The sequence below is a fragment of the Tursiops truncatus genome, chromosome 2 (assembly GCF_011762595.2).
Source record: "Tursiops truncatus isolate mTurTru1 chromosome 2, mTurTru1.mat.Y, whole genome shotgun sequence".
NCBI lineage: Eukaryota > Metazoa > Chordata > Mammalia > Artiodactyla > Delphinidae > Tursiops > Tursiops truncatus.
In genome coordinates, this window is record NC_047035.1 from 23,020,030 (window position 1) to 23,092,118 (window position 72,089).

Sequence of the window (72,089 nt, forward strand, 5' to 3'; positions counted from 1 at the left end):
TAATAAATGAGCTGCCTGCTTAATTCTTACAGTTTTCCCACTGAAATAACCTCTTCCTTACCACTGTGTTTGGAGAATTCTTTTGGCCCCCAGGACTGCCTGGTACCTCACCCACTAGGAGAGTCATCAGAGTTCAGCTCAAGCTCAAAACTCTCCCCTGTCTAGAATAGATGTGAGAACTATGTACCTGTTCTTTACTGCATTTTATCACCAAGGTTAATTTCATTAAGTGTTGTTAGAAAGTAACTTAGTTCTTTCTGTGTATGACTCCAAAATGGGACACTGCTAAGGACCTTTATTTCTTTTTGCAGGAGCTCATAGGACTATTGTGGCAATTTAATGGGATTATGTAGGTAAATTTCCCAGTACCATGCTTGACCCAGAGCGGGTGTTAAATAAATGTTAGTTCTTTCTGTATATCTTTTTATATTTTCCACCAGGAAATACATATAAAAGCCAACTTTCATTTAAAAATGTTTTTTGTTGAAAATTATCATTCCTGAGTTTTTGGCTTATTGGCTCCTTCTGTACTGAGGAAGCAACTTCAGTTTCCTGAAGGGGTAAATCTATAACTGAATTTCCATGGCTAATTAGTCCCTTTGACCTCTTTTGTTAATATTGGGAATGTTGAATACAAAATTTACCCAGATTCCTACTTGAAGTTTTTTTGAACTGCATCCTTCTTTCTTCATCAATCTGACAGTTGAAATTCAAAAGGCTATTTGTCACTTGCTAGTGTTATCACCAGCCCATGATGTTAGCCAGCTGCCACATTCCACCTCAGAAATGACTGCAAATCAGCTATTAGTGAAGGACCCCAATATGAGGGCTTTTCAGCTACATGTTGAATTTCTCAGGAACAGAATCCTAATTTGTTGAGCTTGCGTTATTATCCAGGCTTGGCCTACATGCACAAACCATCTTGGGAATGAAACAGAGATTGAATTCAGTTTATTCCTTTTAAGTGACTGACTAAAACCTTTTTATTAGTTTTCCTTTCCCAATATGACTAGTTTTATTTCCTCTTCAAATTATTGTGTCTAAATAGACAGGGCCTTGGAAAGAGATCACCAAGTCAACATTCCGTTATAAATCTTTTTTGACTGCAAGGAATAGAAAAGGCAGAGGGGAGGGGAGGGAGGAAGGAGGTAGGGAATCAAACGTGAAAGCATCCCAGACCAGAGCAAACACTGGTAACCAATGTCAGACACATTTCCACCTGCAGCTGCCTAGAACCAACCATGCTCATTATTTGATTTCGGGATATTTAGTAAGGTTCGCTTGACTTTTCCAGAATGGCTTGTCTCGTGTCCATTCCCACGGTCAGCCTGTCCTTGGACTTTTTAAAAGGCCTTCCAGAGACCTGTACTTAAGAGCATTTTTTTCAGGTTTCCTTAGAGGAATGTCCACACTGGACTCTTCTTTTAGTGCTATTAATTTACTGAGGATGGATGGAAATTTCCCTTCTTCCTCTTTTCTTTGTTTTTCTTTTGAGCCAGTCCTCATCTTAAACTCCATGTTATTATGCAAAAAGAAAGAAAAATTTACTTGAAGAAGAACCAAATAGGGTTCAGTTCAAGCCTGTAGTTAAAAGAAACTGCTCATTATTTCATGTTCCAATTTTCTCTCTGTTTTTACAAATATGCAACTATGTAGAGACCTATCCTAATTGCAGAGTGACTCCATATTCCAACTAGCTGACCGAATGACATGTAATAATCATTTAATTAAATAGGCCTTCACTTCACTTAACAGAACCAGTACATTTTTTTAGAATATGGAGGAACCCAGGAAGAAGTTGCATTAGCCAATAGGCACAAATAGGGAAAGCATTATAGCCAATGGACACATTCACTGAACAGCATCACAAGATTTTTGAACTAATGGTACAACCCAGAGCTCAGATTCAAAATACCAGCTGCTGAAAGAGAATTCAAGACCAAATGTTTTATACGTGTGTCATGGAAAACAACAATCTGCTGCACTTCTTTTTCTGCAGGTAGACTGACTCTCTTCAAATTAAATAGGGTGATTCCCGAGGAGCGTTCCATAGATTCTACAACCATGTCCTGTTTGTATCAAAAATCCCATTAGTTAGTCAAAAAAAATAGTGTGGTATTTATACCTAATTGATTTTTTCCAACAACCAGTTAATTGAAGAAGCTTAACTCCCTCAAAGGTTTGGTTTCCAAGTATTCTAAAAAACACTACATCCAAAATCTTATCAAAGTTTGAGTTAGCCCTATGTGGGATTAAGGAGATGTGGCAGAAACAGTTCCCTATTCCCAGGAGGGTCTAGTGCTACATTAGTCAGAAGAGCCTTGCAAAGTATCTGGAATATTAGGCAATTTCCAAAGGGCTGATTACAGGGACCTCCTCATTGACCAAGAGCATTGGATCAGGCTTGACAATGAGCAGTGCAATTACCTGTTTTCTCAATCTAAATGCTACATTGATATAATGAAGATGAGAGAGGCAGGGGACCTACACAAACTACTCTTCCCTGTACATTTTTTTCTCATGTATAGATTAGAGCAATAGAGAAATCTTCCTCCCTCCAAAGATTAATTGGTTTTCTTGATGTAAACGTAACTTTATACTGAAATTACTCTTAATTAAGACTAGTTAACTCTACCAGTGAGAGAAGGGAATATGACAAGGGACTTAGGAGACATCACTTTTATCTCAGATGTTTTATTTCTTATGCTGAGTGATGAATTAACAGATTATATTATATTATTTTTATATTTTTTGTACATCTGAAACACCTCAGCATTAAAAAAGAATCTCCCAGGTGAGCAGCTAAGAATTTTGCACTTTGGAATCACACAGACCTAAGTTTAAGCCTTGTTTCTCCTATACATTAACTGTATTGGGTTTCTTTTTGTTTTTTTTGTGTGTGGTACGCGGGCCTCTCACTGTTGTGGCCTCTCCCGTTGCGGAGCACAGGCTCTGTACTACAGGCTCAGCGGCCATGGCTCACGGGCCCAGCCGCTCCGCGGCATGTGGGATCCTCCGGGACCAGGGCACGAACCCGCATCCCCTGCATGGGCAGGTGGACTCTCAACCACTGAGCCACCAGGGAAGCCCTGTTTTTTTTTTTTTTTAAGTTGCTCCACCACAGATCAATTTATTCATCCTTAAAATGAGCATACAATGGTACTCCCTTTACAGAGTTGTTTTCTGGATTAAATGAATTAACCCATTTACAACGTTTAGCATACTCTTTGACATGATACATTCAAGACATGGTAGGTATAAGCTTACACACGAAGTGCAGGTTATCTCCTACACTTATGTATAGTATAATTACTCCTTTTAAAACTTACTAGCTATATTATCCTGGCTAAGTCATTTAAACCTCTGAGAATATGATTCTTCATCATATAAAGTGAAAAGAATTAGATTACATATTCTGTCTTTATTACAGGATCTCTAGGAATATTAAATGCAATAGTGTGTAAAAACATGTTGAAATACTTGAAGTGGTCATAAAAAATTAAAGCATTTCTTTAAAAAATTAAAATATTTTTTATTTGTTACCTTTCATTCATTCATTTAACATTTTTCTATTGTTGAGAATCTACTGTTATACTGGACACTGATAAATTCTGTGAATACAGAAATGATTTTTAAAAAACATATGGTTTCTACCCTCATGCCCTCTTAGGGTTCACAGTCTGGCGAAGGAGATGAACAATAACTGAATATCTTAGTCAGCTCAAGCTGACTATAGACCAAGTGGCTAAAATAGCAGACATTTATTTCTCACATTTATTTCTCTGGAGGCTGTACAAATTCAGTAAATATCGAGCCAGCAAATTCAGTGTCTGGTGAGGAGCCTCTTCCTGGCTTGCAAATAGCTACCTTCTTGTGTGTCGTCATATGGTGGAGAAAGAGAGAAAGACAGCTCTGGTATCTTCCTCTTTTTATAAGAGCCCTAATACTATCATAGAGACCCCACTCTCATGACCCCATCCAAACCTAATTATCTCCCAAGGGCCCCACCTCTAAATACTATCACATTGGGGGTTTGGATTTGGGGGGGTGGGACGTAAAACTCAGTGCATAAAATCAAAGAAAGTGGAGAGAGGAAAATATTTGCTAAGGCTTTGTAGTGGCAAGGAGTAAGGTAAATAATGAGGACTTTAAGAAGCCTCCATGCTACTGTACAGAGGTGGGAAGTGGCTTTCATGGTGAAACGTTGGAAAAGTAGGAGCAGACAAACAATAAAAATCTTTGTAGACCGTGTTAACGTTGTTGGTCAAAGAAGTCACCGAAGGATGGTAAATATAATGTTATGTAACCAAATTTGCTTACAAGGTCATTCTAATGGCTGTGTAATGATCAGATTAGAAAGGGGAAAGAAAGAAAGTGGGTAAACCAGTTAGAAAGGGTTTTTATTAGTCCAGGAAGAGAGCCTAGGAGTTTGGAATAGAGTAGAGGTGGGGTGATATTGGAGAAAGATGTACATATTGAGGACTGAAGAATGGGTGATTGGATTGGCTTTGAGTTGGGTGGAGATGAGATAGGAAGAAAAGTTGCTTGCTTCATTGACTGATATTAGAGATCCCAGCCTGTAGACAAAGATTGGGTGTAAAACCTTTGAATGGTCCTTTAAAGTGCAACACTTTATCAAAAGATAAATTAATTAATTCAGTCAAAATATATGTATTGAACTATAATGGCAAAGTACTGGTCATATGATGGTAAACAACAGAGACAGATGTAATTCTGCTCTCATAGTGCTTGTAGACTAATAAGGGAGAACATAACTAAGATAAATAGATAAAATAATCACAAATTATGAAAAACCTGAATCATTTTCCTGTGGCTGCCATAACAAATGACCACAAACTTGGAAACTTAAACAACAGAAATATATTCTCTTACACTCCTGAAGGCCAATAAGTATCACTGGGTTGAAATCAAGGTGTCAGCAGGGCTGCATTCCCTTTGGAGGTTCTAGGGGGGAAACTACTCTTTGCCCTTTTGAGCTTCTAATGGATGCTGGCATTCCTTGGCTTGTGGCCTCACACTCCAGTTTCTGCCTCGATGGTCACTTTGCCTCCTTCTCTTTTATGGTAATGTCTTCCTCAGCCTCTCTCTTATAAGGACACTTATGATGGTATTTAGATCTCATCTGGAGAACTCAGGATAATCTCCCGATCTCAAGATTTTTAACTTGATCACACGTGCAAAGTCCATTTTTGCCACATAAAGAGACATGTGTTCCAGGAATTAGAGCATGGATATCTTTCAGGGGCTATTTTTAAGCCTACTGCATGCCCTATGAAGGAAATAAACATGGAACTATGATGGAAAATAATGATGAGGGTTTACCTGATGGCTGGAAGATAATGATGAAGAAGACTGGAATGAGCTAAACTGAAGAAATGGACTGAGATTGGATCATTTAGGGCCCGCAGGTGTCCATATTTTATTTTAAATGTATTAGGAACTCATCCAAGGAATTGGAGAGGCAATGTAATTTGATTTACATGTTTATAAAGATTATTGTAGCTGCTGTAAAGAAAATTAGAAGGGGATGAATGACAACAGAAGCAGGGTCCCATGACAAGAGGCTACTGTGGTCATAAGGACAGGAGAGAATGATGGCTGGAACATGGTGGTGACAATGGACATGTAGCATCATGGACAGAGCTGAGACTCATGTTAGAGATAAAATAATCAGGATTTAGATGGATTGGGTGTGGAGGGTGATGGGGACAAAGAGGAATAAGGGATGACACTTAGATTTCTAGCTTTAACATTAAATAGCTGATGACATTATTTACTGACATGGGGAAGGGAAATGCAGGAGGAAACAGAAGTTCTGACTGGGGAATGGGGATCCTCGGATGACCATGAGGGCTATGGATTGTCAAGCAGGCAGATGGGTGAAGAGGTCTGGAGCCCAGGGAAGAGGTATGGGCCAGAAATATAGATGAAGGAACATTTAGCATAGAGATAATAATCAAAGTAATGAGAATGGATGAAGTCACTTAGAAGGAGTTGTATGAAGAAAGATGAAGAGAGTCCAAGGCAAAACCCTGAGGAATACCAATATTTAAGTTTAGGTAATGGAGGAAAAGCCAGCAAGAGAAAGTTAGAAGGAGTGGCCAGTAACAGAGGGGGGAAATACCCAGAAGACGATATTGTGACAGAAGTCAAGAAAGGAGACTGTTTTCATACAAGAGGGAAGATGGAAAATCTTCTTTGTATTTGGCAATGCAGGGGTCACTGACTTTGATGACAGCAGGTTCAGTGGAATTTGATGATGGGACTGAAGCCAGGTTGAACCGATGAGCTAATGGGAAAAGCAAAAGGGTGAATATAAGTGAGGAAATAAAGACAGCACCCAGACAATTTTCTGGAAGTTTTCCTGTGGAGGGGAGCAGAAAACAGAGATATAACCAGACAGAGATTTTTAATTCTTAAGGGAGATACTATTAGGGTACATTTGTGTATTTTCTGAATAGTCATAATATAATAGAAAGGAAGAAATTTGGTGACACAGTGAAAAAAAATACCTAAGTTAGTCCCATGGTGACCTTGTGTACTTGAGTAAAGGAATACCATAATTTTCAGCAGCCCCATCAGCTTTCCCCTCTCTGACTTTCCTGTGTTCTAACCATCCCCAGGAAAGGAGACAGAGCTCTTTTAGCATTAACCAATCAGTCCATGACTATTTGAGAAGCTCTACTATACCTACCTAGTAGCTTTCTTAGCAGAGTCACTTTCGTTTATTACTTTGCTCTTTCCACTTGAGAAGTCCTGGAGTTTCTTCTATGATTTAAGAGGAATTTTCTTAAAAATCAATTTTGGTTTCATTCCCATGCATTAGTGCTAGCAATGATTCTGCTAGATCTTTTTCCTGGATTCCAGCAGGAGGCGAGATAGGAGGGTAGCACTAGTCATCAGATGTTCTTAAGTGCTTTTGGAATGGGAGTAGTCCAAGCCACCACCTCTCCCTTTGTCCTCTCCCCCTCCTCCACATGCAGCTCCCAACAATACAACACTCCATGCTTTAGCCTATATAGAATTGGATTATTTCCCCCAGATAGGTGTATAGGCAAGGGTTCGGCTGGAGGAGAGACTTCAGAGCATTGAAAACTGCAGCCTCTAGACCCCAGCTTTACCTCTTCACTCTCCTGCTTCACAATGAAGATGTCAAGGTTTGAATACCAGCCCAAACACTTCCTGCTCTAACACCCCATCCCCAGCTTCCTTGTCTTCTCTGTAAAAATGAAATTAAAAACATGCCTGCAGTATAGGAGGTTATTACTAAAAGATGTCAGGAAGGAGGTGAACATCGCAGCTCTGCTCTGGTGAAGACATGGAATTCATGCTTTCAGTCAGCCATAGTCCTATTAAGAAGGGGGAATTTACTGAAGGGAGAAGGTTAGCAGAGGATGGAGCGCTCTTTCCTCTGCCCATTCCTGGCTAGGATTTGAATTTGAACAGCCCTGTGATTTGTAGGCACCAGCCCTTATGCTCCTCGTGTTTACCTTGAAAGTCCCCAGTCAGGGAAGCTGGCGATTACTTCCCCATGAGAAGTAGGGCATATATTACAAGGGATCAGGAAAGGTGAAGGTCAAGGTAATATTTTACCAAAATGACTGTAAAAAACCCACAAGTCCATGCCATGTTCCCAAAAAAATCTCACCTGAAAACAACATGACTTGGTTCTGAGAGTTAAAACATGTAGTAGGTCTAAAGTCCATGTTGCGGCCACAGGGCAAAAATCAGCCTTGATAATGATGTTCGTGAAACTGTGACATGGCAGTGCCCCAGTGGAACCTGATCAAGAGTTGCAGTTAAGAGCCAGCTGTCCCATGGGGACAAATTCTAACCTGTGTGTACACTGAGGCAGTTTGGAAACACTTTTAATCTTGGGTGAGCTTAGCAACTCAGCTATCCCTAGCAATAAAAAACAATAACCCCAAGGAGAATACTAATGCCAAACTTAACTACCCTCCCTGCAACTTGGCCACAAGAGAATCATCATTTATATTTTGGATACTTGTGTTTCAAATAATACTTTTAGCCTAGGATAAAATTGATCTATGATCATGGGGAGAGTTTTTTTTTATATAACTTGCAATGTCCAGAATCCCTTATCTGGGCATTGGTAGAATGTAGAATCATTTATCTCAACAGTATGCATTTAGACTTGCCTAGAATATTCTGTATTCTCCCAAGATACGCATGCTCTTGTTTAGTTGTTATCTTAACTGCTGGGGTGGCAAGAGAGAGTGATGTTTAGAACCATAATAATGATGGGAGACTGGGGTGTAGAGAGAGGAGAGGCTTGCCCCTGATGAAGAGTGTTCTGTAATGCAGGGCTGGAATTCTCAAGTAAGGGCTACATACTCTGGTTATAAGCAGAGATATAATATAACTTTCCAACTACTAGTTATTGAAGCTGAAAGCACATAGTCTTTCCACAACACTTTAAAGGGGAATCTGAATCAATCAAGGTGGTACCAGTTTTGAAATGTAACTATGAAGCCACTTCCCATGTAATCAGAAACCATAAGCCAGGTTGCATATTCCTCAAGTTCTCCAATATGTCCTTCCTTATGGGGCTTTTCACTAATCAGTTAGCATCTACTTGGGAAGAATAGAACATAAGCAGAACAAAGGAAGTGACATGGCAGAGAGGGAACATCACAACCCCGAACGTTGCCCCTAAATGCTCTACTTCAAGGGTTTATTTTGTTTGTTGTTGGCTTCTCTTTCACTCCCAGAGAGAGCCCTTCAGAGCCTCATCAGATACCACTTTCAACTGTGGTTTCATGTAGAGAATGACCTGTCAAAAGCCAGTGGAGTAAATGCAAGTGAAATGGAGCAGACACTGGAAACTGTCAGGAGAGCAGAGGCTGTACTTTATTTTACAACCAGATTCTGACAAGGAAAAACCAGAAAGCCAGGAATCCAAGCTGCCATGGTGACTTGGCAGCTGGACCCCAGGCCATGAGGCAGGACACCAGAGTTCAGGCAGATAGCATTTCACTGGAGCTCCAGGCCAATTGAATCATCCTGAAGTATGAGATGGGAAAGACAAAACCAGGTCAGCTGCTCCATCTACCAGGACCAGAGAAAGATCACAGTATTCCTTGAGATTTCTTCTCCAGTGTTACTCAAGGCCAGGCAGCATCTAGCAGGCCCTAAGGGTTTTAGTGATTCTTGGAAGGGATAGTCACAGCCCATCAGAATAAAAGCATTACTGGACACTCCAATTTCCTGGGCCAATTGTACCTCTTCACCTCTGTGTCCTTACATCATGACCGATGGCTTGCCCTTCCTCCTTGGTGTTTGTACTTTTCAAATATTTACTCTTTCTTCTTGGGCACTCTCATGTCCTGGGTCAAGTTATTAATGAGAGAACAAATGTTTGCTGAAATGTATAAGTCTCTGTGTTAGATACTGAGCAGGGAACACAGAAGTTAGGGGCCACAGGCTCTCCCTACAAGGGCCTTTTCAATGTGCTCTGGTCAGTATAGATTACTGTTGTCACTGTTACAAGATAAGGTAGCTGAGAATAAATACTGAATAAGAGGATGCAGTAGTAATAGTTATAGAAGCTCAGATTACTGAACTGATTAGACAGAGTAAATCAATGTTGGTTCATTGAGGCGCAATAGGGCTTTTTTTTTAGCCCCTGAATTGGCCATATTTCAAGTGAATGCACAAATACAGAATTACTTTAATTCTTCCTCCTTCTTATGATGTTGTAAGAACTGGAAGAGGAAAACCATCTATTAAATGGTTGTTTGGTGAACACCAGTCCTAAAAACTAACTTAGTTTCTTTGTGGTGTGAGATGTATGAGAGAGTGAGCTGGAGGACTGAATCAACTCAACTGACCAAACCTAAGAGGCCTTTGGCATATAAATTATGCTTTGCCTTATAACTTATTGAAGCCATCTTATTTGTTAGGCTTTATGTTCTTTGCTTCCTAGAGTAGTATCTTGCTCATCTTAATGTATCACGTTGCATCTAGTACATTGCTTACCTTGTAGGTAAGCAATCTACAAAGATCTCTGAGCCTCTGGGAATATGGTTCCCCTTCCTGAAAGCTTCTCCCAGCACCACTGTTCCCTTATGCCTGACACTTTTGCTAGAATAATTCATGTCTTTCAGTTTCAGTTTGGACATCACCTTCTCTGGAAGGCTTACCTGATCCTCCCTCCAGATGTTTTGGCTAGATGTTCCTCTACTGGGTTCCCACAGCATCCTCTCATCTTCCTTGTCAAGACATTTTAATCACTGAATTATGTCTTCCCTTACTGCATCGTAAACTTGTGGGCAGGAACAGGGTCTTGAGTTCACATGCCCAAAACAATGCCTAGCTCAGCGTGGAAACTCAATGAATATTCACTATTTTAATGAACACATGCATGAAAGAGTGAATGAATAAAGGTAGGTGTCATGGGGACATGGAAGCAACTGTGTTGGCTGTGTTTTGAGTTCTTTTCCTAACCCCCAAATTGGCCCCCTTCTTTTGGCAATGGAGTTCCTCTCATCTACATCCACCTGGGAAGTCTCATTTGAGTGATTTGCAAGGAAGAGGTGCAATCATCAGGATGCTTATTGGACCATCCTCTCCCACCATTCTGGCTGTTACTTCACAGAAGTGGAAGACTGGGCAGGTTACAACTCACCACAGTCTTCCTACTGTGACTCTCTTTCATTTCAAGCCAATTGACAAATTCGTATTGACTTTTCTCAGCGCACGTTCACTGTTGCACTTGGCTTAACAAAAATCTTTACAACCACCCTCTGGTTGAATTTCTACTGTTTCCCCAACTTACATGTGGGAAAACTTTGTTACATAATGTGCAGGAGGTCAGGCCAGGCTAGTGACACAGATCATTTTTGAACTAGAAGCCTCTGGGTTTACAAGGTTGTGGCAGGCTGTTCCCCAGCTGCCTTGGAGGTCTCAGTTCATTATCTCCTGTCAGTAAGGAATGAATTGGGGAAAATACCTCCTAAGTTTGGGTTCCTATTGCTTTCTTGGAAACTAAATACCAGCTTTTTATAGATCCTAATTTATTAGCAAAACCAGCTTGCTGAGTGACTTTGAAAAATTTTGGAACAGTTGATACATTAACAGTGGTGACAAAGAGGAGAAAGTGGGACTATTCACAATGTCAGACTTGATTTTCCTTTACCTTCTCTCTCCAAGAACTCCCATGTCCATCTCCTAAAAGGCATGGCCATCTCTCAGGGCCTTTAGGATATTAGAATGCCCCTTTTTTTCCTGGAGTATCTTGGACTCAATGTTCCCTTCTGCTAGGCTTTACACTTCATCAGAAGAGGCACCTTGCCTCTCAGAACTTCTCCTCCATTGTCTCTACAAGATTTCTGAAATTCCTCCAACAAGGACAAAGCCTGTCTTTAGCAATTAGTAATAAGGTTTGAGCCACAAATACCCAGGAACAAGAAGCCAATTGATTAAATTGGATATTCATCAAATTTGACCCCAAGGCTCGAGTTTCATAGTGAACAGGGAATGTTGAAGTAGGTACAGATTCTTCTCCATGGCAGGGAAGAAAAAAATAAAACCAGAGGCTGGAGGTACCCAGAGAAGTTGTCATCTTCAAGGTTTGCCCTCAGACAGTTTTCTCATAGCAGTGTTCATCTCTGTATCTCTTTTGTCTTCAAGACATTGCTGTGAAGATGGAGGTCATGGGAATCATAATATTCCTTTTGCAGGAACATATAGACACAGTGGGAACAGTAGCACAAGTGGTCAGTCAGCACTCTACACCCAATGGTAGCCAAAGTCTTCCTATTTAGGGATTATACAAACATAGAGGAAGCAGAAGGCAGAAACCATTCATGGTCTTTGTTTTTGACACATATGAACTAATCTTAAGCTGCAAGCAATATTCTTTAGCTGGCTGAATAGGGTTTCTCCAGGGAAATGGGCTTCTACTTATCTTTGTTTCCCAGAACCTAGTACTGGGCCTGGTGTTTATTATGTGCGTAGGAAATATTTGCTGATTTTATGTTCATATGTATTCCCTTTGAACTCCTTTGTATTTCATTTAAATAGGGCCTCTCAAGCTTTCATATTGGTTTTGTAAAATGTAAGGGTATTTCTTGAAATCTTTGCAAGTTATTTTGCCTTTTTATTTGGAACAGGTCTCTTATTTGTGAGGTGTTCTCTTTTCCTTGGGAAAATCAGCTAAATAATATATGTGAAAGGACCTAAATACCTCCAGAGATAAATACCATATTTAAGTTCTTATCACTATTGTCATTATTATGATTTTATAAAGAAACATAACAGTATTTTGCTTCACTAGATATAGTATGACTGCATGTCTTGGCTCACCCAAGACAGACACATTTATGCTTGTTGTCCTGAAGTAATTATTAATAGATCCCTTTTTTACTCTCAGAAGCATCACTGTTTGGACAAGTGTTGAGAGTTTAGCTAAGCTATTCCATGGTATTGCTGCCTCGGTTTCCATTTTATTTGGCCAAGCAGCCTGCAGGGACCTTCAGCTGACAGTAGCCACCATGCAAGTGCATGCCCTGGATAGCAACCATGGGGTCACAAGCAAATATGAGTTCCTGATAGGACTTCCCCAGGAGCTCTTGTGGGCAATAATCTCTGCTGCCTCCTAGCACCTGTATGCCTATGTGCTCCTTAGATAAGACCCCCGTAGGGCTGACCAAAACCTGCTCTTTTGGTTTGAATTGACCAATCTGGTCCTAGCCTGGGAACCCCAAAACACTCCAACCATGTGCCCCAGGTCCTGCCTCCCTCTCTGTACTCTGCCTTGACCTCCCTGCGTGGCTCTTCAAGGCATGCCGTGTAATTCTTCCAGGACCTGTGAGTGATAAACTTGTCTATTTCCATTTTTCTTGTGGTCAGTTATTGAACCGTGGTTCACCATCTGGCACCTTGTGTTCCGTTGGACAAATGTTAATTTTAAAAAGTCATAACAACAATAAATTACACAATCATTAAAGGTCCGTGGAATCAGGAGGCTTAGGTGATAGTCCTAGACTGCCCATTTGTGACCTCACACTAGCTATTTACCAACCCTCTGATCTCAGAATGATGAGTCCCGCTATCTTAGCTAAAGCAGTCTCATCTTCCTTTATCCAAGCACTTTTTATCCCATTTCATCTTCCTTCCCTTAGTCACTTGCTATCATATCACCATTTTATTTTCTTCATAGCACTAATCAGTATATGAAATCTTATTGTTTGTGTGTTTACTGTCTTTCCTCTCACTCCTTGCTCCTCCTGAATGCATAAATGTAAGTTCTTAAGCAAGGACTTTGTTTTCTTCACACTTGTAATCCTAGCACCTAGAAGAGTACCTAGTATACTAGACATGCAATAGAAATTTGATGGATGATTAACTAAAGTCAAAGACTTTTTTAATGCTAAAGAGGGTAGATATTAATGAGAAATTTTGATATTCACTTTAAAAAAATTTTTTATTGAAGTAGCGTTGATTTACAATTTTATGTTAATTTCAGGTGTGGTATTCACTTTTATTAGAGCCATCTCGTATTCCTTCACTGTGGTCCAACTGAATTAGAACAAAGCAGGTGGTTGACATTCAGCCTGACTGAGCTGCAAAAGAGTTTGTCAGATGCAAAGAATAAAAAAGCAAAACTAGAATAAGAAGGACTCTATTTTCTATAAGAAATGTCAGTCTTCTCTTCTCCCATGGGGAGATGGGCACACTTTCTTCTTGATATTTCCCCCAATGGGAAGTTCTCTATATCAAGCACGCTACTTTTCCTTGAGGGGTGTCTTTGAAACATGTAGTAATATCATCAAAGGAGGTTCAGCTTACCCTCCCATTTGAGCTGTTAATTAATGTTTCAGTTTCTTCTCAAAGATATCTGCCATTGTCACCAAGTAACTGGTAGGGGAGATCAAATTTGAGTTTCCTTTTGTTGGTGAGAGAAGTTAAGGGCAAAGGGCAGATGATAAACTTCTAAATCAAATCCATTTAGAAGTACTTCCTCTTAGAAAGGTAGATTTTGTAGCACTGGCCAATGGGATGGTTAACTTTATGAGTCAGTTTGATTGGGGTAAGGGATGCCCAGATGGCTGGTACAACATTATTTCTGGGTATGTCTGTGAGTGTTTTGGGGTGTGTTTGAGTGTGTCTGTATCTGGGTGTGTTTCTGGAGAAGATTAGTATTTGATTTGATAGACTGAGTAAGCAGATCACCCTTACCAATGCTGGTGGACATTATCTGATCCATTTAGAGTGTTAAGTAGAACAAAAAGGTAGAGGCAGGACAAATTTGTTCTCTGTGTGAACTGGGACATCCATCTTCTGCCTTAAACATCACTGCTGCTAGTTCCTGGGCCTTCAGACTCAGACCAGGACTTTACACCATTGACTCCCCAGGTTCTCAGCCTTTGGGTCTGGACTGGAACTGCATCACCAGCTTTCCTGGGCTTCCAGCTTGCAGACGGTAGGTCGTGGGTCTTCTCAGACTCTGTAATTGCACAAGCCAATCTCTTATAATAAATCTCTTTTTATATATCTGTATATATTCTATTGATTCCATTTCTCTGGAGTACCCTGACTAATAGAACCAACATTAGACTAATGAGGAAAAGATAGAAGATATTTACATTGATAAGTTGTAGTATAGCTGACTCTGTGATAGAAGTTTTTATTATGATTTTTAAATCACAGGTTAAATTGTATTCTTCTTCATGAAGGATCATATACTCTATTTGGTTAATTTGCTCTAAAATATTATAGGAACTGCTGGTTGTATGTGACTCAAATGTTATGTGGAGAAATTGGGTGAAAGCTAAGGAAATAGTCTGGGCTTTAAAATACCACATATTTATCATTGCTGTTGTTGTTATTCTCTGTAAGTCATAAATTCAGACCTCACCAGATTTTAACTAGAAAAGGAAGTTACATTTCCATTTACACCCAAATTATAGGACACCAAGCTCAGGTAGGAAATTAGTACCCCTCATGATATCCTCTAGTTATTTCTTAGAGTGCCCAAGGAAAAGTTTCCTTGTACAAGGCAGTCTTTTAGCTGCAGCAATATTTTGGTGGCTGCTATGTTTTTTTTCTTTCCTGATTGAGTAATTACCATGTAACTATAGTCTCTAAGAAGCAACGTGAGAGAGGTTCATTACCTTTGTGAGAAATACAACGTCCAAGCCTGTAGTAGACTTGGCGTATTAGTGCCCCTTGCTCACAATTGAATCTCATTTCTCAATATTCATGTTCTTACTTTAACCCCTTCCATATTGACTCTGGGCTTGACCATGTGATTTTCTCTAGCCAAAAAAAAATCCAGGTCAAGGATTAATAAGTGCTTGTACCCATGTTGGATGTTCAATATCTTCTTCTATTGGAGTACTCTGTTTTGGGACCCAGTTGTCACAAGAGAAATTTTACCACCTTGAGCCTACCATACTGTGAGGAAGCCCAAGGTAGTCACATACAGAGGCCACGTGAAGTTGAACTGAGGAACCTGAGCAATAGCTAGAACCAAGGTTCCAAACACATGGCCCCTGTTCAACAATCCCTCACCATTTGAACCCTTCAACTGACAGCACCAGGTATTGGGAAGCAGAGATAAGCCATCCCCACTGTGCCTGCTAGAATTCCTGACTCACAGAATCATGAGCAAATAAAATAATTGCCCTTGTAAGCCAAAAAGTTTTGAAAGATGTTTTGTTAGGCAGCAGTAGATAAATGAAATAAAACCATTGACTTTGGAGTTCCAGAATGGTGCTGGGTCTGTATAGAAATGGGTAGAATTGCGTATTGACAAAGGGTGCCCAAGCAGAGTTTCTTCCCTGGTCTGACTCTCATTGACCTTAGTTAGGTCACATGTTCATCAGTGAACCAATCACTGTGGCCAAAGTGTTTTCCCAGGCCAGGGCTACATATTCACCCCTGGAATCTCACCAGAATCACTCAGATGGGGGTTTTATTACAATAAAGGGAAATAGACTTTAATCAGACAGAAAAGATAGATACCCATTGCAAACAAACAAACAAAAACTGTGATGCCAAGTTCTGGCCCATTGTCCAAAATTCCAATTATAGGATATCCTAAAGGAAATTCATTATTTCCATTGTAACTTCATGATTCTTTGGCCAAAGAGGAGTAGCCAGAGAGAAGACACATTGGAATCTGATATAATGCTATTCAGTAATGTGAGCCACCAAGAATTCTGCTGTATTCACTGCTACTTTCTGCAGCCAAAAGGGCCTCCTGACATCTTTGGCCTAGACTCCTAGACTCTTGGAAATTGATTTGGCCAAGATTTTTGTATCTCCCACAGATACTTTCAGTGACTGGGTTGCACTTTCTGGGAATGTGATTTGAATGAAATCTTGCTCTATGTGAAATGTGAGAGTTCTCCAATGAGAAAAACAAAGCCCTGGGGGTTATATTATCAATTGTTCTCTTGGTCTCACTTCCTGAGTACAAGATGACTTTAGTCAAGGTGCTAATCCTTTTCTTTAAGACCAAAACTGGAATAGGGCACGGAATAACCAGCTGGTAGTCTTCTCTTGCCTAAAATGCAGTCCACCTGGCTTCCACACACAGATAATGCCACAGCCTGGTTGGGTTGAGAGGCCATGTTTGCTCAGAAAAGAACTCAAGCTATTCTAACCTTTATTTCCCAAGGTCCAGGATTCTTGTCCACAACCTGAAATTATTAGTGGAAAAAATGCATACTGGTTATGTAAGTCTGTGTTTAGTGGGTTGGAAGAATAAGGATGTATGGTAGACATCTTTTGGTTTTGCTAGTCCAGAATCCACATCCTTTACTTCTGATAACAGCACTTAGAATTTACTTTTGAAAATTACCTGTCCTTCACTCTTAGTATATGTCATATAAGATGGATCTATGCCCCACTTCAGGGATGAGCACCTTAACCAGATCCAACCTAATGAGTATAATCTATTTTCTTGCCATATTAGTTGGTTCAGAGTTGGACATTTGATATGATTTGTACCAATCAGAAGACTCTTGTCACAACTGTTTCAAGAAACAATGTACTCTTCCTACTGATCATGGGACTAGGAAGACGCACCCCTAGAGTTAATGTAGAGGACCACCGCTTTGGAGAAGACCTGACTAAGGGTGAGGCCAACATGAAAGAGTGCAGAATTAAGAAATGGAAGGAGAAGGAAGGAGAGAGACATAGTCCTGATGGCACTGAGTCCCCAGAACCAGCTATGCTTGAAGCCAATTTTTACTTACAAAGGCCAATAATTTCTTATTTTGGCTTCCAATTTGCAGCTGAAAGATGCATCTCAGTGAAGTTCAAGCAGATTTCTTAACTTCCTTCTACACTGGACTGGCCATTGTGACCCCCAGACTGGGGAATTAGAGATGGGGATAACTGAATAGGAAGGCCACAGAGGATTTTGATTTATTGTGGTATCTAACATGCCAATAAACACCCATAGTTTATCACAAGAGGTTCTTAATTGGCCCCTGCACCTCTGGTATATGCTACTCTAATCAGTTCTTCATGCTATAGTCAGAGTGAGCATTTCAACATGCAAATCTAATTATGTCACTAGCTCTTCAGTGACTCCTCAAAGCTTGTAGGACAAGTCCAAACACCTTAGCATGTTTACAAGGCCCTTTTGTTCTAAGTTCCATTTATCTCACCAGCTGCTGCAATTCCAGGTTCTTTCTCACCTGTTATCTGCCCAACCTTGCTTCCCTTTACCCAGACATTTTCTCTTTGATTCTAAGTCTTAATGCCACTACTTCGCCCAACCCCTTCAAAACCATGTTACATACCTCCTGGTCTACGCTCTTGTATCACAACACTTAGACAACGGAAAATGCAGTTATTAACACAGCATGTTGTCCCACTAACCACACTATACATCCTCTTTGGGCAGGGACCATGAATGCCTCATTCACCACAGTATTTACAGAACCTGGGTGTTGCTTAGCCTACATTGTTGAATAAATGACTAAATGAATGAATGAATATACCTATACATCAGTTAGTAGCCAAGTTTTTTGAATATTCTAGACTGACTTGTACTGTCAGCTATTCATGCTAATGCTTCTTTTTCTAAAGGTTAGAAAAGGAGATGTTAGTACAGGATCCCATATTCTCCTTTTATGAATTTCTGTAAGGAGAGGACTGCTTCTTTCCTTCCCAGGAGGTGGGGAATGGTTTGGAATGAATATCCAGGCTCACTCTTATATCTTTCTGACTAGTCTCTAAGGATGAGGAGTCATGAATATGAATGGTGAAAACTCTAATTCCAGTGGGCCACCTTTCTCTAGGGAGGGCACTACTCATGAACAGAAGTGCTTCTCTGTCTTGATCTCTTAGATTGGAATATGCTCAGACCCAGAAGGTGCCCAGTCCTCCAATTCTTTCCTTTTCTTCTGATGCCCAGGCATTAAACCCACTTGAGTGGAAACGGGGACTGCCAATTTCTGGCTTCTTGCATGTGACTGGGAAGATAAGTCAGATGGGGCAACTATCTTCAGTACAGGTGTAGCGAATTAAATAGGGCCCGCTCCACCCCCCAAATATATGTCCAAGTTCTAACCTCCAGAACGTGTAAATATGACCTTATTTTGGAAAAAGGCTCTTTGCAGATATTACGTTAAGGATCTTGAAATGGAATTATCCTGGATTTAGAGTGGGCCTTAAATCCAATGATAGAGTCCTTATAAGACACAGGCAGAGGAAGATTTGAGATGAGACACAGGAACACAGGAGAGAAGACATGTAAAGACAGAGATAGAGATTGGAGTTATGCTTCCACAAGCCATGAAGCCACCAGAAGGTGAAAGAGGCAGGGATAAACTCTCACCTAGAAACTTCTCAGGAAGTGTGGCCCTCTCAACACCTTGATTTTTGACTTCTGGTCTCCAGAACTATGAGAGAATAAATGTATGTTGTTTTAAGCCCTCGAGTGTATAGTAATTTGTTGTAACAGTTGTTAAGAAACTAATACACAGCTGACAGTTAAAAAACAAAAAAAAACCTCTTATCTTGCTTCAGTCTAGCAGTTATGAAAGAGCCCTTTCTTGGCACATTACGAAGCTGATACTCAGATCCTTATTTGGCAATTTCTTTATGTACATATCCTACAAGTCAGAACCCTGAAACCAGAGAGGTGAATGGTTGGATTGATGACTCAATGCCCATTCTGAATTTCTAGAGGGAAATGCTGGACAATAACGTTAGAGTTCTGGCTTCTTTGTGGATCTCAGCCATAGCTGCCCATTTAAACTGTATGGAAAGGTTAGCTCCAGAAGAGATGGTGACTCTGCATATCTAGGTTCTGGCTGTCCTTTGAGATCTGCCAGCAATTCAGGTCCTATCTCTTCTATAAATATATACCAGATTATTTTAGCCCCAATAGCGTTTACTCCTTCGAAAAATTCTATGGCCTTAATCAGCTGCATGTCTCCTTTAGTACTTATAAGCTATCATATATGACTCTTTTAATGTCTATGGCCTTGCTCCCAAATTATATTGTGAGTCCATTGAGGGGAAAAAAGTAACTAATTAATTTTGTATCTTGAGCTTCTAGCTCAATGAAAAAAATAACATTAAGCATGTGTGTAAAGTTATGTGCTAGGAATTGTGCATTTTATCTGTGTTGATAATGCATAGTCCAATGTCTAATACTAAAGAGGCCCTCAGTAAGTGATAAAAGAAAAGAAACTTGATTCTTAACCTTCGAAATGTACTGTAATAACATTATTTTTTTTTTCTTCCTGCCCAATGAGATCTCCCTTCTTGCTCATGGACTCTGTCAACCTTGGTCACAACAGTCAGCATTTAATTAAAGCAGGAGCAAATGGAATCTTTCCCTGGAATTGATTTAAGGACATTGGGAAAAGGAAAAAATCTCTCTCCCTGTGCTAAGTTTAAACTGGTGAGTGCTACATTCATGGACACATGGAGAAGGAGTCTCTGTAGTAGGAAATAGTTCAACCAACATACAAAGAAATTCAGAGTCAGGCAGAGATGAGGTGGATGGAAAGTAAGACAGACCTCACAATATTGTGATCACAGGTTCCAGTTCTAGCACCTGAGGTCCTTGTCCCTAGAGCACTTTCCCTGGTTCTTAGAAGTACCTTGATTTACTTCCTGGCTTTATGCAGCAATACACTTCCTTAGGTATGGATGTAATCTAGTTTTTCTTGGGTTTCTGTCACTTGTAACTAAAAAAGCCTTAATAAAACTTGGAAGCCTCAACAATAAGAATAGTTTCATGGTCTCCTGGAGCTATTTTAAGGATCCATGAGAATGATCTACATCTGTATGTGATGCATGCACATACACATACTGATATAATCCAGTTGCTAAAAGAGATTTGAAGTTTAATATGGGTCTTGTCTCAATTCTGATGTATAATAGCTTAAGATTGAATTTGAACAAACATTGAATGGAAAAATGGAAAATTCAGACAAACATCAAGAATCTATATCATAAGAATTGTTTTCCTAACTTTTCAAAAAGTAGATTACTAAAAGATGCAATGACATGGTAAAAAGAAACCAAAACATTGTTTATTGTGTAGCCATTTATCTGTGTGTCATGGCATCACTTTAAGATGATATGACATAGAATGCTGAAAATAATGAAAAAATTGTAAACTGATAAATTAGTATTGATTCAGATAAACCCCCAAATTCATGTTCTACATTGATCGAATCCACTGCTTACTATTTACAGAAGCTTAGATGAAAACCCACAAATTTTATCAGCATTTCACCTTCTGTTTAAGCTCCTTTATTTCTCACCCAATTGCTAAAAGCTGGGAGTGATTGAATGACGTAGCAAGCACACTGGGGATATTCTGTTCAAAGGGCTATGTAGTAGACATATATAATTTTTGTCTGTGCAGAATTCCTTCTTTTGGGATAGTGGCTCTGTACTACTATGTTGAGACTTGTGGAGAGTAACTGAAGATTAATCTTAAGCATACTAGGCTACCCAACAAAGGGTATTAATTGATACAATTACCATATGTAGAAAGATTCCCTCACTACATATTATAGTAGTTATTATATATATAATTTATATACTTATATTTTAAAAATAAAATTTTATGTATTTATATTATATATATATATATATTTCAAATTGTTATTGAAAGTGTTTGAGTTGCTATGTTTCAACAAATCATCTGAGTGCCTAACTTTGCAGCAGGCACTATTCCAGGAGGGGGGGATATGACAATCAAATTCCCTTCCCACATACAGTTTATACTCTAGTGGGAGAGGCAAACAATAAATGAAAACAAAACAAGCTGGAGAATGACTAGAATTGGAATGTGACCCTTAAAATAAAATAGTCAGAAAAAATCTCTTTCATGAGGTCCCCCTTGGGTTGAGAACCAAATACTAGAAATGAGCCAACAGGTCCAGGGTGTTGGGGGAGGGGGAAAGAAGTGTCTAAAGCAAAGGGAAGATCCAGAGTAATGGTCCTGAGGCAGGAATGAGCATGGCATGTAAAGAGTTTGGATTATTCTAGGTACAAGAGTATCCACTGGGGATTTTAATCAGGTGAATGACATAATCTGATTTATGTTTTCTAAAAGATCATGTAGATGAATGGCTGAAGCCATTCTGAGTTCAAGGATTTGATTCATTCTTTCAACATAAGAAGTTTTTCCTGTTTATTTTTTGCCATTAAAAATCCGGAATATATGAACCCTCCTTTGCAGTGTCATTTTGAACAATTGACTCTATTGGTCTAAAAGTCCTCTGCAAATAAAATAAAATCTAAAAGATCCATTGTCACTTTCCTTCATAGACAATCAGTGTGGTGAATTGTCCCTGAAAACAATCAATCTAAAATGTTCCGTTCTGTTCCCTCCAAGATTCTATGAACCCAGACAGGCTGGACACACACTGAAGAGGCTGGGATGGAGTCCTGTGAATAGAGTAGCCAGCTGTGATTTGAGTGCTGGGGGAAGTGCCAGCTTGCTCTTGGCCAAATCACTCAGGGACCAAGCAATTGTACTCATGCATGATTTGCTACTAATTGTACAGCGGAAGAGACCTGGAGCACCTGGTGCCTGTTTGCAACGCATGCTAGAGAATACAAGGCAATAGACTTTCCTCATAACATTGGTGATGGTACATTTGGGATGAGCACCGTTCTTTCACCTCTCTGGACTCTACTAGCCAGATGTTCTCATTTTAAACTGTCTTCTTATGATTTCATCAGAACTTATCCTGCACAAAATACCTTCTAGACCAGAGGAATGCACCTTACCCACCAGCCTCAGACAAGAGCCCTGGGTACTTAATTTCTCCTCCTCAGTTTCCTCTGGATTTTACTCACTTTACGGAGAGAGGCAAAAATGTAGATACGAATACTGTTGAGTTAAATTTAGGTGAAGAGTATTTGGTGTTTTGGTTTCTGAAGGGCCCTCACATAGCAACCCTCTTCCCACTTAGGTTTCGAATAATTAGAAGTGAAACAAAAGAGTGGCAAATGGAGAAGAGCACATCACCTCATAAAATTAATCCATGTGATTTGAATCTGAGTCTTTTACAACACTGGGCATGGGCAATATCCTGCCCTGAGCAACAGAGGGCACATGCTAAGGCGAAATGTGGATGGGTAGCAGCACACTCCTAAGAAGAAGACGTATGTGGCTAGGTTACCCTGGCCAGGTTTATTCTTCAGATAAGTTCAAACTTCTGGGACTAGTGAGTCAAGGAACAGAGGCCAAGTATTATAATGATTTTGATCCCTCCACAGAAAGGAATCATCAGGAGTTAATAAGAAGGGTTCCTCCATAATATTTGGTATTAGCTCTTTGACTGGTTTTAACTTTCAAATAGCTAAATTAATGAATAGGAGGGATATTTGTAGATTAAAAGAGATAAACAATAAAAGAGAAAAAGAAACTAGAGATATTTATGAAAAGAAAAAATAAACAGCATACAGAATATGGTTGTGGGGAGCAGTCAAATGGAAGGGTCAGGAAATTATGGAAGTTTCTGCAGAGCAGCATCTGACAGTAAGTAATCTGTCTCTCTTGGGCAATGTATTGAGCATGTGGATATAACATCCTGCTACATTGCATTCTAGCAATTGAATAGGTTTTGGTTTTTACTCTAACTTTTGACTTTTGTCATAGGTTTCTTTGGGGAAGATATTGTTCCATCATGGTTAGTCATAGATGATTATAGTCACCAAACAGATAGCTTCAGTGGAGTTCTAATTTGCAAGCGACTCTTCTGTGGTAGAAAAACTGGCCGTGTCCATATTAAACCTTCTATCTGAATCTGTGGGAAATTTATCATCTGTGCATTTCACACATCTTCTTGGACACATGGGAAGGATTCTGAATGTTCTCCTCTTATTTTTCTGCTATTTTCAGATTTTTTTTCTTTTTAGATGAACAGATCTGGAATTATATTGACTACTTGCTTGTAGTTGATGATGAGTTTTTTTTTTTGATGCCAAACATTCATCCCCTTGATTTTCCCATGCAGTGCTTTCTCTTAAGTGGAAACAATCTGGGTTGGATTGTAATTCCTCACGCCTGCCTGCTATGGTCTCTTCCCACAAAAGATCCTTCTTCTAACCATGTCTGATACATGACCTGAGCTTAGCCAAACAAAAGTGTTCCCTCTCTTTCCTCTAAGCTTCTATGAGCCCAGATAGGCTGGACACACATATACTCTTTAGTTATTGACACAGGAAGATGATAGTATTTGGAGACCAGTTTCATTTCAACACATGAATAGAGATAGTTACAGTGGAAAGAGAGCCAATAGTGCAGGTGGCAACAGAAAGGGCATTCGGACCAGCTTTTTTTTTTTTTTTTTTTTGCCAGTGGAATAGTTGTGTTTCCTATTCTGGTTTCCTATTCCTATTCTATAGTATCCTTATTTTCTACTCTTTCCAAGCCTGGTCTCCCAGCATCCAGTTCATTTGTTAGTGAGTGCCTGCTGCCATTACCTGAAAAGTCCTTCAAATAGATCTACTCTTACTTGAAATAGCCAGAACGAGGGTCAAGTTTTGCTTGCAGATGAGAACTCCCACTGACCCTCTTTGATCACCTTCAGGAGGTGATTCAAAAGTAAGATCTCCCTGATGAAAAACATGAATTTTTCATATATGAGCCTGTCAATTTATTTAATATTTATTGAGTGCCTGCTATTTTCTAGCCCCTGGAGCATGAAGATGAAAAGTAAAATATAAGATAGTCTATACTTTCTTGGTGCTTAGAATAGAGTTGGAAGAAAATCATTAAAAATCTGTGAATAAGTGTGAAATTACAACTACTGTAAATGGTATGAAGAAAAAAAAACATGATGCTATAAGAAATTACACTGGAAGGAATTAACTTAATAATTCCTCTGACTTCAGACTATACTACAAAGCTACAGTTATCAAAACGGTATGGTACTGGCACAAAAACAGAAAGATAGATCAATGGAACAGGATAGAAAGCCCAGAGATAAACCCACGCACATATGGTCACCTTATCTTTGATAAAGGAGGCAGAAATGTACCGTGGAGAAAGGACAGCCTATTCAATAAGTGGTGCTGGGAAAACTGGACAGCTACATGTAAAAGTATGAAGTTAGATCACTCCCTAACACCATACACAAAAATAAGCTCAAAATGGATTAAAGACCTAAATGTAAGGCCAGAAACTATCAAACTCTTAGAGGAAAACATAGGCAGAACACTCTATGACATAAATCACAGCAAGATTCTTTCTGACCCACCTCCTAGAGTAATGGAAATAAAAACAAGAGTAAACAAATGGGACCTAATGAAACTTAAAAGCTTTTGCGCAGCAAAGGAAACCATAAAGAAGACCAAAAGACAACCCTCAGAATGGGAGAAAATATTTGCAAATGAAGCAACTGGCAAAGGATTGATCTCCAAAATTTATAAGCAGCTCATGCAGCTTAATAACAAAAAAACAAACAACCCAATCCAAAAATGGGCAGAAGACCTAAATAGACATTTCTCCAAAGAAGATATACAGAGTGCCAACAAACAGATGAAAGAATGCTCAACATCACTAATCATGAGAGAAATGCAAATCAAAACTACAATGAGATATCATCTCACACCAGTCAGAATGGCCATCATCAAAAAATCTAGAAACAATAAATGCTGGAGAGGGTGTGGAGAAAAGGGAACCCTCTTACACTGTTGGTGGGAATGTAAATTGATACAGCCACTGTGGAGAACAGTATGGAGGTTCCTTAAAAAGCTACAAATAGAACTACCATATGACCCAGCAATCCCACTACTGGGCATATACCCTGAGAAAACCATAATTCAGAAAGAGTCATGTACCAAAATGTTCATTGCAGCTCTATTTACAATAGCCCAGAGATGGAAACAACCTAAGTGTCCATCATCGGATGAATGGATAAAGAAGATGTGGCACATATATACAATGGAATATTACTCAGCCATAAAAAGAGACGAAATTGAGCTATTTGTAATGAGGTGGATAGACCTAGAGTCTGTCATACAGAGTGAAGTAAGTCAGAAAGAGAGAGACAAATACCGTATGCTAACACATATATATGGAATTTAAAAAAAAAATGTCATGAAAAACCTAGGGGTGAAACAGGAATAAAGACACAGACCTACTAGAGAATGGACTTGAGGCTATGGGGAGGGGGAAGTGTAAACGGTGACAAAGCGATAAAGAGGCATGGACATATATACACTACCAAACGTAAGGTAGATAGCTAGTGGGAAGCAGCCGCATAGCACAGGGAGATCAGCTCGGTGCTTTGTGACCGCCTGGAGGGGTGGGATAGGGAGGGTGGGAGGGAGGGAGACGCAAGCGGGAAGAGATATGGGAATATATGTATATATATAACTGATTCATTTTGTTGTGAAGCTGAAACTAACATACCATTGTAAAGCAATTATACTCCAATAAAAAAAAAAAAAAAAAAAACATGATGCTATAAGAAATTACACTGGAAGGAATTAACTTAATAAGGGAGGTCAGAGAAGACTTCCCCTTGGTGATGAAGGCAGAATAAGCATTAATTAGATAAAGAAGGTGAAGAGGAAAGGGGGGAATGCCTCTTGAGAGAAAGAACCCTAGAAAGACCCTAGGTAAGGCACTAAAAACCCATATTAACATGTAACTTTTAAACTTTGGTGCAGAAAAGATATTAAGCCATTATTTCCATTAATCCAGTGCCAATTAGTTATTCAGATTCTATTTGTGAAGAATGGAGCTCTAGCCAGATACCTGTGTATTAGAGAATGGGAGACCACTGGGGGTTCTATCTACATGGGCCATCAAGGATGGAGTACCACAGTTACTGGATTAAGGTTTTCTTCTGGCAGAAGAGCCAGATGAAGCATTAGACATGATAGAAAAAAAGAAGGGCATTGAGAAGACTGGGATGGTATTGCCAAAAGAATAATGGGAGGTGCTATAAATACTCTTGCATGAATTTTCCCAGGATTGGTCTAACTAAAAAAAAATCACAAGAAAATCTCAGAGCAAAAAGCATTCTCAAAGCTATTTATTTTCAGCAATATTAACCATTACAAATGTCCAGAGCAACTAAATAATTTGTGCAGCTATTGGGTTGTGAATGGTAATGGCCAAATGATAAATAATGAGAATACAACCCAGCCAGAAATGAGACATGGACCAAAACTCAGCTGGCAATAGTTGGAGCAATTGTAATAATTTATCACATTTATATGATATCATTCAGTTTATAAAACACTATAATGACATTGTTTTACTTAATTCTCAAATATCCCTCACATAGTGAAATAAAAAACACAATATTTTCCCCCTCTATTACATAGAAAATTAATTGAGGCTCAATGAGATTAAATGGCTTGTCCATACTCCCTGAATTAGTAACTGGCAGTACAAGACAGGAACTCAGGTCATCTGACTCTGACTCATAATCTAGGGCTTATTCCAAAACTCAGTCCACAGGTCCAATCCAACTTACCTTTCCCTAGAGTGCTTCATGCTTGAAAATTCAGCAAAAGAGATTTTATCAGACCAGCTGGTATACATGAACCAGTGTGGTCTAACCCCCCACTAGTAAGGAATTTGAGATGTTTAGGCCAAGCATGGAAAAACTGATTCTACTTACTAATGAAAGAGGAAAGGAAAGTTACAGATGTTTCACTCAAAAAGAAAGTTGGTTTACTAGCTCTCTTTTCATCACATTTCATAAGGGTGTGCTAAATTTTGTTAGTTTAAGTACAAGATGTGATGAAGGGAGAGATCAAGATGGTGAGTTTTCCTGATGTCCACAGTCTTAACTATCACCAGGTTGTGGGATATTTGGAAGATATAGTAAAATATAAATTTTTACTTTATATGAAGAAGCAACTTGACAAATACCTTCCCTCTATACCAAATCAACAATGTACAGCAAAATTTTAAAGTCTTTAGAATTGTTCTCCATTGGACACATTCTGATTGACATTGAAGGCAACTGAACACAAAAAACTTAAAACTATGGGAAGGGGGATAAAGAGCATTATGGGTTTATTCAGGGAAGTACTTGCATCCATTTTCAAACCAGGTCAAGGAAACTGATGTCTTCATACTGCCCTTATTTTCCATTATGAAAGTAGGATGAGTTCAATAGAATCACTTCTAGAGGGTGGAAATGAAGCCACACTTTCAGGAGAGATTCACAAACTCTGGTGAGTTTTTGCAGCTGCCATAGATGGAGACAAACCTCTAGATTTACATCAATCAGTGAGCAGAATGGTTGAAAGGAAAGCAAATGCTTTGATAAGCCACACTGTCTGGGAACTTTATGGAACCAAATATGAAGCTCAGGACTCTTGAAATTTCCAGCTCAAAGTGAGGTGTTTCTCCATTTGAAACAACCCCAGAGATCTTGAGAATAAGTCAACTTATCAAATGCTAATGTTCATACTGACTAGTGAAAGTTTATCCATAGTTACAACTAGGCTATAACTATATCATTTGTCTGGATAAAATGGATAAACTCTGTTTTGAACCCTTTTGAATTAAGACTAAATACATATAATTCATAACAAATTAGGAACTCTACAGATATACATTTCCAATCATGTGCTTCACAACTGTCCTTTCAGTGAGTACACTCATGCCCTATATCTCATTGTTGACAGTTTGTAAAATGAATGAGTTGTCATTTTAGCCATATCTGTATTTTTTTAAAACAAAAAATAAACAAAGGCCACGATGCCATATTTTTTGACAATTCATTAATTCAGCAAATATTTATTATCTATGCCACTACTGCTTATCTATGCCACTACTGCTCAAGGTGTTAAAACGCAGCAAAACAGATAAAACTCTTGGCCTCTTAGAGCTTACAACCAACACACATGAGTAAAATTTCTAGTATGTTTGTTAGACAGTGATGTGTTCTAAAGGAAGAAAATAAAACTGTAAAAGAATTTTGCAATTTTAGATACGTCCTCCAGGGAAGACTCCACTGAGAGGAAAAGAACAATTTATTTGGATATCTGGCAGGAAGGACATTCTAATCAGAGGGAACAGCAAGTACAAAGGCTCTGCAGCGGGAACCTGCCTGGAACAGTGAGGATTTCAGCGTGTGCAGAGAAAAATAAACAGCAGGGGCCAGGTAGAGGGGAGAGGCAGGTAGGAGATGCAGATACATGGTAGCCAGTGGGGTTAAGGGAGAGGGAGAGATCTCCTAGGGCTTCAGGTCATCCTACGGAGTTTGACATTTACTCTCAGTGAGATTAGATCTCTAGTAAAATATTTATAACACAATGTACACATGATTTTGTAATTTCAGACCTTGACCCTGATACAAAACATTTTAAACTTTAGTTTTCTGGATATATTTTATTGGGGACATTTAGAATTATACAAAATTTTTCTATTGGAATTTGTTTTTGCCTTACAAAATTCAGTTTTTAAATGTTTTAAATGCTCCAGGAAAGGAAAATTTCCACACAAAAGATTGCTAAGATAAATTGCTTTATAAAAGAGTTGTCCTTTAACTTATTGGTTTTATAAGTTTGGATATTCCACATCAATTTTTCCTAAGCTAGAGGCATGTATAATTTTTATTCAGGTATCAAGGTATGTTCAAAGGAATTTTAATGGTAATTTACATATCCATGTTGATAAATTTTCTCATTAGATTAATTTGCACTTATCAAAATGTTCTAGACATAGGATTAAGTAAAGAAAATCATACAATCTCAAAATTTCATGCTCCCTTTATTACCCTTATTAAGTCCTTTCCAGAACTTAATAGGAAGTGGACTCAATGATTTCAAAAGCTCTTCCAATTCTCCGGCTCCTAGAGGTTAGATTAGAAATTCATAGATGTTAAATCTTCAGCATAAAAAGCCATAGAGTTGGAAGGGGGACCGTCTTTATAGCTGAGGAACTAAGGACTAGATAATTTAAATGACTTGTTCAAGTTAATTACTAGCTTCATCAGGATGAGCACCCAGATGCCTCTGTGTGTAGTTCACTGTATTTCCAATGAGATCTCTGTTTTTCCTTGATTTCCTCAATGTGGACTTCTCAAGGGTGAGTAATTAAGGAGCTTCTCTGGTGTGACCAGTTTCTTCCTTGAGAAATGGTTCTCTCTTCTTCACTTGGTTCTTACTTTGGTGCTCACTATCATTGCAGTCTTTCCTCTTTGGTGTTCACTACAATTCTAGTCCATTCTAGATAATTTTGGTTTCCATCCTAGCACACTGGAAGGCCCTTCCTACATTTGTCTCAGTGCTGTACCTATTACTTTTGATGAAGTCTGATTTCTTTTTCAGGTACATAAGAAAGAAGTCATCTACCTGATTTATTCCTCTGCAATTTCATCTCAGTGATTTTACAAGGCTCTGGATACCCTTGTGTTCTGCTGTCCAGCTGTCACTTTTTAGACAGATAGAAAATTTGGGCCTCATGAGTTGAGTCTAACGGGGGTAATAGAAGATCAGGAGGTCAGAGTTAATACCAGCACTAATTTTTTTTCCCTTGCCTTCAGAGTTCTGGCTTCATACAGCAGACAGAAGGTGAATCTGGTCTGATTCCAGCTGTTGAAAGGCAGCAGATTTACTAGACGTGTGCAGTCATTTTCATGCTATTAAAATTGGCAGAAAGGATTTTGCTATTACAAGCATTTTGGATATTAGATCTTGTCTTTTATATATTGCCACTTGCTAACAACTTGTGGGATAAATCCTAGGTGTCCATAGAGATTCTTGGAGCTACCGAGTTTCATTAATTTAAAAAGAGATAAATTATGACCTAAAAAGACTGTCTATAAAGCTTTCCTATTGCACATTGTCTTGGAAAACAGCATCTTTTGGAATTCAGCTCCTCTTCTTATTTCTCCTCCCCCTTTATTCTGTTTGGAAAAACAAATGTAAGTTAAATATTTGGAAACGCTTTAAAGTTTTCTTGTGAGTTTAGGCATTGAACTTCAGCTCATAATGGACCAGAACTCCTGGGCACCTGACCAGATAGACCCTTTTGTGACAAGACAACCATTAACTACACATCTTTAGTTGAGGTCAATGGACATACGGGACCAAGTTCTATTCTTGAATAACTTTTTGGAGAGGTGGACCATGAATTCAGGCCAACTATGAGTGACTCTGGTGTCCATTTCAAGAGTTTTCCAGCACAATAGGCCCTATTGAGACCCTACTTAAAATCATGGAATGTTGCAGTTAAAAAGGAGCTCATCTCATTGGGAGGTCAAGCACAAGGCAGTGTACCCTTCTAAGGCACCTGTCATAGAGATACTCATTTCAGCCAGCAGTGACCCATCTCATTTTAGTTTGGTTTCCTCCACAGCTAGACATTTACCACATCTAGTAAACTAAACTTTTCAGTGTCTCTTGTTTCTGTCCCCTTTTTCCCATCTTGTTGACACTGATGTAGATCAGACCTTCATTTCCTTTAGCCAGACAATTAAAATAGCTTTTGAGCCACCTCCCTTATTATCTCTCCCCTGTTTCTAATCCATTTCACTAATTAATGCAAACTGATCTTTCAAAATCCAAATCTATTCTTTTACTTCCCTGCTCGATAATTTTCAGTGACTCCTAATTGCATAGGCTTTAATAAAAGTGTCTTATGCAGGCATTTGGAGAGGGTGTGAAGTGTGGAAATTCCATTAACATTAGAAAGACTTGGGTTCATATCTGAGCTATTTGTAGCTGGGTGATTTTGGGAAAGCTATTTCATACCTCTGAAATGCAGTTTTCATCTATGAGATGAAGGTGATGATAACTATTTCTTAGGACTTTGGGGAATATTAAATGAGATACTAGATACTAGGTAATACGTACTGAAAAAACAGTAGCTGTCTGTATCCTGAGCCTTCTACAGTATGACTCTAAACTTGTGCCCTATTATTTTTCTATCAGGATCCTACATTCCAGCAAAACACTATGATGTAAGTGTTTTATATACCGTATTTCGCTGCAGCCTTCTTAAAAGTAGGGATGATGTCTTTGTAGTATTCATAGTGTTTTGTGCATATTAGGTACTCAATAAATATCTGTTAAACTTGGTATTCTCAAACTGATTTCATCACCAGAAAGAGCAATTTCTCTTTGGTAAAATTCTAAACTGCCTTTCTGAGTCTAATAGATCTCACCAGGTCTGGGCAGGATGAGCCCATTTTCCCTGCATCAGATCCTCCACGACTAAGCATGTTGTCAAGGTTCTAGATGGACACGGAGTTCTTCATTCATTTCTGGGTACTTTGCCCCAGACTTTTACAACTTGAAGTGAATATGGAGATGGGATCACCTTGATGTTATTTGCAGTGTTCCTTTAATGGTCAGCAAAATAGGGAGTAGTGGAAGTTTCCTTGAGGTCAGTTTGATAGTTGAGCAAAGGGAACAGTCCCTTAGGCAGGTCACTTGGCCACCTCCACAAATGGTAGGTGAGTGCCGATGGGGAGAAAAATCAAGCATGTGCTAGGAAGGGAGTCACTAGAAAAGGTTTTTGTTAAGTTTATTAGATCAAAAGTTTGCTACTCATTTTAAAGAGAAAACACATCCTTGTAAACAGTGCATGCAACTAAAAGCTAGTAGAAGACAGATTCAAAACTACCTGTAATAATTCCTGGCATTTACTTGCCTCCTTGAAGTTAGTATGCCAGTTTCACATACATTATCACATTTCATTCTCACTAGCACCCTGTGAAGTAGGCAGGGCATGCTCTATATGCACTGTCAATCACTCCTACACCTCTCCTCCACTCCCCACTCTCTGCCTTTTTCATTTGTTTTCTGTTTAAAGTTTGGAGGAGTGTATGGAGTTCCCCCGAGATCTCACAGCAAGTGGCAGAGGGGCATCATAGCCACCAGTTCTGGTCCCATGGTACTTTCCAGTGCAGTGAAGGACAGAGGGAACTTGAATTATGACCACAATGTCACTCTGACCCCAGGTATCCAGTGACTGAGCCCTAAGAGGGGAGGTTGAAATAGACTTAGTACCTTCTGCAGATGGCAATCTAGCATCTTTCATTTTGCTTGTGCAAACAGTAAGCTTTAGAGTAATAAAAAATAGATGTTGCTATTTATTTAGCACACACCATCTTTCTGTAAATATATATGTATTATATAATATATTATATATATGTATGTATTTGTCTCATTTATTTCTCCCTATTGTCCCGTAATGTAGGTGTTGTTTGAAAACTAAGGGTCAGAGAGGTAAAGTAATTTGACCAAGGTCACACAGCTAGTACAGAGCTAAGTGTTAGAGCTGCAGACTGAATTCGATCTCACATCTCTCTGAAGCCAAAGCCCATGCTCTGCCACTACGCTACCCGTCTTCAGCTTCCAGAAGTGGGTCCCCATCTGACCCAGACTAGTTTTATGACAACTAATCACAGAGTTCTCCCACTCAATATGACTGGCATATCTATTTGATTCAGATGTCTGATGAAGAGTTCTGAAACAGTTTCCAATTGGGAATTGGCAAAATGGAAATACTTACTGCAAGGTTAAGCTGCTTCATTTAGGTGGACGACAAAATAGGAAGACATCTCCAAGATGGGGAGTGCTGTCCCCAAGATAATTTCTTTGGGAGTAAGAGAAAGCAGAACACTTAACATTTAAAACATTGGGAAGAACTAGGTTTAAGGAATAGAATGGCTAAGTATGAGAGCTTTGGAGTAGGAGATGGCAGGCCTGACGCCTTGCCTGTAACTTGAATTTTAGGGTTTTTTTTTTGTAAAATAGGATGAGAGAATCCCTCTCACTCACCTCTCAGGGATTCAGGGATTCAGGGATTATCCTGGGAGCCAATTTATGCAAACATACTGTACGATTCCATATAAACAGGGAATTTTTGACCTCTTGAGCCTCTGTGGTTGGCATGGTGGTATCTCACAGAGAGTGTGAAATTAAGAGAACATATGTGAGAATTCGTTTCCACGTTCAATGAAATCCAAGGTCATTTTGGTTGTTTGTTTGCTTAAGCCTCCCCTTCATCTCCAAGAACATAAGACAAAGTGTCCTGTGAAACCATGGGTGTGTTCTCTTTCTCAGTACTCCAAATTGCTCATAGGAGCCTGATTTATGTCTTCACACCCAGGAGTCACATACTCTCAGCCAGAGGACACTTCCTTGACACTACTTTTAAGAGGAGTAGGAAAAAAGTCAGAGAAAGGATGATGGACCACAGGCAAGGCTCTGCTCTGTACATCTCAGAATCTATTCTTGTTTCTGTAGACCATATCATACTTTCCAAGCATTTAACACATCCATATAGTGCCTAAAATTTGTCCAACACTCTTCTTTGAAATTTACAAATATTAACTCATTTATTCCTCCTCCACCTTGGTGATAATACTATCCCTGTTTTACAGATAAAGAAATTGAGGCAGAGAGGTTAATGTTTGAGCTTATAAGTGGGAGAACCAGGAATCCAATTCACGTACCAGGGTTTACCTATAAAAACTTGAGTTGATTTGAAATGGAAAGCATTCTCAGGGGTCCCTTGCTTCCTGTATCAACTCTAAGTATGCCTCTCTGTGTTTCTGGTCTTGCATTTTTAGATCCATTTTATCTTATTTCCCACTTACTGTTTGATGTCCTGCCATGTTTCTTCCTTCTTAATGATTCTAGTCTTTTTGTTTTCTGATGACTATTCCATACCTAGTCCTATATCCTTGTTTGTTTTGGGGTTTTTTTATGGCTTATTTGTTTATTTATTTATTTATGGCTTCCTTGGGTCTTTGTTGCTGTGCGCGAGCTTTCTCTAGTTGCAGCGAGTGGGGGCTACTCTTCATTGTGGTGCGCGGGCTTCTCATTGCAGTGGCTTCTCCTGTTGTGGAGCATGGGCTCTAGGTGCGCGGGCTTCAGTAGTTGTGGCACACAGGCTCAGTAGTTGTGGCTCATGGGCTCTAGAGTGCAGGCTCAGTAGTTGTGGCACACAGACTTAGTTGCTCCGCAGCATGTGGGATCTTCCCGGACCAGGGATCGAACCCATGTCCCCTGAATTGGCAGGCAGATTCTTAACCACTGCACCACCAGGGAAGTCCCCATCCTTGATTTTTATTAGATTTTTTTCCCTTGTAGCTTGGAATGTTCTTCTAATTACCCCTTTTCTAGTTAAAACTTATTCAGCTTAAAATCCATTTCAAGTTTCATCCATGAAAATTTTACTCATAACTCCAGACCTCGCTGATTTCAATCTGTTTTGAGTTTCTTTAGCATTTCTCTGTATCTATGTAACAGAGAACACATTTTTTATGGTTACATGTTAATCTTGCCTCCTCATCCAGGTTGTGGTATGCTTGACTTGCACTATGACATAACTTTTTCAAAAAATTTCTTGCCTTTCCTAGCAAAGTGCTATGGATTTTCTAAATGTTCAGCAAATAATTAATTGAACTTTATAATTATCTGGATACTCCCGGCAGAAGCATTTGCTAACCTCATTCATTAAAACTCATCCTCTCAGTTTGGTTTGTTGTTTGTTTGATGGCAAAGGGATTGCATCTCCGTGGCCAGTCCAGTGGATTGGTCATGGCTGCCTGGAGGGCCATGTGGAGAATGCTTTCAAAGAGTTATAGCTTGCACACCTCTAATCAATCACAGCACCCTTTCTTGCTGTCAGGGATGTGGTATGGGAATGTGGAGGCAAAAGCCAATCCTGAACTTACTGACCCTAGTTTGGTAACAGAGAGAGAAAATAATCTGCTTATTAGGGAAGGAGATGGATTTTAGCCTAAGGATACTTTAATATAATTGTTGATAAGTAGTACCAGGATTGGAGCAACTCCAGGTGTTGATGATCAATTATTTATTGAGATGATACCAGGAAAAAGCGTTCCACTCTTTATTTGCCTATTTGGTTTTAGGCTATATGTGTGTCACGAATCTGTTTTTGTTTTTTTTTGGTATGCGGGCCTCTCACTGTTGTGGCCTCTCCCGTTGCGGAGCACAGGCTCCGGACGCGCAGGCTCAGCGGCCATGGCTCACAGGCCCAGCCGCTCCGCGACATGTGGGCTCTTCCCGGACCGGGGCCCGAACCCGTGTCCCCTGCATCGGCAGGCGGACTCTCAACCACTGCGCCACCAGGGAAGCCCACGAAATCTGTTTTTTATACAGTGTCTGTAAGGAATTACTTCTTATGGCTCTGTAACAACTCTGAAATATATATTTTTTGGTATCTAGCACTTCTGTTTCTAGAGATTTGCCGTTATATCATTCCAGAGCCACAGTCAACATACATATATTATACAAACAAAAATTGCCAACATGCAGTTAGCTTTTATGTTGCCCTAAGTTTGAGGCTTATAACCAACAAAGAAATCCAGTTGCCAGGGAAAACAAAACACATGAAGACAATTCCCATCCCAATTGTGTGTTAAGTCGAATGTTGCCCAAATTATGTGTCACTTATTGTGTCATTAAATGACTTATGTGTCATTTATTCCTTGAAAGGTCATTTGTCCACAATTTAGAGCAGAATCTGGACTATCATGCAACTGTGGTATATTTCATTTGAGGAAATTGTGGATAGGTTAATAAGTGGGAAAATATTTTATTATAAAGATCTGGTATTTTTTATCAGCCCCAATTTTTTTCTTTTTGACATTTCTTGCTTGCGTGTTTGCCTTTGCTGATTTGAGTTTTAAACAATAAAAACAAAACAAAACAAGGACATTTAGGAGATTGGCTTGGGAATGTCTAATAAGCATTCCTCCTCTCCTTCTGACTTCCTAGTTTTCACTCTAAGGTCTCTCACACACACACACACACACACACACACACACACACACACACACACACCACAAATTATCCAGCCAGAGCAGAAGGAACTAATCAGCCTAATTATTTCTTGGGTGTTGACTAACTCCTTGTTCATGGAGGGTAGAAAGTCTTTATTTATGCCTCCAATGTGGCTTTCTTCTCAAACAATAATATTAGAAGAAAATCACTGCACCCTGGCTTGAAGTCTGTATTGGAAATCTGGTTTAACACGTGGAGGTAGGTTTCTAAGATAGTTGCAACTCAAGAAGACTGCAGAGGTTGCAAGATGAATCAAATGCAAGCTGACTTGGTATAGCCATATAGAGGAATGTTTCTATATGGGTCTCCGATAAGGGCACAATTTACCTACCTTGCTCACTGCTTCATTCCTAGAGTCTAGAATCGTACCTTGATCATGGTAAGTGCCACAAAATATCTTGGAATAGGGCTTCCCTGGTGGCACAGTGGTTGAGAATCTGCCTACCAATGCAGGGGACACGGGTTCGAGCCCTGGTTCGGGAAGATCCCACATGCCGCGGAGCAACTAGGCCCGTGAGCCACAACTACTGAGCCTGCGCTTCTGGAGCCTGTGCTCCGCAACAAGAGAGGCCGCGATAGTGAGAGGCCCGCGCACCGCGATTAAGAGTGGCCCCCGCTCGCCGCAACTAGAGAAAGCCCTCGCACAGAAGTGAAGACCCAACACAGCCATAAATAAATAAATTTAAAAAAAATATCTTGGAATAAATAAATATATACACCCATTAAGAAAAACTCAATCAATGTAGATCTTGTTTGAGCACCAAAATCATGACCTTGGTTAGTTAGGCTCACCTAAATCCAAGAGTTTCTGCTTTTACAGTCCTTAAATATTAGGACTTTGGAAATAAGATTCTTAATTTAGATGAGTTAAGGAAATCTTATACTGGATTTTAAGAAGCATAGCATTTGATATAAACTCATGTAACTGATTGTAATTAGAATAATAGGAGTGCAATTTTTGTTTAGTTATGGATCTTTCTTCACTAAGGAACTACTGAACCCCCTAGGAGCATATTTTCAATACCAATCTGGCTACCTTTGTTCCATGCTGATTCTTTATGTATTTTTAGTCTCCTTTTGTTTGGTTCACATCTCTAGATATTAGTTTAGAAGTAACTAGCTAACACTAATTTATGTTCCGTTCCATATACACAACTTTCTCTCTTAATATTCGTTACTACTCTCTTTCCTTACCTTGGTTTCTGTTTCCTTGTGCATATACATGCTGGGCATTGCATTAATTCACTAAAAGGGTGTCATATCTCTTTTTCTAATAGGAAAGACCTGTATATTTCCTGCTGCCCTTTCAGGACATTGGGCTCACCTATGTTTTCCCAGCTCCTGAAATAGGCTAACCTATGCTCTCTTTAGCATTGCTTCTCAACGCTGCCCTTTCTCTGGCTTTCTGCCCTTCAGTAAGGACTGAGGAGCCCCGTCCTCTGAGACAGTGGTTCTCATGTACTGCTGTTATTTATGAGCTCTTAGCAACTGTACTTGCTAATGGATAAAGTACCAAGAATTGTAAATAATTGCCTTTTAAAAATACAAATGAGAGAAGTCTAAAACAGAATGTGGAATCAGGTACAAAGAAGAGAAGTGCATTTCTTATCAGAGAAGAAGAAACAGATTTTGCAGTTCACCAATACAGTCCTGATTAGGGAAGAGAGATCATAATTTTGGAATTAGACAAGCTAAGCTGGAAACAATGGTGCATGTGATATTTTAGGGGTTTAAGAAGAAGAAAATGCACATAGTCTTTCAGTGTTTTTCTCTCCTCCTTTGACTTTAACAATTACAGGCCTTTAGTGTTTAAAAACATCATACCTTTCAGAAGTGATGAAGATAATATTCTTGATATTTTAATAAGTATAAACTCTTCAATTTTTTTTCCAAGTTAACTTTTACATAACTGAATTTATTGTATAAAGGTGGTTTTTTTTCTATATAATTGTCTACCTACTTAAAAATGTAGAATAATTTAACAACCGTGTCACATTTTATATACTATGAACATAATCGTTGTAAGTAATCTATGTGTAATAATGTTTGATTTATGTCTCTGAAAAGACATCTCAGTTAAAATATTAAACCAGAGCAGATTCAAGGATATCCATGTGATAAAATCATTCTTATTCATTTTCTGGAATATCCTGTTGAATGAGAGAGAAAGAAATGGGGTTATAGCTGGAATGCTCATGCCGTGAATGTACCTGTGGAAGTATATTATTTTAGTGTTTGTCTTATAAAAAAAACAAAAGAAAAGACAAGACAAGAAAAGAAAAGCCTGCTGAGAATCTCTATTGTTAGATCTCTGATATTTGGTTGCGCAGTTCCAGGACCAGTGACATCACAGGTGGTGTTGCCTTAGTAACCCCAGGCTACAAAGTTTTCATTGACCAGCTTGTCTCCATGGCCCCTCCCTGGTGCTCTTCACAGCCAGCCTGTTCTCACCCTTGGCCTCAGGCAATCTTTCCTGACCCCTTGGTCTCTCCTCTTGGCTCTCTGGGAATGGCTCTACCATACTCTCCTGTTTTGCAAGGGAAAGAGGAGCTTCTCTGAAGAACATTCCAGAAAGACCTTAGGTACCAGAGACTCCAGCCTCTGTGATGCTCCTAGTGTTGCTTACCAGAGATTCTTCCATCTCTGGGATGGAAGCAGGGATGGATCACAGACCATCTCCTCCAGAGCCCACAGTACCAATTCAATATATATTTGAAGAATTAAGCTGAAACCACTGGCAAATTTGTAATTCAATTTAAAACTGCAGCTATCCAAGAAGAAACAAATAAAAAAGGACTTTTTAGCACTTTCAAGTCCCATCATTCTTTTCCTGTGCCACCAGTCATGACTAGACAGGCCTCCTAAACAGTGGCTCTGGAACTGCTCAGGAGGAGTTATAACCCCCTGCCAGCAGTGCCAAGTCACTTAAGATTTCTCTCCAGGTGTTCATACAGAGCCTAGTCTCCAACAGTGTGTCAGAGAATAGTGCTCTCAGATTAAAATTGTAATTTAGCAATTAAACAAACAAAAAAACCTTTGAATTACAGAAATAAAGTGCAGGGTGAAACACGTGACTTTCCAATGAAGTGAGCGAACCTCTACACCTCTCCTTTCTCGGAGAGACTTGGGACAAACCCTGCCTAAATGTGATGGCTCTTCTACTATGTATTCTATATGTATTTTCTAAAATCAGTTTGAAGTATGCTAATGTCTCATGTTTCTTTGTAAGTGTCCCCAAGGCAATTCCCATGTGTGGATTTTGTGTTTGGAAGAAAATCCTTCAAGAGCATGGGCTTTCAATGTCCTTCTCTTTTATTTCTCACAGTACTCAGCCTATTGCATACTGAGTAGATGGTCAGAAACTTCTTGTTAACCAGCTTTTTTCTTGCAGGCCCCAACTGCGCATGGGGTGGGTACTTGATAAGTATTATTGACTGCCTCCCTGACTTTTGAAGCTAATTATTTCTTTACATCTCGTGTTAAAGCTCTACCACATCCTGTGAAACTATAACATTGATGTAAGGATATGCGTCTTCAGGCATTCCACCACATATCAAAGAAACAACTAAAACAGGGAAGTCTTGCACATACGAATTTATTATACTGTTTACTTTATGTTTGAAGGTAGGAGCCACAAATTTTTTGATGTGCAACAATAATACTATTAATAATAATAATGCTGTGTCCATCACACAGTAGGGTTTCAATAAACATATATATTTTGCTGGATTTAAAATTCACTGTGTCTTCTATCTATTTATACTTGTGTGAGTGTTTGTAAATACCCAGTAAAGCATCTCTTTTCTGTTGTTGGCTTCTTAAGCATCAAGCCTGAGAACAGACTTAATTCAAATGTGAAGTTAAGACCTCAGTCGAAACTCTTTACATTGTTTTGAGTTGGTGATTGGGCTAGATTAGTGATATTGAAAATAATATTTTCCTTATTTTCTATTTATCTACCACTTTTATGATAAACATATAATTTGTGTGACATCATCTAAAATTGAATTGTCTCTTCTTGAATTTAATGGATCAATGATGTCATTATTGTGTTACATAGTCCGTGTCTGTTTAGTAGGGACTCAACAGCTTTCAATCTTGTTAATACATACAGTTAAAAATCTATATTAAAATACATATTAAAAACACTTTAAAATTCTCTCTATATAACTCCATGTTTTTAAAACAGTGCTATTTTTGATGTGTGTGCTATGTTACAGTAGTTGGATTGCTTTTACGGAACGCTCTCTCCCATCCTCATAGACTGTGGAATCTCTGAGCCTTTGGGACACTCTGCTGACTTGGCTGGGAGAAAGTTCTTGCCTATTCAGTTTTTGCCACTGCCTTTGGCACCTAGAAGCCTCCTTCCTCTTCCCCTCCCGGGTTTCTGTATAATAAGTGTGTCTGGGTTTCTGTTGCACGGAACGTCCCAGAGCAAGAGACTCTGGGGCAGTCAAACAAAGGCAGGATTTCATTCACCTGGCACGCTGACCCCTTGGATCCTGGCTGGAAACTGGGCACCGGGGCCCAAGGGCTGAGAGCAGGGCCTTACATAAGCCCCAGTGCTAGCAGCTGCTGCCTGCCCGACCTGTGACAAGGGAGCTCTTCTCCCACAGTAGCACACGGATTTCTCTTTGTTGGAGAACACGTTGCTTCATAATTTAAAAAAATCCACTGTCTTCTGTAGATACTCTCCTCCATGTCCGCATACCGGTATCTTGGCTCAAATGAGAGAGGAAAATTTGCATGTTAATAGAGTAATCTAATTAACTATTGGAAAAACTCCCTTAATAACCTTCTTATTCTTTTCCTCTTCCTCAATTGCCCAGCTGTGGCACGATTAAAATAGTGACAGGGCAGGCTTCCTATGAGTGCCCTAGATCCCATATCCTGTCCCGTGTACACATTCACAACATTCATAGGTGACCTCTGGGAACTAGAGCTGTGTGAGCCCAGGCGAGATTCATTACTGAGCCTCAATCCTTGTACCTGAGATAAAGAAAAAGGATACCCAATAATTTTTCCAATTACTAATCATTTGGATTATGTGACAAATCCCCCAGGGGGATCTTCTAGCCCACCAGCCTCCTGGGAGGTTGTCTATGTAAGGTGTATCTATTAAGGCTTTCTGGAAGGATGGTGTCCATCTCCACTCTTGGGAACAGCTTTGTGTTCCCAGGCATAAAGGGGACTCCTTTATGGAGTTCCCTTTAAAGTAGAGGCAAAAGGCCTCCTCCTGCCACCTGTGGAGGGAAAAGGACTGCAGATGCCAAGCCCTTCCAGTAGTTCTCACATGCTGGAGTCTGGCACTCTATTCTTCTCAGAAACTGTAACACTACTTTATTTATTTATTTTTACCTAATTTAGGGTTATGAGTTTTTTACCGGGGAGAGTGATAAATCAACCCTCTAAGAGAACTGGTTCTTGAAAGCCATAAAAGAAAAAAAAAAAAAGAAAAAGTTGTATGAAATGTTTTAAAATTCACAACAAAAGAAACTTTATATTCCTAAGTTGCTTGCTGATTTTTTTTTTTTTTTGTGGTATGCGGGCCTCTCACTGTTGTGGCCTCTCCCGTTGCGGCCACTCCACGTCTTGTGGGATCTTCCCGGACCGGGGCACGAACCCGTGTCCCCTGCATCGGCAGGCGGACTCTCAACCACTGCGCCACCAGGGAAGGGAAGCCCCTTGCTTGCTGCTTTTTATTTTGGCTGTTTTTTCTAGGCTGCTGCAGGTTGTATATGTAATTTTGAAACCCAGAATCCAACTTCCCAGGTGGCTAACTTGGTCATTTGGTTTTGCCTCCTTCTGTGGACTAAACTTTTCAGTCTAACTAATATTGATGTCTCCTTCATCAAGCAAGTCAATTGGTTCAGAATTATTCTCCCTGCCAACAGACAGCTGAGTGAACTTGACCTTTACCTTTAACTTTAGTTTAGCTTGAATGTCACATTTTATATTCCTGATTTGGGAATAGACATTGAAGTCAAGAGTGGATGACATGGTGACTTATTTTCTAAGAAGTTTGCTCTTCCTCAGTGGGGAATTAAGGTTGGAAAAAAAAAAAAAACCCAACCACTCCATATTGGAAATCCAGAGAGATCACATGAGTCCGTCATGCTGGGAGAGGATGCAGTGGGATTGTTGCAGGTGTCCATTCACAGTTCACATGTCTTTGATGTATTAGTGGATGCATGAAAAAAAAGTAGCTGTGCCATGTATAGAAAAAAATCCATCTCTTGTTTCCCTTATTTTCACAAACACAAAGTTAGTTTCTAAGGAAGGTGGCTCAGTGGAGGGAGGAGACTAAAACCCTAAGTAAGAGACTGGCATCTTGTGGGCCTAGAGCACGTATAGACTTGAATAGTAAAATCTCCTCCGCCCACTCTGGATAAGAAATAAGGTAGACCTTTTCAGGCCACTGGGAGGAGGTACAGTCTAAAAATAAGAAGACTTTGAAGGGGAATATTGCAATTGGGCCAAGAATCATGAACTCAAGGATAGATTTTTGCAGTCACCAAATACGCTTTGGGGATTCTAATGTTACCCATCTTGAGAGCAGTGGTGACCCACTGTTTGTACAGTTCCAGCCCTGGTCATATTTTTGACTGTCTTCATCATGGCCTTTGGCGGGCCTGCCTGTTCTCTCCATATTCCTGCTTTCTGTCTCTTACAGCAGTGGGTGTCAGCTAACATAAAAAACATAGTTACCTCTTTGGGAAGTGGGGAGTGTGGGCGAGAACTCACTTCCTCAGGCAAACAGAGAAGTATGGGAGGGGAGGAACTTTGGAATCTGGTTGAGGAAAAAGAAAGAAAATAAGTTTATTCTTGTCCCCTGGGAGCTAAATTTGACAAACGCCTGACTTAATAAGGAAACCCAAACCTCCCAATACTCAATATTATGTATATAAAAGAGAATAATAGTGTCTCAGGAAAGAGCTGCCAGGACTTTCATGAGAACTTTGAACGGTTGTCTGTTTAGGACAATTGGGCTGTTCTTGGTTTAATGTTTTCTGTATTCCCCTGGGCCAGTGGATTCCTCATAAAGGGAAGGGTTTTGAAAGTGGAAAGAGTCCCTCCTTCTTTCCCCATCTATGTCAATGTCATATATTTGTGACCTAAGAGATGACAGACACCACTGAAGTAAGTGAACACCTTCATAAGAAATCCAAAAATATCCAGCGAAATACACAGAAAAGCTTGTTTAATCTGTTACTTCCTCAAATAGCTTCTAGGTAATGAGATCAGCATTGTTCTAAGGGGAATTAGCAGGACTCAACATCCTAGGACTTCTGAGCAAATAGATCTGTGAACCTGAACAGAGCAAAATCCCACGCTGGGAATTAAAATAATAAGGGGAGGTCACGTGCACCAGGGGCTGTAGACAGTTTCCTATTTTTCTTCTGCTCTTTGCTCCCAAAAATTGGATTTAAAAAACAAAACAAAAAACAGCTTGACCAGAATTCACAAGAAGTATAGGACTTTTTTTTTGGCTATGACCCCAAGAAAATTGCTCACAAGTAAATCTTTAATCCAGTTCAGCACAAATATACCTATTGTTGAGTTCTGACCATTAATTGTCCCTTGACTGCTCGGAGAATCATGCATCTCAGTGCCTGCTACAACGGCAATGGTAATGACCTGCATTTATTAAGTGCATTATCATTTATTACCTTATTTAGAGCCTCATGGCAACCTTTTGAAATAGACACTGAATATTTTGTTAGTCATATTCTTTTAGATGAGGAGATTGAAATGTCTGAATGTTGACTGACTTGCCAAACATCTTGCAGATGGAGAATAGCAGAGTCAGGCCCAGGATCCAGGTTTCTTGACCCCTAGCCCAATAAGCTCTTCGGAGCAAAGTGTTTAAGTGGGGGAGGATGTATCTGAATGAAATCCGTGTAACTGTATTATATGGTTTCTCCTGCTTCCAAGGGACAGAAAACTCAGTTCAACTTCTCTTATGGAAAAAGAAAGGATTCATTTGTTCATATAACTAAGGAGTCTGGGAGAACTGGCTGGCATAGCTAGATCCAAATCCTCATATATCTTGTCAGAGATATGTTATGTCAGAACTCTGGGCATCCTTTTCTTCTGTATGTTTAATTCTTAGGCAAGCTCTCCCTCTGTAGTATAAAGATGAACAGCAGCAGCTCTCAGCCTTATAATCTTCCAGTGAAATGGTATCAGCTAAAGCAAGTCCTTTTTTTCTAATACTTTCAACCAAAATCCTGAGATTTATTTTCACTGGCCTGGTTTGGGTCGTGTGCCAGGAAATGTGATGTCTGTGAGGGCAGGTCTGGTTCATGGTTCTTCCATCGAAACAGGGATGGGGTAACTCTAATGGCATAAATCTGGAGTGGAAGAATGGTGATTCCTCAAAGGAAAGCCAGGGTGCTTTTATCAGAAGAAGAGACAATAGATGCTTGGCAGGAAAAAACAGCAAATGTCCTCTAGAAGAGCTGTTTCCAACTCACATATGAGTTGGCCCACCCCCCTTACTGAGACAAGACTGAAGGAGCAGATGGGGATGTACATGCATAACCAAGCAACACAGGCAGTTCTGATACACATCTCTTCTCTTCCTCTCCTTTCTCTGCCACCAATACACACCCTCATATCTTGCTGTTTATCAGTCAACTCATTTACCTAGAATATTCTTTGCTTTCTACTGCCCATACTTTATTTAGGCATCCTTTAAACTTCAATTCAGGGGTCACTTCAGATAAGATGGACTAAATGTGTCTCCCTAAAATTCATATGTTGAAGCCCTAACTCCCAAAGTGATGATACTTCGAGGTGAGGCCTTTAGAAAAAGAGACCGGAGGGTGCTCTCTCTCTCTCTCTCTCTCTCTCTCTCTCTCTCTCGCACATAAGACACAACTAGAAGGTATGTCCATAAGCCAGAAAGAGAGCTCTCACCAGAATCCAACCATGCTGGCACCTTGATCTTGGACTGTTTCCTTCTAGAACTCTGAAAAAATAGGTATCTGTTGTTTAAGCCACCCAGTCTCTGGTACTACGTTATGGCAGCCCGAGCTGACCAAGACAGGTACTATAGCCAGAGCCTGTATTCCACACTCCCCTCCTCCAGTTCCTTGCTATCCCTAGTGGATAGAAGAATCTTTCCAGAATTTTATTGTGCCCAAGCCACCACTGCTTGATCATCTGTGTGGATACTGCTACAGACAAGTAAACAAATGTCACCCATTAAGGAGAACACTGATTATAAAAGTTTCAGTTCAACATTCCTGATGTTATTGAAGTTCTCCGGGACTTAAGGAAAATTCTGATTTCCATCATACAGATGTGATATGGTATTTCAATTATGCTCTAAGATCAACCTCATGGACTTGTAGAAAAACTTCAAGAACTCCTACACTGACTCAATACGTCAAGTATCCAGGTGAAGCAAAGGGGGAAGAAAACAGATGAACTCAGAAACTTTCATTGTCATTTTCTTAGGTTACTGCATGAATGCCACTGGTATTTATCACATTCAGGATAAAATATGTGCATTCCATGAGGAACCCATCCCACAAACAAAGCAACTGCTTCAAGCCTTCCTGGGACTACTCAATTTCTGCCATGCTATACTTCCACAAAAGCCACCACTGCTAAGTCCCTTCATCACCTAATAGAAAAAGACATTTGGTGACATTGACTTATGACCTTAAAGTATTTGGGTACTCTCAGGAATGAAAAGCAGTTCCTGAATTCTGAGTCTGTTCTAGTACTTTAGAATGAATGTAAACCATTTTTTCTTACCACTGACTCATCTCTTGGAACATTTGAGATATATGTTGATACAAAACACCACACAACATGAAGGCGCCAGCGATTTCTTTCTCAATGACAGTGCAATCTACTCTTGAAGAATAAGACATTAACACAAAATTAAAAACCATATTTTTCCACATTTCTATGTTTTAAGGAACAGGGTGCACTTTAAAATTTTTTATTGATAAAAATAAGAGCAGTTATCTACCCCTCCCCCAATTTTATAAATAAAACCTTTCAATTTTATAAATAAATATGCTTTACAACGTTGACATACACACACTACCAAATGTAAAATGGATGGCTAGTGGGAAGCTGCTGCATAGCACAGGGAGAATCAGCTCGATGCTTTGTGACGACCTAGAGGGGTGGGTTAGGGAGTGTGGGAGGGAGGCTTAAGAGGGAGGGGATATGGGGATATATGTATACATATAGCTGATTCATTTTGTTGTACAGCAGAAACTAATACAACATTGTAAAGCAATTATACTCCAATAAAGATATTAAAAAACACACAACAATGAACAGAGGTCTGACACTAAGTGTAAAGAGCCTTACTAACTTACACAGAAACCACTGAAATGGGCAGCCACCACCCAGCCTTTACATAATCTTTTTAGGATGGATAATTGAGGGGAGCCACAGATTTGCATAATGCCTTTCCTTGGGTGAAACATTTGTTCAGATTAATTTCTGAAATTGTATCTTACATTAAGAACATTCTATAAATGTGTGTGGGAAAGACCAGGCTGATAAGAACTTGTCTTTGTATAACAAAGGGTCAATACACAAACACACACATACACACAAGTACACCATATGCACTATGGGCATACACCATATGCACTCACATACACCATGGTTAAGAACTCAACTGATTTTGCAGAATCATTTCAGAGGAAAAACTTAATTATACTGGACTTTTCCCCACAATGGCTCAGTGTACTCAAAAGTCCACCTTAGAATTCTGGCGCAAGAATCATAGGCCTTTACTTGTGACAAGCAACACTCTGGCTGCCACTTAATATTGTTCCTGATGATAATTTCATACACACCTCAAGTAAGAATGAAGAATTTATGGACAAGCTTCTTAACTGCTGCCTCTGTTTCATTAGCCATAATATTACTGATAAATAAATGATCCCTCTGAAAGAATGGGACAGCAAACCAAAGATGACTCAAAGCAGGTTGTAGGAAGAAAAAACCCAACCACTAGCCAAATTTCTCATTGAACATGTCATTCAACAGCATTCAAATAATATTTATTCAATTGCTATGGGTTTACCATGTTTGCTTGTAAACATTGTAAAGGATGCAAAAAGAAAAATGATGATGAGAGCATTTTAATTAAGAAAGTTTAACCAAGGTTCAGAGATTGGATTGTATAGGTACAGAATTAATCTCAGTTGGTCTGTTGTAATCCTGTGCTTATTTCAGGGATACCTGGAGCCATAGTTCTGACTCTTGGCCAACACTGAATGAAAGGTACTACTATAAATGGAATATTTGTGTTCCCCCAAATTCATATGTTGAAGCTTAATCCTCAATGTGTTGGTGTTTGGAGGTGGATCCTTTGGGAGGTGATTGAGTTATAAGGGTGGCACCCTCATGAATGGGATTAGTGGCCTTACAAAAGAGACCCCAGAGAGATCCCTCACCTCTTCTGCCATGTGACATTATGGTGAAAAGGCTGACATCTATGAACCAGAAGCCAGGAAGTGGGCCCTCCCCAGGCACCAAATCTGCCAGCACCTAGATCTTGGACTTCCCTGAATCCAGACCTGTGAGAAATGAATGCGTGTTCTTTATAAGCCACCCAATCTATGATGTTATGTTATAGCGGCCCAATCAGACTAAGACAGGCTAACTGGTGATTAATATAGTCCTGTGCTAGCATCTGAGACAGGACAGGGCCAACCTGATCCTTAAAAGTATTTAGTGTGATGGTTCGTACCTAGATTCTATTATATTCCTTTGGTCTCTGCTATTGAGCCTGGACATGCAGCGTGTTTTGGCTGCATGTGACAAGAAGGATATCAGAGATACCTCCTTGGATGAGACTGTGGCTTACCTAACACTGACAACAGCCTTGTGATATAGGCAGGATTGTTGTCATTTCACTGGCATTAGCCTGAGGTGACAGAGCATAGCCTGGATTTGAATCCAGGCCTTTTGCTAAGATTAGCGTGTTTATGGTTTCATGATATTTTCTGCCAAATTGATTCGCGTCAATTATCTTTTCAAATTAAGCTGAGGACAAAAAGCAAAACAAGAATATATTCCAGAAGCAATTCGATTCACATCTGTTAATCTTTGCTGAGATTAATCTCAGAATAATGACTGTCCTCCAGAAAGTCTACTAATGAAAGCTTTCTTCTCCCTTGCTTGCTTATTGTCTCCTATGGAACAGGGACCTGCCATTCAAGCATCCCTCTTTAATAAACAGAATTATGTATCAAGAGAGAAGTATTAATCTTCTTATAAATCTTGCCTCAAAGCAGGTAGGGAAATAGGAAAACTACACTATGGAATAACAGTACAACACAGGGTAATATTTTATTGTATCTTTAATACCATTTTCACTGGCAAAACAAAATAGACTTATGTGAAGACTCCCTATACCATTGGTGCCAAGAGACCAATAATATATACATGTATTAGATTTTCTGTGTTAGTTCAGATAAAGTAAATTTAGCAATTATTTATTCGCTACTCACTAAGTGGGTAGCACAGTCTGGAAAGGGCCATTCTCAAGTGCATTGTGAGATGGGAAAAGTTTAAACATATTCCCGTTTGCCTCTACTTTCTGTACACCTTACTTTCCCTATCTTATGGTGCCTAATTCTGGCAATATCTCCCCAATATGAAAGTATGCTCCCGAGAAGGGATCAACAGGTTCATACATACAGCTGTACATACATACATGACCATTTCTGCTGGGTATTTTCTGCTTGCCCCTGCACATTCTCTCAACTATTCTTTACCATTCATTCTGCCCCAGACAATGACCTATGTTAAATATATCAAAGAGCTCTCTAGCCCTCTGGCTTTAGGTTTGGTTTGGTCAATGGAGGTCCCTGGCAAAAGATAGGAGGAAGGGAGAAAAATGAAGCCAAGATATTAAGTCACCTGGTACCCCTCTGCAGGGTGCCACAGGCTTGCTGCCCCCTTTCAATGAAAGTCACAACTCCTGTCAAGGTGCTCCTTTTCACACAACTTTTACCTTCTAGGGTCTAATAACTGCTCTCTCTCCTAGATCATTTGGGTCAAGGGATAGTAATTGTCTTGGGATACTGCATTATCTCTTGTGCTTTTAAAAATACTCTGCCTGCCCCCTTATAGATAATCTCTTTACTAAACCATCATGAAATTATCCTAATTTTATTGTGCCGTATTTTCTTCTGAGACCCTGTGTCATGCAACCAATGGGCATTCACACTTAAAGGAACAATTCATGAAGACCCAAGAAAACAAAACTATATTTATGGTATTTCAATACTGGCTACACAGAAAGTGTTCTAGTTTATATTAATATTCTACTGCCAAAAAGTTCTTTAGTATACAACAATAAACAGTCATTTAGTTCTTCAGTCTGCAGGGTTCTGCTGATCTGAAGTAAACTGATAATCTCAGCTACGCTGGGTCTTTCATCTATAGTCAGCTGCAGGTCTTCCAGGTGGCTCTGCTGATCTTGGCTGGGCCCATTCACAAGAGCCTGAATGTCTGCTGGCAGATGGCTGATCTAAGCTGGCCTCATCTGGAACAACTAGGCTACTTGGCTCTGATCCATATGGCTTTCCTCTTTCAGCAGATTAGCCAGATACGTTCTTACGGCCATGGCAGAGATCAAGAGAGCAGAAGGCCAATTATGTAGGTGCTTTTCAAGCCTCTTTTCAATTCAGGTCTTCTAACATCTCATTGGCTTAGGCAGATCTCATGGCCAGATCCAGAGTCAGAAACACACTACAAGGTTGCCTGGCAAAGGATGAATAACCAGGAATCTATGAATTGGAGCCACTGAGGCAATCAATTAATCCCAGAGGTTTTTACAGCTATCTGGTTCTTTACTTCACAAAGGAAATGACATTTATAGTGGGCCTTGAAAGATGAGTAGATTGCCATGAGATGGAGAAGTGAGGTAGCATGTGCAAAGCTTAGAAGCATGAAAGTGCTTGATATGCTTAGGAAGTAGTGAATAAACAAGTGTGCTATTTTTAAACTTTATATAAATGGGTCATACATTATGTACTCTTGTGTCTGGCTTCTTTCACTAAACATTACTGAAGATTTAATACTGTAAATATGTCAATTTTCCCTAAATTGATCTATAATTAATGCAATTTCAATAAAAATAGCAGGATTCCTTTTTACAAGTTAATCAGCTAATTGTAATATTTATATGAATATCAAATAGCCAAGACAAACAATCCTGAAGAACACATTTGAAAAAATTACACTACTAGATATTTTCCAATCCAAGAGCATGGTATATCCTTTCATTTACGTAAATATTATTTCATTTCCTTTGATAATGGTTTTGTTTTGTTTTGTTTTTTAGTTTTCAATATACAGATCTTAAATAAAAGATGCTAGATTTTTCCTTTTATCTCCTCAGTGTGTCACACACCCAATAGATTGGTAAGAAGATGAAAACAGATGGGATTTATCTTTTCTGCCTTTCTCATGTTGTTATTTAACTACATGAAAGGATTCTGATCTGAAGAGGAGAAAGAAAGAGAGTTTGAAGAGATGATAAACCATGAAAGGGCCTTGTTCTCTATGCCCTTCCCTGGAATAAACTTGCCTATAAGATTGAGATTCTAGATTTGGGAAGATTTGCAACCTGCTCCCCATCTGAAAGGTTTTGAATGCAGCAGCTCCACTGAAGAACCCAATATATGAAAGGCAGAAAACTTAAAGGCATGGATATCTACTTGGGGTACTCTTAATTTCCCATGGTCCCCAAGTGACTTTGAGAATATTTCATGTCTTCTGAAGCCATGAATAAAACCTAGGTATTAGGTGGGAGGGAAAGCTAAAATGCCAATCAGAAGACTACAGTGCAAAGTGAGGACCTGGGTCACCTACATGGAGGTGAATGAGGATGTAGCTGCATCTTTGTTGGAGCGTAGATAGCAGAAAGCTGCAAGGAGTTAATGGAGAAGTGTCAGATGGATCAGTTGCCACCTGCCAAACGAGCACTGGGTATCATCTAAGCTTGGAAACAGGATGAGGACTTTAGCTACAGATGCTAGCATGATCACAGAGGCCAGAAAGTGTGCTGCTTATTCTGCAGTAACATAAAAGGGATTGCTGAACCACCCAGAGGCTCAGATCAGGGCCAAGAAGAGGGAGAAGCAGAGAACACTTGGAAGGGACTGAGGAGGGAGAAAATACCAAATTATATTAAAGTTTAAACTAGAAGAGACTAGGAAATTACTGGACTGGAATAAGGAGAAATCCAGAAGTAAATGAGTTTATTTCTGTAAACTCTACTTCTGTAAACTGTACTAAATTTCAAGATTTAGTACAGTGTGGAAATGGTCACTTGAGACCATTTTTTGATTATAGGAAAAGAAGAAAACCTAGAGTTTTTCACACTTGAGTTTTGTGGGCTGCTGAGACAGTAAAAAGTATGCCCATTTGAGACAAAGAAGTAAATGAGGGCAGATTTTAAACAGCTTTGACTCATAGGAAAGAGTTTGGACTCTGATGTGGCCTATAGAATAAATATTTTCAAGCAGAAGATTAACAGGATCGGTTCTATTTTACAAGTATACTTGGCCCTTGAACAACACAGATTAGAGCTGCACCGGTCCACTTATACACAGACTTTTTTTCAATAGTAAATACTACAGTACTACACAATTTGCTTTAGTTGAATCTGTGAATGTAGAAACATGGATGTGGAGGAACAGCTTACATGGAGAGCTGATTATAAATTTTATCTGCAGATTTTCGGCTGCTAAGATGATCAACACCCTTAACCCCTGTGTTGTTCAAGGGCCAACTGTATTTCTAGTAGCAAGGTGGGATATGGATAGAAGGAGAGCGACTTTGGCAGCACATCACATAGGAAGCTTTTTAGAAACCCAAGCAAGAGATGACAAAGGCTTAAATCAGAGGCTTGACAATGAAGATTGTACAATAGTGTATAGGATAAGTTAGTTTCAGGAGTAAAACTTCAAACATTAGTTTGAATCTTCCAAGGGCATGAGAAGAGCTGAAGACTCTTGTGTGACATGGTCAAAACATGAGAAACAAGAAGAGGATTGGGTTTAGGGGCAGAAGGCTTGTATTCAGCTGTGTACATGGATTTGAGATGTCCATGTAATATTGAGGAGAAGACTTGTAATGGGAAGTTAAACATGTAAAGCAGGAACTCAGGGGAGTTTGAAGACTGGAGATGAAGATACAGTGGCTGATTATTTTCTGTGTGCCAAGAACTTTCTTAAGGACAGTTTTTTGGGGAAAAGAGAACATAGAAAATCTAGTGGTCTCTGTTCTCCTGCATTGTCTGAATAGCTAGTGATTTGTAGGGTCCTGGGAAATTCCTTGCCCCCAACATGCCAGTCAGATGCCTAAAGTCTTACTGCTAGAATGTATTCCTTTGTTTCAAAATTGCTTTATCACATGGCCCATTTTAATGCAAATATTTGTATAAGTGATTCATCATTGAAACCCCATGTCTTGGTAATAATTTGGAAGAAAGAAAACTGGAAAATACTAACACAGAAAGGAGAGACAAGGATGGATGGCTACAATTATACTATGCTTCATATTTTGGTAAAGTTGCTCTGTAAATAAATCTTGGGAACCATGCCTCAGTCACAGATACTATCACGGTAATCTGCAGTGTCTGAGATTTCAGTCACTCCTTCAGATTTATGTATTTTCATCTTCTGATGTAGGTCTTTTTTCAGTGTAACCTCAGCTACATCTCTGGCCCCTTTGTTTCTGAAAAACCCTCTTGGAGGCACATCCTTAGTATGTAATAAACATAATTACAACCTTGGTATGTATCCACATCTTTGGAGGCTCACTGTTGGATTTTTTCAGGAAAGCTAAAGAGCATTTGGATACAAAGCCAAGTGCAGTAGAGGCCTTGCTCAATTGACCTGAAGAGAATGGTGCTTTGGAGGGACAGAATAGCAATAAACTCTACATTATTTCAGAACTTTGTTACTGAAACACAGAAAGGTTAAAAAAATTTCTCTAGAGACCCAGCAGACTCTTAAAATCCCAGTTTATCCCATTTATTGCAGCTATGAGAACTTGAGGGTCTCTGTGCCATCGTTTCTAAATATGTAAAATGAGAATAATAGAGTCGATTTTGTAAGAGTCTTTCAAGGATTAAAAAGCAGAAAACATCAGATTGCAATGTGCTTATCACTTTACATGCAAGAGCTCAATGAATTGTGAGTGTGTAACGCTCATGATGACTTGTCCAAAATAACGAATCTCTTACCTTAATGTCTGTATGGTGTTCCCTGAAACACATCTCCTTTCACATGTCTTTGGATAGAGGACGGGAGTAAAAGAAGATATGTGTGAGAAAGGAGAGGCAGTCACATGAATTTGGAATGTTAGGTGGGAAGGGGATTGGAATGTGCACTAAAGCCATTACGTGCCCAGGCTGGATAATCATGCATCTGCAGATCATTCCTTCCTACCACTCAGCCAGTTGCAAGTCTGACAGAACCTCCTTAGGAGTAGAAAAGGATGAATCATCGCACACTGTGTCTGAGGGGGGATGAATCCAGGCATTGGCTGCAATTTCATATTGAAAACGACTTACTCTGCTCTCACAGTGGGCTTTCTGATCTTCTTGGGCGGCATCCTTAGTAGAGCATTTCATATGTGAAGCATATCATTGCATTCCCATCAGTGGTGTTTTGGGAAGGGTATGTAAATGTTAACCAAAACCACAAAGAAAAGATGTTGTCACTTTCCCATGGCATGTAAGAAAAACATGGATATTTTGATGCATCCAGTTACATGCAAACTCAGCATAGCTAAGGAAGAGATCAGTTTTCAAAGTACTACTGCATTGAGTAAATGAGGTATGACTACAGAGAAAGGAACTAATTATGTTTTCAAGTGTAATTGTTGAAGAAGTCACATATGATGTGTGTGTGTGTGCATGTGTGTGTCCTTTTTAAGCATTTTTGCCTACCATTTAATTTAATATTGGGGAAAAAATCTCTATGGATTATAAAAACAACTCCTACACATTAAAACTATGTTTTTAAACATCTTGCTTGATTCCAAGTTGTTTGTAAATTAGCATCTAGAAAACAGAATATTTGATGACAACAAATATATACAGTTACATGTTTTATAAAACAGTGTTTGCAATAGACATTAGAAGCTACACCTTTGCAACCTAATTTCTGGCACTATCAACGTCTCTTTTGAGGAATGAGTTACTGAATCTGTCTCTTTTATGGACATTTCATATTCATAAAGTGATGGCTTTCTCCTGGCAGGCCTTAACCTCACTCAGCTAAACTGGAAGTCATTTTTCTGAAGAGAGCCTCACTATTGGAACAAACTGAACAAGAACTCACATCACACATAAAAAGCTTTTGGAAGAGACCTGGGATTGGCTCTGGGGTGGACATAATTCAAATGCAAATGCATTTCATCGGTGGTTTGTCTTGAATGCCAAATTTTAGAGCAAAAGGAGAGCTAACTACTGATCGTTTGCTCTTTTCTACCCATAAGCAGGATGCCAACCATAGAACCAATATCTTTTCTGCAGGACCATGTCATAAGAGGCTTGAAGAAGCATTGTAATGCTCAATCCATCATTACAGAGAGATATTACCAATGATACCCCATAATTATTTCACATTGACTTGGACTTATAAAAATAAAAAATAATTGATTATATTGATATATAACAAGAATTAAAATATGCAATAAAAAAGGATAAAATAACCATATTTGTCCTGCATCTAAAAACAGTACTGTTAAAATTTTTTGACATTTTTTTGTTTTGTTTTGTTTTTTACTGAGTATTGCTTATGTAGTTGTGGTTTAACAGCCAGCTTTTTATCCACTCAACATCAGAGAGATCTCTTCTTAAACATATCTTCTAGTTTTTGCATAATATTCCATAATGTAGCAATTCTAGAATTTACTTACCTGTTTCCTCAAGGAAAATTAGACATTTAGGCACTTAAAAAATATCTTTCTAGGATTATTTCTTTATTATAGATTCCCTAGAAGTGGGATTAACAGCTCAAAGGTTATGAGAATTTTTTAAGGCTTTTGACAAAGAGTGCAAAATGGCTTTAGTCTCCATAGCAGTATATACAAGGGTCTGTTTCTACAAAACTTCACCACACCTCTTAGTTCTTTCTAATTCCTCTATACCAGTGGTCCTCACCTAGATGTGATCATTCCCCCCCTCCCAGGGGATGTTTGACAAGTCTGGGGGCATTTTGTTTTCCACAACTAGGGAAGTGCTACTGGCATCTAGTGGGTAGAGGTGAGGGATGCTGCTAAACATCCTTTAGTGCCCAGGACAGCCCTCCCCAACAAGGATTTATCTGGCCTATAATTATCAATACATGACTCCTCTCTTCATACCCCCAGTTGAAAATTACAGTTGATTCTCGAGCAACGTGGAGGTTAGGGGCACTAACCCTCTGCACAGTTGAAAATTCATGTATAACTTTACAATCGGCCCTCTGTATCCTTGGTTCTGTATTGTGTGATTCAACCAAACTCAAATCATGTAGTACTGTAGTACATATTTATAGAAAAAGATCTGCATATGAGTGGACCACTGCAGTTCAAACTCACGTTGTTCAAGGGTCTATTGTAATCATCTTGGTTATTTCAATAGGAAAAGTTTGGTTGAGAGGAGATGCTAAGAAAGATCTTCTGAGAGAAGGGAACTGTATAAAAAAAAATCCCTATTTTTCAGAAAGCATAAGACATAATATACAATCAGAAATATCTCTAGACATTGTCAAATGTTCCCTAAGGAATGAAATAGCCACTATCTGAGAACCACTGATTCACACTGATCAAAATGCCTTGCTGTTAGTTGGTGCTTAATAAGTAATTGTTGATTAATTATTTCAACTGTGGTTGTTTGTTAATTTACTGAGGTATTAATTCTTCTCTCCTTCCTCAAAATAGTAGCTTGCATATTTAAATGCAATTCATGTATTTAACTGAAAACTGAGCAATAAAAACCTCTAAATTATGGAAAAGCACAAAAATTATTTTGTTTACTAAGTAGTGAAACCAGCCAGCATTCCTGGTAGACAAACAAGTAGATTTTTTCCAGAGAGAAAAATTGAAGTTCAGGAATTTGGGTTGATTTATCCAAGGTCACGTAACAATTTCCATGCTGAAGCTAAATAGTAACTTCTTCTCACTGAACACACAGATGGAGCTATCTTTACACTTGTCACCCCACCAATATCTTTCACCCCACCCACCAGCTCTATCCTCTGCTATAGAAAAGTCCCATTGAGAACAAGTACTGGATCTTCCATCTCTTTGTGTTTTCCACAAAGCCAAGCACAATGCCTTGTATAAAATAAGTACTAGAACAAATGTGATTTAAATGCATAATGTTTCCATTTACTCAGGATCTAATTTCTTTTCTGTGTCTAATCAGAATCCTTATCTTTCAGCTGCCATAGATCACAGTCATCATTAACTATGATGGAGATTAGCCAAGGCTCTAGATTTATGGTTCTGGGAGTCAACAGGTACAAATCTCTGTCTGCACTCCAGATGGTGCTTTGGATGGTTGCTCCATGAAATTGTTATTTAGAAGCCTGGCAGCATCGTTTGCAAAGTGGGGAGTCACAATTGGCATTCCTTTGGGTTTTTTTTTGGTTTTTTTTTTGCATTTTATTCCTTAATAGATGGTCTCAAAGTAATTATGTGCCAGTGTCTGGGCAGCAATAGACCAGTTTTGCCCCAACAGGCTTTGGTGAGAGTAGCTGGCTGACTGGCTGTTTTCTTTGATATTCAAGTCAACAAATATTTATCGAGGCTTTACTCTATGCAAGACACTTGGCTAGGCCGAGTAAGAGATAGAGCCATGGTGTAAGATATATCACCAAGCATTAAAAGGAGCTAAAAAGCTTGTAAGGGAGAGACATACATAAATTAAGAGCAGACTCTAAGTAGAGCCATGAGAGAGGTATCAGTATGGACCTGTGTGGACAAAGAGAAAAATCAAGACCAGTTGAGGATTCAGGAAAGACTTAACATAAGAGCTGGCATTTGGTTTGGGCATTGAAGGATGGATGAGTTTTTGACAGATAAAGAGGAATTTAAGAAGCAACATGAGCAAATTCACACAGATTAGGAAGCATAGAACATGTTTAATATATAATAATAGTAATAATAATTTGATAGTTAATATGCATTAAGGTCTTATGATTTTCAAATGCATTCTACTAAACTCTGTATTCTTTTATATATATATATATATATTTTTTTTTAATAAATTTATTTATTTATTTATATTTTACTTTTGGCTGTATTGGGTCTTCGCTGCTACACATGGGCTTTCTCTATTTGCAGCAAGCGGGGGCTACTCTTTGTTGTGGTGCACGGGCTTCTCATTGCAGTGGCTTCTCTTGTTGTGGACCACAGGCTCTAGGCACACAGGCTTCAGTAGTTGTGGCACACAGGCTCAGTAGTTGTGGCTCATGGGCTCTAGATTGCAGGCTCAGTAGTTGTGGTGCACAGGCTTAGTTGCTCTGCAGCATGTGGGATCTTCCCAGACCAGGGCTTGAACCTGTGCCCCCTGCATTGGTAGGCAGATTCTTAGCCACTGCACCACCAGGGAAGTCCAACTTTTTATTCTTTTATGTTAAAAATGGAGCCAGCTATGGGCAGAGGATCTGAATAGACATTTTTCCAAAGAAGACACACAGAAGGCCAATAGGGACATGAAAAGATGTTTAACATCACTAATTATCAGGAAAATGCAAATTCAAAACCACAATGAGCTATCATCTCACACCTGTTAGAATGGCTGTTATCAAAATGACAAGGAAAAACAAATGTTGGAGAAGATGTGGAGAAGAGGGAACATTTGTACACTATTGGTGAGACTGTAAATCGGTGTAGCTACTATGGAAAACAGTATGGAGATTCGTCAAAAAATTAAGAACTGTACTGCCATATGACCCCACGATTCTACTTCTGAGTATTTTTCCGAAGAACATGAACACACTAATTAGAAAAGATATATGCACCTCTATGTTCATTGCAGCATTATTTATAGTAACCAAGATATGGGGATGACTTGTGTCCATTGTTGGATAAATGGATAAAGAAGAGCCCCACAATGGAATATTACTTAGTCATAAAAAAGAATAAAATCCTGCCATTTGAGACAGCATGGATGGACCTAAATTGAATAAGTCAGATGGAGATAGAAAATTAATGTATTATTTCACTCATATGTGAAATATAAAAACAAAACAAAAAAACCCTTAACAAACAAAATAAAATAAAAACAAAATCATAGATACAGAGAACAGATTAGTGGTTACCCAAGGGGGTGGGCAAAATGGGTGAAGGGACCAAATTGTACTGTGAGGGTTGGTAACTAGATTGTGGTGGTGATCACTCTGTAGCATGTACAGATGCTGAACTATAATACTATACACCTGAAACTTATTTTTTAAAATGGTACTAGAGTCACTTTATGTATTAGGCACAGTGCTTAGGGCCCACAATACTTTTAGGGGGTCCATGAAAATATTTTAATTTCTTTTACAACCAGAAAGAAAAATAATATAACCCAGCTTGAATTATATTTGTCTTTATACCAATATAGTCATAAATATAATTTAAAATATTATTTTCATGGTGGAAGAACCCACAAAAGATGTAACATGGCCCTGAATGAGACCATCCTTGACTCCTCTCATTCCTTTGTTTCTACCTTCAAACTGTATTGTAAATCTTTCCTTTCTCTACATTTCCATTGTATCAAACATAGACAAACCACCATAATCTCTTTCATGGATTTTACAATATGAGCTCTTAACCAATTCCCTGCTTTTACTCTTGTTCCCTAAAATCCATTTTCTACACAACTGCTCAGGAACTGTGATCATTCCTCTGCTTAAAAAATTCCAGTGGCTTCCTATTACACTAAAAATACAATTTCATCTTCTTATCTTAGCCAAAGAGCCCTGCCTACCAGTTTCAACTCAATTTGTATTATTCTCACCATGACCACTGACCTGACCTGGCTGTTCTGGTCTTTTCTCTATTCATTGAACACACCTGCCTCAGAACCTGTTCACTTCAGATTCCTTCCACCCATAATGTCGTCACTTCCCGTTGTTTTGCATGACTTTTGTTTCCCAATATTAGATCTCAGTTCATATGTGACTTCCTCAGAGAGTTCTCCCATGGACACAAAACCAGGCACGCCTGTATATTAACTCATTTTAATTTTTTAAGTGGCATTTATCAATATATGAAATTGAATATATTTATTTGTAGATTTGTTTATTGTTTGTCTTCCTTAACCAGAAAGTGAGCTTCATGAGAAGAATGACTATAAATTTATAGATTTCAGAAAAGTATAGGCAGATATTACACACTCAATTATAAAATTATTCACTGGATATAAATTCAGTGTCTGCTATATACATGGCATTGGGGTTCAGTGTGGAATAAAATAAATATGATTTTTGCCTTCATGGACCTTACAGTCTATCAGGATTTACATTTGTTATCTAAATAAATCCTCACAAGGCATAATGTAGAAACTATTACTATTTCATTTTCCCAAAGGCTGACACTGGGACTAAAGAGGTTAATTCTTGTGTTCAGCTGGGATTTGAACCCAGGAAGCTCATCTTGAGAACCTCCTCTTGACACAGCATTAAGTTCCTCTCAATAATAAGTATACTTGTCCTGAGTTTAGGTAATGGTTGAAAATGTAAAGCTAAATATTTTGAAGTGCCTTGGATGCCAAGGCTGAGAAAATTTTTCCTAAGTGAGAAGACAATGAAACATTGTTGAAAGGTCTTAAGCAGAAGTCTGCCTTAGAAAGGATGCCCTGGGAGTGGTACAGGAGGTCTATGGGAACAAGGGAGACTGGAGGTAGGATAAGAGTTAGAAGTCTATTGCTATGGCCTGTCAACCACTCACCATATTTGAGGAACTTAATAGCATTCAAAATTGTATGTTGTTTGCACACATTTCCTTAGCAACAGCTGCTGAATGAAGGGAGATTCATTTCATGCGTTTACTGAGGACAACTCTCAGGCAGAAAACTTTCCAATTCTATTCTGAAAATATCTACTTCAGATATTGCCAAATGAAAATTACCAGTAGCCTCTGTATCCAAAGATGATTATAGCTGTTCTCTATAACAGTTATCAGCTTGTGGTCACAGGTAATGATTATTGTGGCCATACTGTCTTGAAATAGCTTTTATTCCCTGTTTCAGATTGATCGTAACTACCCAATATTCATTCATTCATTTCTTAATTCATTAATTACACCTTTATTGTAAAACAGTGTGTTCAGGAATGCCCAAATCTTAGTTTAGTGAGGGATATAGACCTATTCCCAGGTGAAGAAAATTTTCTTGAATCTATATTTACTATAACCAGAATAAGAACACTCCTCCCTATCTCCACTACTACCACTCTGGACCATCCCCTCTCACCTAGTTTCTTCTAATTGCCTTATAATTAATCTCTCTCCTTTTACATTTCTTCTTATCTCTACATAGCAACTGAAGTGATTCTTACAAAATATAAATAAGGTGATTCCACTCCTCTGCTCAAAGTTTTCAAAGGCTCTGCATTACACTCAGAGGAAGGGTCAGACTTTTCAGAGTTCTACCATGCCCTGTGTAATCTATTATGAACCTTATCTTCTACTCCTCTTCCCCACCCACCTCCATCCCATTCATCAGCCACACTGACCTCTTTATAGCTGCTCAAACACCCCATGCATCCTGCAATGTTAGATCATATGCACTGCTAAACTTTCCTAGCAGCTACCAGCTCCTAACATCCTATATCATGTATCTTTTATAGTATTATTGTCTGTCTCCCTCACCTTTGCCTCCTGCCACAAGGGTAAGATCTTCCTTTATTTTGATCACTGCTGATTTCTCATTCACCCAGAATTGTGTTGACACATAGTAGGTGCCCCAAAATATTTGTTGGAAGAATAAATAAATATGCACATATTCAATGCAACATGGTGACCTCAATGAACAAAAATGTTCAAGAGAGTGAATCAAAGAGCAGAGACTCAACTGGAAAGAATTGTGGGGAGAACTCTGAGAAAAATACCCGCCTTAAACAAAATATCTAATATTCTGATTCACTGAGACATATTTGAAGGTAAGAATGATCTTTAAGGTCGTTGAATATCCCCACACTGAAGAACGGAAAAGGCCCCTAGACAAATTCCAAACGCTGTCCGTCACCTGCTGCGCTTTTATGTCTACACCAGATCCATGTATAACTGGCTTGCCATAGAACTTTCATATTCTTTAGACAATGGAAGATCATTTTCCATCATGAATAAACAGAAGCTTGGTTTACTGTACTAATGCTTATTTGTTCACCATCCTTAATGTTTATTAATGACAAGTTGGTGTAAAGTTTGTCTTAATATATGGGCTGGAAGGTAATACAAGGCCCAAGAAGGTTTTTCCTTACCTCCAAGTATTCTCCCTATCAACATTCTATAGAACCTTAAAGTTTTTCAGTAAGACAAGTATTCCCTTGTGATTTTTTTGGCCTCTGTTAATATGTACATACTTCTGGGAAAATGAGTATTAATCTAGTATTAATCTACTTGCATTAATCCAGTAATCCTTTGGAGTGAATATTTTATTAAGTATTTTCAACAAAGAATTGAAAGAGAAGATCCTGATGGTGTAGGGAAGGTGAGATGGAGGAAAAGCAGAGTATGGAGTACTAACTGAAAAGGACTACTTTTCAAACAGTATCAAAATAGAATACGTAGGAGGTGTATTTTAGGGGACAGGGAGTGTAGGGCTAGGTTAAGAGATGTCAGTGAAGCCAAGTGAGGAGAAAAGAGGTGGGAAATTGTGAGAACACAGAAGACAAGTCTTACCTACTACACAATTTAGCTTGGGTCCAGCCTTGTCCTAGGCCTAGTGCAAGGGGCATCACAGTGCTGTGGACAGAGCACTGAGAACCCAGACTTTGTCCTTAGATTCACCTGTTTCTATTTTTGTCAACTTGAACTGTGACATTTTCATCTACATAGCAGAGATAATACTTTTTTCCTCTCTTCAAATATTAGGATCAAATGCACTAACCAAAGGAAGAACTATGTAAAACATCTAGAAAATTAAGAAGGTGCTTCCCAAAGGAGAGGGAGAATGTCAGAGTGACCCAAGATATGTTTTCACATTACACTTGCTCCCTCTATAGCTCCCAGTTGTTGTTTCTCCCCCCAACACTTTTACTTCTTTTAAAGCCAATTTTTTATTATGATAGATTTCAAACATACACAAAAGTAGAGGGACTAGTGTAGTAACTTGCCTTTGTCTATAACCTAGCTTTATCAATTATCAGTATATTGCCTAACTTGTTTCATCTAAACCTCCCCACCATCTACCCCTTACTGGATACTAATTTTTACAGCTTTATTGAGATAACATTTATATAACATGAATGCATACGTTTTAAGTGTACAAGTCAACAAGTTTTTGTAAATTTATAAAGTTGTGCAGCCATAACCACAATATAGTTTTAGAACATTTTCATCACCCAAATAAGTTCTCCCTTGTCTGTGTGCAGTCTCTTTCCACTCACAGCCCTCTTATCAGGTTGAAGAAGTTCCTCTTTTTAATATTTTGTTGAGAGTCTTTATCATGAATAGTAGTTGAATTCTGTCAAATGCCTTTTTATTCATTCACTGAGATGATCATTTTTTCCTTTATTCTGTTAGTATCATTTATCACAATAACTGACTTTTGAAAGTTAAACTAATTTTGCATTACTGAGATAAATCCCACCTGGTCATGGTGGATAATCTTTTATAATGTGTTGCTGGATTCAATTTGATAATTTTTTAAAAAGGATTTTTGCATCTCTTTTCATGAGGGACATTGGCCTGTACTTTACTTTTTGTGTGACTTGTCAGACATTGGTATCAGGAAAATACTAGCCTCATAGAAGGAGTTGGAAATTGTACCTTCCTCTATTTTTCAAAAGTATTTGGAATTTTTGGTATTATTTCTTCTTAAAACATTTACTAGAAATCACCAGTGAAAGCCATCTGGGCTTGGGCTTCTCTTTGTGGAAAGTTTTTCTTTGTTTGTTTTTTGTTTTTTAAAGTGGATTTGCCAGTCCTATGTAGGACTTTCTCTTTCTCTCTGCCTCAGCAACTGGTCATACTCTAGGTGGTGGCTGTTCTGGGAAGATTTGCAATTGATAATTCAATTTCTTTTTGTATATGCCTATTCATTTTCTAATTGAGTCAGTTGTGGTTATTTGTATCTTTTTAGAAATGTTTCCCTTTTGTCTAAGTCGACTAATTTGTTAGTATAAAGTTGTTCATCGTAGTCTTTTTAATATCTGTAGGGTTGGTGGCGATGTCTCCTTTTTCAGTCCTGATTTTGTTGATGTGTATCTTCTATCTTTTTTCTTGGTCAGTCTGTCTGAATGTTTGTCAATTTTGTTGATCTTTTCAAACGACCAACCTTTGGTTTCAGTTATTTTCTCTATAACTTTACTGCTTCTATGCCATTGATTTCTGCTTTTATCTTTATTATTTCTTTCTTTCTGCTTGCTTTGGGTATACTTTGCTCTACACTTTCTAGTTTCATAAGATGCAATCTTAAGTTACTGGTTTGAAACCTTATTCTTTTCAGTATAGGTGTTTAAAAAACTATGAATACTGTTCTAAGCACTTCTTCAGTGTCATTCAATAAGCTTAGTAGTTTGTGTTTTCATTTTAATTATTCAAAATCATTCTTTTTCCCCTTATGTTTTTTTTCTTTGACCCATGTGTCATTTAAAAGTATTTTGTTTAATTTCCATATGTTTAAGGATCTCCAACATTTTTTCTATTATTAATTTCTAATTTAATTTCCATTGTCATTGGATTACATACTTTGTATTCGTTTAATTCTTCAAGATTTATTGAGACTTTGCTTAGCATATGATTTATCTTAGAGATCATAAAGAATGTCCCACATGTGCCTGAAAAGAATGTCTATTCTGCTGTTGTTTGGTGGGGTTTTCTATAAATGTCAGTTAAGTCAATTTGATTGGTAGTTTTCTATAAATGTCAGTTAAGTCTGTTTGGTTGGTAGTGTTATTCACATCTTCTCTGTCCTTGTTAATTTTCTGTTTTATTGTTCTATCAATTAAGGAAAATAGGTATTTAAGTCTCCAATTTTTTTTGAATTGTCTATTTCTCCTTTCAATCCTGTCAATTTTTACATCATGTTTATTGAGGTTCTATTGTTAGGTACATTTATATTTTTAATTGCTTAGTTTCCTGGTGATTGATTATTTCTATCATTGTTAAATATTTGTCTTTGTAGGGAGATTTTTTATGTGTTAAAATCTATTTTGTTATATATTCACTCCAGCTTTCTTAGGATTATGGTTCATGCTTTACCTTTTTTCATCTTTTATTTTCAAACTATTTGTGTCTCTGAAACTAAAGTGTATCTCTTATAGACAGAAAATAGTTGTGTCTTTTTTGATTAATATATTCTGACGATCTCTGCCTTATGGTTGGCATGTTTAGTCCACTAACATTGGACTATATAACTATTGATAGGGTTGTATTTATATTTGGCATTTTGCTGCTTGTCTTCTGTATGTCTTATGTGTGTTTTCCTTCTTCCTTCTTTATGTATTCTTTTTTGTTAAACATACTTTTTGGTGTACTATTGTAATTATTTTGTTGGTTTTATCCCTACATTTTTATTTTAGTGTTTCCTTGGTGGTCTTTCTAGGGATTACAATATGCATGTTGTTATCACAATCTACTTCAGGTTAATATGAATGTAATTCCAGTAAAATATAGAAATTTTGCTTCAGTTTAGTTCTACTTCCTCCCTCCTCTTTGTGCTATTATTGCTACATATATGTTATCAATCCATCAGTAAAGTTACAGTATTAAAGTGATCATTTTATGTAATTTTAGGTCTATATTTAACTATATAAATATTGATATATCGATATATATTTTTTCCTTTATATGGTCTTTAATATTTATACATATATTACCTTTTCCAGTGTTTTGCATGTCTTTGTGTAGATTTAGTTTACCTCCTGGTATCATTTCTTGAGTATTTCTCATAAGGCAAGGTTCCTAACAAAAAATTCCCTCAGTCTTTTGTTGCCCTAGAATGTCTATATATCGTTTAGGAGAGAATTCTCTGTTGACAGTTACTTTTTCAGTACTTGAATATGTCATTTCATTGCCTTCTCAACTCCAGAATTTTTAATGAAAATTCATTCATTTAATAGTATTTTTTAATTTCCTGGATGTGCTGAATTATTTTTCTCTTGATGCCTTGAAGATTCTTCTTTGGCTTTCAATAGTTTTACTAGCTTGTGTTTAGGTATAAAATTTGGGAGTTTGTATTCTACTTAGGATTTGTTGAGTCTCTTGTATCTTTACATTGAGTTTTTCATCAGATTTGGGAAGTTTTCAATCATTCTTTATTTTTTTTCTGTCCTTTTCTCCCTCTTCTCCATTTAGGACTTTCATAGCACATATATTGGTATGCTTGATATTGTCCCATAGGACTCTTAGGGTCTGTTCAATTTTCTTCATTTTTTACTCTGTTCTTCAACCTGGATAAATTCTTTTAATATATTTTCAGTTTCACTGATTCTTCTGTTACTTCAAATTTTCTGTTTAGCACCCCTGCTAAAATTTCATTTTCTTTTGCTTTACTTTTCAATTCCCAAATTTCCATTTTTAAAAACTTCCATCCCTTTGTCATAATTCCTTGTCTGTTGACTTACTGTTGTCATACTATTTTTTAATTTTCTAAGCAGAATTCCTTTAGTTCTTTGAACATATATTTAACAGTTACATGGGAGTCTTTACATGATAAATCCAAAATGTGGGCCTCCTCAGAGACAGTTTCTTATATATATATATATATATATATATATATATATATACACATTTATTTATTTATTTACTTTTGGCTGCTTTGGTTCTTTGTTGCTGTGCATGGCTTTCTCTAGTTGTGGCGAGCAGGGGCTACTCTTCGTTGAGGTGCGTGGGCTTCTCATTGCGGTGGCTTCTCTTGCTGAGGAGCACAGGCTCTAAGTGTGTGGGCTTCAGTACTTGTGGCACACAGGCTCAGTAGTTGTGGCTCGCAGGCTCTAGAGCATAGGCTCAGTAGTTGTGGTGCTTGGGCTTAGTTACTCTGTGGCATCTTCCTGGACCAGGGCTCGAACCTGTGTCCTCTGCATTGACAGGCAGATACTTAACCACTGAGCCACCAGGGAAGACCAACAGTTTCTTTTTTCCTGAGAATGGGATATGCTTTTTGTTTCTTTCCATGTCTTATAATTTTTTGTTGCTGTTGACAACCAGACATTTTTGATTATATATTGTAACAACTGTGGACTGTAATCCCACACAAACTTTGTGGTTGCTGTTTCTTGTTTGTTTAGTAACTTACCTGAACTATATTTATGGAATTTGTTTCCCTACATTGTGTGGCTACTGATATACTTGTTCAACATTTTTTAAAAATTCTTGGTTTTGCTTTTAAGCCTGACTACCTAGGAGTCACATCTCTGTTTTTACATGGCTCAGTAGTTAGCCACTGATTGGTCAGAAGTTGTGCTCAAACTCCTCAAGCCAAAAAAGTTTCCACGCTATGTTGGTAGAGATGTTTTGGTGCTGAGGAGTGCATTCAAAGTTCAGGCAATTTTTAAATTTACCCAGATTTTATTTTTCCCTGAGCTCTCTCATGTCTTCTGTGCAGCTTTATGCAGTATCAAGATCACCCATGAATGTGTGGATAGCTTGGGCTCTCTCCAGTCTTTCCTGTGCAGATGTGTGTAAGGCTTATCAAAGCACTCTATGGATGCCTTATTTCCAATATATCCCTGTAAAATTTCTGGCTAGTTTGCTATTCCGTTGTTTGTCCTAGCTAGAACTGTAACCTCAGGCTAACTGAACCTCTTGTCTTCCCAATTCATTGCCACTTAAATTCATTTGCTTCCCAATTCATATGCCATTTGTCATGATTTTTATTAGATGATGCCACTGGTTGTGTTCTGGTCCAAATCAAGGCATCCCTTCCGGAAACAAAGCTGTTTGTTTTATGCATTGTCCTGCATTTGTAGTATCACCATGCAGATTTAGCTGAGGTGAGGGATGGGAGTAGCTTCAGGAGGGAATGTCACAGACCCTCATTGTTATTATAAAAAGCTCAGTTTTCTTTTTCTTTTTTAAAAGAATACATACTTCTCTAAAAAAAAGAATACATACTTCTCAATTTGGTGTAATATGTTGGTCAATGTCTATAACCCTGAATTTCTTCCAGTTTTATAATATTTTTGTGGGGAGAAAATTTACTGAACTTTTTATTCTGCTATATCAGAATCCGGCCTCTCTCTAGACTCATATGCCTCTCTCGCCTCTATTTTGAACCATTGCCAGTATGAGCCACTCTTACTGACTGAATGAAGCATTGCCATACTTAAAATTTGTGTTCAAGTGAGCAAAATGTGCAATCATATGTGTGGAGTTATAACTCCAGGAGAGAGGTTTTTAAGAAGGTAAATCTTTGCATAGATCTGGATAGCAAAGTACATACATATCAAATACTTTATGTAATCGTGACCACCTAAGTTCCACTAATTTCTCCTTAATTTTACTTTATGCAGAATGATAAAGCAATTGAGTGAAAAAAAACATCTTCCTACTTGTCCATAATATTTTTTCAGCCTAGGGTGACCAACCCTGCTGGTTTTCCCTGAGATAACCTGGTGATAGCATTAAAAGTTCCACCTCCTAGGAAATCCCTCAGCTTCAGACAGATTGGGATAGCTAGTTATCATCACCCTAGTTATCATTTCCTCTATGGAACCCTGTATTCTAGCTGAGGCAAATCCCAGAGAATACCCAACTCCCTTTCAAAGCTAAGCCTACATACATGCATGGAAAAAGTGTAAGAGCACTAGCTCAACTGTGCAATCAATTTAAAATTTTTGTGTGGCTTTAGGCAAGTTACTTTACATCTTTGTATCTGAATGTTCTCATCTGTAAAATGGCAATAATAATGATACCTCTTTCATAGTATTGTCGAGGATATTAAATAACATTATTCAAGTGAAGTGCTTAGCACTGTGCCTAGCATAGTGCCTCACACCCCCTGGCATGTAATAGGAAGCAAGTAAATGTTTGTTGGATGAATAAAGAGATATATGAAATGGAAAAAGAGGATCTTAGAAATATGCAAATGAATATTCTAAATTGTCAAGATAATATAAAAGATAGACTTGGGAATGGAAAAGTCAATTGGGAAAGTGAATTAGAGCTTAGTTGTGCTGAAAGAAAATGTATTGAATGTTTGCCTGAGGCTAGAATTAAGGCATTTATCCAGATAATCAGACTCTATAGTAAGTCTTTTTTTTTTAACATCTTTATTAGAGTATAATTGCTTTACAATGGTGTGTTAGTTTCTGCTGTATAACAAAGTGAATAAGCTGTACATATACATATATCCCCATATCTCCTCCCTCTTGCATCTCCCTCCCACCCTCCCTATCCCACCCCTCTAGGTGGACACAAAGCACTGAGCTGATCTCCCTGTGCCATGCAGCTGCTTCCCACTAGCTATCGATTTTACATTTGATAGTGTATATATGTCCATGCCACTCTCTCACTTTGTCCCAGCTTACCCTTCCCCTCCCTGGGTCCTCAAGTCCATTCTCTATGTCTTCGTCTTTTATAATAAGTCATTTCACTTAACAAAGAAAAGTTCTAAATATTGGCCAGGAATACCTATTGTAGTAAGTGCTTCTGGTGCTGTAGCTGTGACAGTCAGTTCTATGTGAGCTCAGCTTCACCTCATGGTCACTTAGCTTACCTTAAAAGTACATCACATGCTTTATTTTTTCTTTCTGAGGACCTTTTACAACATCATGGAAACATACACTAGAAGTAAGGATTGGGACAATCCTCAACCAATGGGGATAAGAATCCATGGATAAAAGTTTCCGCCTCCCATACTTCAGAAGGTATTTCATAATCTGATCAGGAGGTCCCAACAGAACTGAGCCCCAGTTGCATCCTGATGTTGGCTTTATCTCCTTCCTCTTCTCACTCTTCCCTCTTCCTCTCTCCTAATTCCTGGGACAATTCCTAAACAAACTTACTGCATACTGTCTCAGGTTCAACTTTCAGGATCCAAGCTAAGGCATATATATTTTTGACCTCTTTTTTTTAATATCCCAGTCTGCCCCTCCAAAATCTGTCTCATGCTCCCACCTGAAATAAACATTTCTATTTGAGAGTCAATGTTTATTCAGTCTATCCTACCGTACCAGTCAAGATTTCATTAAAACTCAACAGATAGTATTTTGTATTATGAAAACTGCAAAATATAAATCAAGTTAAAATACAAAAATTACATTTTGAAATAATTTTTCAAATTATAAAGTCACCTTGGAAATGTTGATATTCTCTTCAAGAAGGTGTCTTTCCTCTGGTTAAGATTTAGCAGTCTATCTGATCACATTCATACCTTCCTGAAAATGTTGTTCCAGAACACAAGAAAAGCACTTTAACAATATCTGGCAAATTGTTGACCCTGAGGAATACATAGCTATGGAAAACACTAAAATAAAATAATATTTCTTTCAGTGGAATCCTTCCTGCAAGCATATTTCAATAATCTTTCTGGTAAAAGTTCAAAATTCTGTTTTTAGTTTTCATTGTGGTCTTTGTATAATGGACTAGTCCATGGAAATTCTACAACTGGAAGCCAATCTATGATGAATTCCTTATTGAATAAATGAGGAAACTGGGAAGGAAATGATTTCCTTGAGAAATTATCTTGAGAAGGAAATAATTCCCTAAAGCTCCTCAACTGACTGTCACTAGAATTCCAGATTCTTAGCTCTTTAGCTAGTTTTGTCTTCCATATTTTTCCAACTGACTTTGCACCTTAAACAGTCCCAATTTATGGTGTAGCTGCACAAAAGATCCATTCTCTCTATGTAATCATGCTTCAGGAATTCTCTATTGTGTTTACTGTAGAATTTTCTTTTTACATTTTACTCTTAGTGTCTCACTAACCTATTGAATTTTTCAATGATTTTTCTTCCTGAGTCCACCCTCAGCAGGGATATTACCCTTGATGCCATCTGGCCCCTCTCCACACCATGCCCAGCTTTGCCTTCGGAAACTCTAGGCAGGCCCAGTGTCTTTGCACCTGAGTCTTTAAGAGGGAGTTTGGACACTTGTTACATTGTTTTTGAGATGAAACAATAAAACACTCTCAGAATAAGAGTTTATGCACAAATTTATACTTACTGATTACCAAAGAAAATGTGAAGTGTTTCTTTTTCCATCTTCAATATTTTGATTCATTCTAACTTGAAAAGCTTCATCAGATACCACTCCAACTCTCTTATCCTTTCCTCATTCCTGCCTGTAGACAAAGTCTCTTCTCTGATCTATTTAGAAGAATGAAATAGATATGTTACCATGTCCCTTAATTTTCCTGTGCCCTCACACTGGAATCTGTCTATAGAATACCCAAGTTCTGCTTTGCTCCTTTGTCAAGTGAGATGCCCATCTTTGCTCATTGTTGCAAGTGGCTCTGATTGGGAAAGTTTGGGTAATGCTAGGATGCTATATCAGGAAGCCCATCCCTGATCCACATTTAAGCCATGTTCTCCAATAACTTATCAGTAACAAAGGGGATGTTTTGATCTTCATCTACTTGACTTATGCACTTATTAACTTGTTTATTAAAAAAAAAAGCCCAACAAAATTTCCTAAAATCCCAACATAGGAAATGAAGACAGGGTTTTTAAAAAATTTTTGTCAGCTACACAATAACCTCAGCAAAGACAATGGTCATGGGAACGATTAATAAAAACAATAATTGGCCATTCCTAGATGTTCAATTGACCAGGAGTTTGGAAAAGTTACAGTATTCTGAGGGCTAAAGCTATAATTGGGTAAATGCAATTATATAAGTGGAAGGAGATCAAAATAATCCAGGAACTTCACTACCATAAGCTATTATTAGTACTTAATATTAGAAGATACCACAGTATGTACTTTAAAGCACTCATTTACCAAAATGTTGCAAGCATGTTAAAAACTATTTTTATTAATAAAGGGCTTTTTTATTTGTACCACATTTTTCAAAAGTAACCTTAGTTCTTTCAAAATTTCTTTGATTCTACGAATTAGGAAGTACATTATTTCTCCATATTTTAACAAAGCCCTTTGATTTCTGCAACTTATTATGTAATATGAAACAGAGCTCCTGGTCTTATGACTATCAGGTTTATTAATTACATGCATTGGTAGAAGTGAAGTGGGTAGGGAGTGATTTGAGTTTAGTTTGCAGTTTATCTTGAACTAGGTGGACTTTCTGAGTGCACTTTAAAGTTTCTAAACTTTTTGCATATTTGCTTGTTTGTTTTAAGGCAGGTGCTCTACTTTTATCATTTATTTAATCTAATCAAACTGTGGTTAGAGAATATGATCTATAACATTTTTTCTTGGAATTTGTCAAACCTCAATTGTTGGTAATTTTTGTAAATATTCCATGAGTACCTGAAAGTAATATATATTTTATTTATTGGATACAAAGTTGTATTTAAAATGTTAGATTGATTTTGTTAATCTTATTATTCAAATTTACTATATTTACTAATTTTTGTTGACTTCTTATACTGGTTTCTGAGAGAGGAGTGGTATAATTCCCCATTCAATTGTGGATTTGTCAATTTCTCTTTGTAATTATGTCAATTTTTGCTTTATATATTTCAGTTTTCAATTGG

General features: G+C 38.5%; 2 long non-coding RNA genes across 3 annotated transcripts; both read right to left on the reverse strand.

Annotated features, from left to right (window-relative positions):
- Positions 1-13,455: 13,455 nt before the first annotated feature.
- LOC141277819 (uncharacterized) lies at positions 13,456-18,907 on the reverse strand. Its single transcript, XR_012329672.1, has 3 exons — positions 18,842-18,907; positions 14,224-14,491; positions 13,456-13,607 (listed from the first exon to the last, which is right to left on the reverse strand). It is a non-coding gene; the product is annotated as an uncharacterized lncRNA (long non-coding RNA).
- A 20,961-nt stretch (positions 18,908-39,868) lies between these two features.
- LOC109547398 (uncharacterized) lies at positions 39,869-53,575 on the reverse strand. 2 transcript variants are annotated; one of them, XR_004525012.1, is made up of 3 exons: positions 53,531-53,575; positions 42,991-43,072; positions 39,869-41,004 (listed from the first exon to the last, which is right to left on the reverse strand). It is a non-coding gene; the product is annotated as an uncharacterized lncRNA (long non-coding RNA). The 2 variants fall into 2 exon arrangements; XR_004525011.2 differs by lacking the exon at positions 53,531-53,575 and adding an exon at positions 46,051-46,372.
- Between the last annotated feature and the right edge of the window lie 18,514 nt (positions 53,576-72,089).